The sequence below is a fragment of the Chenopodium album genome, chromosome 6 (assembly GCF_948465745.1).
Source record: "Chenopodium album chromosome 6, dcCheAlbu1.1, whole genome shotgun sequence".
NCBI lineage: Eukaryota > Viridiplantae > Streptophyta > Magnoliopsida > Caryophyllales > Amaranthaceae > Chenopodium > Chenopodium album.
The window spans coordinates 7,132,199-7,194,896 of record NC_137839.1 but is presented as its reverse complement, the minus strand read 5'-3'; the positions used below and the strand labels follow the sequence as shown (position 1 = coordinate 7,194,896).

The 62,698-nt window shown below is 34.4% G+C and overlaps 6 protein-coding genes across 10 annotated transcripts; 2 read left to right on the top strand and 4 right to left on the bottom strand.

The window, feature by feature from the left end:
- Positions 1–8,890: 8,890 nt before the first annotated feature.
- On the top strand, positions 8,891–11,627 carry LOC145635778 (uncharacterized). Of its 4 annotated transcripts, none has more exons than XM_081687133.1 (4): positions 8,891–9,054; positions 9,699–10,122; positions 10,400–10,837; positions 11,178–11,627. In XM_081687133.1, exons 2-4 carry the CDS (start codon positions 9,807–9,809, stop codon positions 11,411–11,413), a joined length of 990 nt encoding a protein of 329 aa, XP_081543259.1. In that variant the 5' UTR covers positions 8,891–9,054; positions 9,699–9,806; the 3' UTR covers positions 11,414–11,627. The 4 variants fall into 4 exon arrangements, with proteins under 4 accessions (XP_081543259.1, XP_081543258.1, XP_081543262.1 ...); XM_081687132.1 differs by having other exon boundaries at positions 9,683–10,122; XM_081687136.1 differs by having other exon boundaries at positions 9,683–10,122; positions 10,415–10,837; positions 11,178–11,602.
- Positions 11,628–11,913: 286 nt separating this feature from the next.
- On the bottom strand, positions 11,914–19,250 carry LOC145635777 (uncharacterized). Of its 2 annotated transcripts, none has more exons than XM_081687131.1 (6): positions 18,675–19,250; positions 15,875–16,150; positions 15,615–15,788; positions 15,376–15,482; positions 13,597–13,904; positions 11,914–12,807 (listed from the first exon to the last, which is right to left on the bottom strand). In XM_081687131.1, exons 1-6 carry the CDS (start codon positions 18,855–18,857, stop codon positions 12,239–12,241), a joined length of 1,617 nt encoding a protein of 538 aa, XP_081543257.1. In that variant the 5' UTR covers positions 18,858–19,250; the 3' UTR covers positions 11,914–12,238. The 2 variants fall into 2 exon arrangements, with proteins under 2 accessions (XP_081543257.1, XP_081543256.1); XM_081687130.1 differs by having other exon boundaries at positions 13,573–13,904; positions 18,675–19,246.
- A 3,729-nt stretch (positions 19,251–22,979) lies between these two features.
- Positions 22,980–25,381, bottom strand: LOC145635776 (large ribosomal subunit protein bL35c-like). The gene is made up of 3 exons (XM_081687129.1): positions 25,001–25,381; positions 24,667–24,783; positions 22,980–23,195 (listed from the first exon to the last, which is right to left on the bottom strand). The coding sequence occupies exons 1-3, from the start codon at positions 25,277–25,279 to the stop codon at positions 23,121–23,123; spliced, it is 471 nt and encodes a 156-aa protein (XP_081543255.1). The 5' UTR covers positions 25,280–25,381; the 3' UTR covers positions 22,980–23,120.
- Positions 25,382–26,882: 1,501 nt separating this feature from the next.
- Positions 26,883–31,339, bottom strand: LOC145635775 (nuclear pore complex protein NUP43-like). Its single transcript, XM_081687128.1, has 5 exons — positions 30,613–31,339; positions 29,035–29,104; positions 27,844–28,078; positions 27,284–27,357; positions 26,883–27,181 (listed from the first exon to the last, which is right to left on the bottom strand). Exons 1-5 carry the CDS (start codon positions 31,263–31,265, stop codon positions 27,128–27,130), a joined length of 1,086 nt encoding a protein of 361 aa, XP_081543254.1. The 5' UTR covers positions 31,266–31,339; the 3' UTR covers positions 26,883–27,127.
- Positions 31,340–34,586: 3,247 nt separating this feature from the next.
- Positions 34,587–51,736, top strand: LOC145635773 (protein REDUCED CHLOROPLAST COVERAGE 2-like). Its single transcript, XM_081687126.1, has 23 exons — positions 34,587–35,069; positions 35,546–35,607; positions 35,765–35,857; positions 39,533–39,605; positions 39,696–39,935; positions 42,157–42,221; positions 42,343–42,474; positions 42,559–42,600; positions 42,676–43,185; positions 43,292–43,449; positions 43,554–44,073; positions 44,232–44,294; positions 44,384–44,485; positions 45,328–45,648; positions 45,936–46,028; positions 46,108–46,209; positions 46,295–46,399; positions 46,942–47,075; positions 48,137–48,320; positions 48,434–48,565; positions 48,642–48,754; positions 49,297–49,378; positions 49,461–51,736. Exons 1-23 carry the CDS (start codon positions 35,000–35,002, stop codon positions 51,612–51,614), a joined length of 5,550 nt encoding a protein of 1,849 aa, XP_081543252.1. The 5' UTR covers positions 34,587–34,999; the 3' UTR covers positions 51,615–51,736.
- Positions 51,737–51,987: 251 nt separating this feature from the next.
- LOC145635774 (heptahelical transmembrane protein 3-like) lies at positions 51,988–57,282 on the bottom strand. The gene is made up of 4 exons (XM_081687127.1): positions 56,866–57,282; positions 56,677–56,769; positions 54,827–54,902; positions 51,988–53,220 (listed from the first exon to the last, which is right to left on the bottom strand). Exons 1-4 carry the CDS (start codon positions 57,090–57,092, stop codon positions 52,549–52,551), a joined length of 1,068 nt encoding a protein of 355 aa, XP_081543253.1. The 5' UTR covers positions 57,093–57,282; the 3' UTR covers positions 51,988–52,548.
- Positions 57,283–62,698: the final 5,416 nt, after the last annotated feature.

Here is a 62,698-nt window from a genome sequence, read left to right as displayed (position 1 = left end):
CAATCGGAAGTCCAAAGCCTCGAGGAGCCACAAGAGCCCGATCGGGCAAGCTTAGCTCGATCGGGCAAGAAGCGCAACAAGCCAAGGACGAGTGGCCCAAGGCGCGCCCGATCGTGCGAGGGTTAGCACGATCGGGCGGTGCTGCTGAGGAGAATGTACTGGCAAAAAGGCGCGCCCGATCGGGCGGCCTCTAGCCCGATCGGGCGCGTGTTTCTGGAGAGGTGTTTTTGACGAGTAATTAGTTTCTAATTAGGAGTTGTTCTTAGTTTTGTTTAAATACGTTTTTGTACGGATTATTTATGATCTTCTTCTTCTTCTTCTTCTCTTAATCCTTTTCTCTTAGACTTTCCCTCTCTACTTAGTCTTCTCTCTCTAAACTCTCTCTCTAAACCTTTGTTATTAATTCTTTAATTAATTCCATATTTATTTTGGTGACGATTTCTCTTCCTTTAATCTTAGTTATTTATTTTATTCCTTTGATCATGATTTATTTTATTGCTTTGTTTAGTTTAGTTTTTAATATGTGTGAGTAGTTTTATTTCTAGGGTTTATGGGAATCTAATAAATAATATGAAGGGGTAAATTATTGTTGTTAATTATCAATGCTAGATTAATTTCCTATTGATTGATTTAATGCTCTGTGACTAGATTAGGCCTATCTTTTATGCATGAGTTTGACAATATTGATTCAAGAATCGAGAGATGAGAATTAATGTTTAGGTCTAGTTTCAATAGGCGAGTTAATTTATAAATGGTTAAGTCAAGAATCGAGAGATGAGATTTAATACCGATAAATTAATTGTGTGATTGTAATAAGTAGCGAGAGCCCTTTACAATCTGGTTAATTGATGCATTGAATGATTAACTATTATTGATTGTTGGTATTGCATGATGATTTCTTATTGGATTGTTTTAATGTTTTACAATTGCGGCTTGTAAAAGTATAGCAATATTAAATTGATGAATCGAGAAGATGTTAATTTGATATTAAAGGCTATTTTCAATAAGAACTTAGATCTAGTAAATTGCGAGAGCCTGTTAGATCTATGTTGATTAATAAATTGCGAGAGCCTGTTAATCATGTTATTTATGCAATGTCAATGATTGATTACTGTGTTTTACCCTGGAGTATTATTTATTGGTGAACCTATGCCCTAGATCCTTTTATATATTATTTTCTCTCTATTCCTACTCTTTTTAGTTTAGTTTCTTATTCATTCATAAATATTGGTTACTTAAATAATTTAGATTATAATATTTAATTAGGAGTAAAAAGACTTGTTTCCCTGTGGAGATCGACCCTACTTCCCTATCTACTTTAGTTAGTGATTTAGGTAATTATTTTTTATTAGGGGATACGACTTTACCCTGTCAAAAACAAAGAGCATGACACACTTATGGGTTATATGAGTTAATTGAGTAAAAGTTCGTATTATTATTCGAGGTTGAGTTGATAAAGGTTATATTTCATAGTACAATGTGTAATGTAGTTTCGAACTACATTGTTTAATTGAGCTAGTATTGTCTATTATTCAATTATACTCTATATTCTGATATGTGGTGATTACTCAGCTTTTCCTGACGTGTGTGTTATTTTGTTTTGCTACTTGTGTTTGCGGCCATGTCTTTTTATTATGGTGGCCCTGCGACGATCTATTTGGAATTTTTCCTTAATGGTGAGCAGTCAAGATTTTCTAACCAGGTTTATCAAGTGACTGTAGCTAAAGAGCTCAAGTGTTTCGATTAGTTTGTTATAACGAATTTAAAAAGTTGTACAAATAGCTCATTAGAGTTATTGGGTTGTAATTTTTGGGATTTTTGTAAGCCTTAACACTTGACAGGTTGTTGAGTGTGGCGGTAATACCTCCGATTTAGGTGTATGCTTCCGCAATTTTATTTAAAGGTTGTTTATTGTTCCTTTAATTCTTATTTATTTTCAGTTAGTAAATCGGGGGTGTTACACCGGTAAATTTGCCATTTAAAGGCAAATTGGATGGTTCCAACCACCTAATTGGATTCCCGGATTGTATTTGGGACCATGGTAAACATTTCGGCAATTTTTATTTATAGGCAAAAAAAGTCAAAATTTCCAAAATTAAGGCTAATATCCACGCTTTTTGAGAAATTTTGGAGGTTTCGAGGCCCGGTATCGAAAATCCTTGAGATTTTAGGGGATACATCTCGGGGTCATATAATGCCGTTTGGAACCATATATGATCATTATATATTTTCAGAAATTTTCGTGGTAGGCTCGAGTTAATGAAATCGATGCAAGTTATAAACTAGTAAATTGGCCGTTTAAAGGCAAATTGGATGGTTCCACCCAGCCAATTGGACTCCCGGAGGATATTAGGAACCATAATAAACATTTTGACAATTTTTATTTCCGAGTCAAAAAATTCCAAAATTGAAGGCTAATATCCACGTTTTTTGAGAAATTTTGGAGGTTTCAGGGCCCGTTGTCGAAAATCCTTAAGATTTTAAGTGATACATCTCGGGGTCATATAACGTCGTTTGGAACCATATATGATTATTATATGTTGTCATAAATGTTTGTGGTAGACTTGAATTAATGAAATCGGTGCAAGTTGTAAATCGGTAAATTGGTCGTTTAAAGGCAAATTGGATGGTTCCACCTACCAATTTGGACTCCGGGAAGGTATTATGGACCATGGTAAACATTTCGACAATTTTTATTTCTGGGCGAAAAAGGTCAAAAAATTTAAAAATTGAAGGCTAATATCCATGCTTTTTTTTTAGAGATTTCAAGGTTTCAGGGCCTAGTGTCGAAAAGAAATGAGATTAAAGGAGATACTTTTTGGGGTCATATAATGCCGTTTGGAACCATAAATGATGATTACATGTTGTTAACTTGTCATAAATGTTCATGGTAGGCTTGAGTAAATGAAATCGGTGCAAGTTGTAAACCGGTAAATTGGTCGTTTAAAGACAAGTTGGATTGTTCCACCTACCCAATTGGACTCTCGGAGTGCAATCCCCCATATTTTTAACTTAATTATAATTTATTTATATATTATTTTTACAAATATTTTTATGTCAGTTTCATTAAATAAGTTATTTTTTATGAAAAGATTTAAGTAAACTAATATGTTTTTAACTAATTTACAACAATTTTAACATTTTAGCCCAAAACCCAAATATTACTCCTAATCTAATTAGGAAACACAAAGCCAAATAAAGCCCAAATAAAACCCTTACCCTTCTTTCCTCTCTCACGTAAAAAAAAAAAAAAAAAAAAAAAAAAAAAAAAAAGCTTTCGCTCTCTTCTTCCCCTTCATTCACGAGCCTTAAACAGAGAAAAAAAAAACCCTGCTGTTGCCCCTGCCGCCGCGCCCCCCTGTCGCCGCGCCGCACTTGCAGTTCGCTCTCCCCTCTTCTCCTTCCTCTTATTTCTCTTTCTTTATTTCTTATTATTTTGATTAAAGATTCAATTTTTATTTGATTTCAATTATAAAATTATTGTTATTAGGCTTTAATAGTATGTATAAATTACAAAAGATTATAAATTTATGGATTTTGTATGTCTACATTATTAAATAAAATTTCAGATTATGTATTTTGCATATTTTAGGGTTTAAAACATTGATTTTTCATGTTTTAGGGCTTGATTTCGTGTTAAACAAACTATCTAATCATACTATGTTTAAATTACATTAAAATATAATTATCTTAATCATAAATAAATTTTCAGATTTATTAAAGTTTCAATTTTTATGAACAAGTAGTGTTAATTTCGTGTTTTTATGCTTCTAAACCTACAAAATAATCATTGTGAGTATTTTGTGATTGAAAAAGCTTTGAACTTTATATTCTAACTTTAAAAATAATTTTCAGATTTCATACCTTTTATTTTGAAGCCTCTAATTGCATTGAATTGATATATTTTTGGGTTTTTAACACACTAACTTGCTATATAATGACTAATTCAAGTAATTATGCTTATGGGGTTATTTTATATATTTAAAACAAAATTCCAGATTTATTTACCCACTTTAAAGTTGCTGTAATTTGATATAAAACACTATATTTTCATAATTCTAACATGTAAACTTAAGTTGGGATGTTATATTACTAACTTTGATTTTTGGGGACAATCTAAAGGCTTTATTTTGGTGATTTAAGAGGTTTTAAAGTAGTTTAGTATTGCTGTAATTTTAATTGCTTTGGTATTGATTTATTTCTAATTGTTTGGTTTAGGAAAGGACTTTGTAGAAGGCGACTTCTAGTTTTAAAGTGGCCAACCGGATTGTTTACACAATGTACGTACAAGATACGAAACCTTGCTTGTAGGTGCATGTTTAAGGACGGATCGAGAACTTAGTATCATGTATATAGGATTGACTGGGTTAAATTGTCTGGTTATACATTGTGAATTTCAAATGATGTGCACTAGTTTATAATGCAAGTATTATTTGTGCTTTAATTATGCAAGGTGCGCTTAAAGGCAAAGGTATGTGATTGGTGTAAAGATCAAATTATTACTCGTTCATGATTATGTAAACAGGATGAGTAAAGGAGAAATTCAAGTCTTGTAAGACGAGGTTAAGGTTTTGGGGTGCCTTATGCACTTAAGATGTTTATACACCGAGGTAGTAATGGAATAATTAATAAATGTTGTTTGTCACTAATAAATCAAGAATCTAAATTGAGAATTTGCCATGTTTGACTGAATTGCTTTTGGGATGTTTGTATTGATATGTATATGAGTCATCACCAAGTCTAAACCTGTAAATTACGTAAAGTGCAAGATGGATGAGCAATAAAACTCTGGAATGGTGCACATCTGGAGTAATGACAATCAGGGGTTGGGGTACATGGGGTATTAGCCGTGTACTTTTCTCGAGGCCGTCTGATTTACGAGTCTCTTATTTCAAATATTTTTCAAAACTAGGAGTTAGGTGAGATCTCATACTAACTACGGTCACGGAGTCGCGCCCGTGGTCGTTGGATGTTTATTGATGTTTCCGAAAGGAGGCATGGGGTTTTTCTTTATTGATGTTCCAAATGGGACATGGGTTGGACAACCTTTTCTATTGCTAAATCCAATGAAATAAATAAATGAGTCAATTAATATCAATTAGTGAGGTCTTAATAAATTTGATAATCGAGTCGTGAATTGAGTCTGTATTTAATGATGCTTGTGCTGGAATATTAGTAGCATGTTAGGTATTTTCTTAATTTGTTTTCGCAGCTTGTATGTACTCAGCTTTGCTAACTGCGTGCTTTTGTGTGTGTCTTTCTTTGGTCATGGCCTTCGCCTTTCAATGACCCTGTGACGATCCAATTTGTACACTTGTAATATTGGGGAGCAGAATAACCACAGGTTCTTACACATGCAGCATTCATCAGGGTTGTGGGATCTTGAGTAGAGAGTTGGTTGTTTCCATATTATTTATTTTGCAAAGTTTGAATTTATTTTAATTCGATTTTAGTTGACACTAATTCTTTTGGGTTTGAATTTATTGGAACTCTGAATTTAATCACTTACTACTTTTTATTGGGTTTTGAATAAGGGCCTTAATGGTTCCAACTTGTAATACTTATTTTGATTTAATTCCTTTGTTTTGAGATTTATTTAAAACTATTTTGGTTTTCCGCGGCAAATTTCTGAGATAGCCTTAACGTTTGAACACCTGGCGGTAGCACACCAGTAATTCTCTTGAAATTGTTCAGGTTATATACAGGTTTCTCACAGGTTTTTAAGAGAGAATTATTGGGGTGTTACAAAGTGGTATCTGGGAGCTTAGGTTAGATTTAATTACCACTAAAGCCAATTAGCTTAGTATGACTTAGGCGCCTATTCAATGATTTAAAATTTTAATTTTAATGACAAAATTTTTTTTTATCCATTTGAAACTAATTATGTTTTAAACCATTTTATTTAAAACAAATTTGAAATTTATTTTTTTCTACTTGGTGAGTTTTGGGTAGACTTAAGAAGGGAATGCATGCATACATCATACATATTTTTTTTTTCTCTCTTGCATTTAATTATCACATGAAGTGTTATTTTCTTATTTATTTAACATGTTATAATTATGTTCTAATTGATTTATTTCTATGATGTGCTTGTGTTATGCTTTTTGGAATGTTCGTTGCGTTGGGTTAACGTAGAAAAAGGATGAGCGACTCAGTATTCACGTCTGAAAGCGTGAGTAATGATATTAGGAACAACCCCATTGTTGTGTCTGAGGATGAGAGTGATACTCGAAGTGACGATACTGTGGAAAGGTTTGAAAAGATTATGACGCCAACTAATCCAGATGAGGAAGACTACCAATACTTACATGAGTTTAAAACAGCAAAGAATAAGAAGCATAAAATTAAAACTTACCAAAGAAGGTTCCATGATTATACTCTTATTGAATTTCCAGATGAGGATGAGCTTGAATGGTTACAACCACCACCACCTGAAGATCCAAATGCTGGGAAGAGAGCTACTAGAAATCCAAATCCGCTCTACAAGTCAATTATTATTGAAGACTCAGATGACGAAAATGACCTTGATATTGATGTTAATAATTACAATGAGAAGAGAGATAAGAGCAGTAATGTGATACCTTGAGGATTATTTTTGTTAGGGTGGAGTTAGCATGAATAAGGCATTTGCCATTGATAATAGTTATTAGAACCTCATTATAGTCTGATTTGGATGATTAATTTTAATAAGTAGCTAGTGCTACATAGTCTTTATTTGGGACCATGGTAAACATTTCGGTAATTTTTATTTTCGGGCGAAAAAAAGTTTAAAAATTCCAAAATTGAAGGCTAATATCCACGCTTTTGAGAAATTTTGGAGGTTTAGGGGCCAGGTGTCGAAAAAGCTTGAGATTTTAGGAGATACATCTCGGGGTCATATAATGCTGTTCGGAACCATATATTATCATTATATGTTGTCATAAATGTTCGTGGTAGGCTTGAATTAATGTAGTTGGTGTAAGTTGTAAACCGGTAAATTAGTCGTTTAAAGGCAAATTTGATGGTTCCACCCACCCAATTGGACTCCTGGAGGGTATTTGGTACCATGGTAAATATTTCGTCAATTTTTATATCCGGGCGGAAAAAAGTCAAAAAAATCCAAAATTGAAGGCTAATATCCACTCTTTTTGAGAAATTTCGAATGTGTCGGGGCCTGGTGTCGAAAAGCATTGAGATTTTAGGGGATACATCTCCGGGTCATATAATGCCGTTTGGATCTATATGTGATCATTATATGTTGTCATAAATGTTCGTGGTAAGCTTGAGTTAATGAAATCGGTGCAAGTTGTAAACTGGTAAATTGGTCGTTTAAAGGCAAATTGAATGGTTCCACCTAGCCAATTGGACTCCCGGATGGTATTAGGGACCATGGTAAATATTTCGGCAATTTTTATTTCCCGTTGAAAAAAACTAAAAAAAATTCCAAAATTGAAGGCTATATCCACGCTTTTTGAGAAACTTAGGAGGTTTCGGGTAGAGCTGTCAATTTGGGTAAATGGGTCGGTAAGAGTGGGTCGTGTCAACTTGGGTTGTTTAATTCGGATTAATTCCATAACCTATGCGGGTCAGGTTTGGGTTAGGTCATGCTTGAGTCGGGTCACGTCGGGTCATACTTCTTATCGGGTTTGAGCCGGGTTAATAATAGGTCGGGTTACATTAGAGTCGGGTTTAATTCGGGTTAAAACGGGTTAGGGTAATTCTCGGGTTGAGTCGAGTTCGGTTCAAGTCAATAATTTGCAGGTTAGAATTAGGTCGGGTCATTCTCGGGTTTGAGTCGGATTCGGTTCAAGTCAATAATTTGCGGGTTATAATCAGGTCGGGTCATTTTCAAGTCGGTCATTCTCGGGTTCAAGTTGAGTTCAGTTCAAGTCAATAATTTGCGAGTTATAATCAGGTTGGGTCATTTCCAATTTGAGTCATTCTCGGAGTCAAGTCGGGTTATGTTCAACTGTTCAAGTCAATAATTTGCAGATTACAATCAGGTCGGGTCATTTCCAAGTCAGGTCATATTCGGGTTCAACTAAGTATAAATAGATTATTATCATTTTTATCAAGCTAATTATTTTCTTTGACTATAATATATATGGCAATATACTAGGGAACTATAGTTTATAATTTAGGAAGATAATTATTTCCTTTGATTATTCAACAAATATATACTACGGAGTATATTTAACTCTTATATTTGAGGATGATGCTCTTTTCTTTTGCCGGCCTGGACTGACTTGGTCTCCCTAGACAAAATGTTTTGATCAACAATAATAAGGTGGTCTAAATTGCATTAAGGTGATTTGAAATCGGGTCGGGAACAATTTGGGTCGAATTTAGGTCGGTCAATAACAAGTCGTGTTGATTTCGAGTCGACTTAGGTAACAGACCGGGTTGAATTTTTGGGTCGGGTTGTAATAGGTTTGGTAAAATTCATGTCGGGTCAATAACAAGTCGGGTTGAATTTGGGTCAGGTCAATAACAAGTCGAGTTGATTTCGGGTCGAGTTTGTAACAGGTTGGGCTAAATTCAGGTCGGGTTAGGAACGGATCGGGTTGAATTCAGGTCATGTTAGTAACAAGTCGGGTTAAATTCGGATTTTGACGGGTTAAAACGGGTTTGGGTCAATTTCGGTTTAAGTCGGGTTCGGTTCAGGTCAATAATTTACGGGTTACATTCAGGTCGAGTTATCTCTAAGTCAGTTCATGTTCGGGTTTAGGTCTCACATACTCAAGTCAACTCGGGTCTAGGGTTGGTTTCAGGTCGGGTTTGGGTCACCATTTTTTCGGGTTCAGATGGATCGGTTAATAATCGGATTTGAGTCGGTATTTCGAATCGGGTTAACTTTTGACAGCTCTAGTTTGAACACTGAATAGCCCCAAAAAAAAAAAAAAAAAAAAAAAAAAAAAAAAAAAAAAAAGGCTAACCGACTTAACCGATACCTTTAAAAAGGTTCCCTCCATCTCCAATTTCGCCCTTTTCAATTTCAACGCCTCCGCTGACTCCCTTAACCCGCTTTTACTTTCTTTTTCTCTTCAATCAATCGCTTTCTTACTCCTTAATCAGGTATTAATCTTTTTTTTTTTTTTTTCGATTTCTTTGAATTTGATTTCTTGCTTACTGTTTTCTTGGTTTAAATCATCAATTTTCTAGCTTTTTTGTTACGATTTAATTATCTGGTTATCAATAAATTCCTTCTGCTTTTATTGTTTTTGAATTGAATTTAGGCTATTTGAATTATTATGTTATCTGGGTTATAGAAATATTTACTGAATTTTTCTGGGTTTTTTTTTTTTTTCTTCTAAATTATTAGGTTAATTAAAGATTGGGTAATAATATCGACTGGAATTTAATAGTTTTATCATTATGTCTAATCATTAGAAATAAGAGTTTCTTGCAATATTTTAATTGTCAGGGTGTAAAGTAATAAAGAAATTATCAATAATATCACAAAATATACAATTTCTGACAAAATAATGTTCTGTAAATTACTTTATGATTCATGGAAAGATGATTATAATCATCAATCAATAATTGATTGACAAGAACGTGTAAAGGGTAATTATTAAATGCATCTGAGAGCATCTAGCATAGTGTTACACGCCTGCGTGTGCGCGCAGCACACGCTGGCATGGAGTAGCATTCTTGGTGATATTAGATTGGATGTATGATACAAGTATTAATGGTATTGCAGATTCTTATTGTTGCAGTTTGTCACAATTTACAAATGAGTGAGCATTGAGGAAACTGCTGCTTTGGGTGATATTTTCGCCCCTTTCTGAGTCGAAGGCCCTGCATTCGTAGGAACTCAGGATACCATGTCCAACAAGGGAGAGAAAGAAGCTGGAAAAGGAAGACAATCTGCTGCTCGTGTTCTTGGTATTGCTAGACAAACACGCTCAGGACGACTCTCTGAAAATACAGCAGTAAAAAGTTGTCCCACTCCTGTGTCATGCAGTTCAAATAAAAAAAAGAAGTCTGAGGAGGCTTCAGGGGCTGCCAAAAAAGCTGCTATTGGTGGTGTTACTGAGAATGCACCCAGGAAATCTGGAACAAAAACAGTTTCCTCTACTGTCTGGAAAGCGAGAGACCTTAAACACACTGCAGCTAGTTTAGCACAGAAGGAAGCAGGAGGTAGTAATCTAACATTTTGTGCTTTAAGATTTCCCTTTAATGTGGATATTTAGGTTGCCAAAGTCTACAATATAACTAGATATAATGTGTTGGAAAATCTGTAGTATAAGGTGGCAATTTTGCTTCTTTAATCAATTGATTAATGTTTTACACTTTATTTCTCCAGTCTAATGCTACAGTATCAGTAATTTTAGCTCACAGAATCTACCCTTTAACAATGTTAGTGTTTGGTTATTTTACTTTAAATATTTGTGATACTTCTCACTGATGCATTTAGATTGTGTATCAGCAGGTGGACAGGAAACAGCCCAGGTGACTCATACTCCTAGGATTGGAAAACAGCCTAACACGCCTGCTCAGAAAACAGAAGATAAGATCACATCTTCTCAGCAGGTTTGGAGGGAAAAGGCTCAACCGGATTCCACTGATAAGAAGAAGCTTTCCGCAAAAAGGCAGCAATCACAGCCTCCTGGTGTTACCACAAGACAGTCTTCAAAATTGACTGATTCAAGTCCTTCCACTAGCAAGTCGAAGAAGTCTGCAATTCAAAAACAGGTTGAAGGAAAGGAACCTTCACCTAAAGAAAAATCTTCTAAAGGGAAACAGGTTCAGAAAAAGAATACTGAACATAAAGCTTCTACCAGCAAATTACATTTGGAACCAGAGAGTTACCGGTTGGAATCAGAGAGCTATCGGTATCATATACAATGGGATGGTATGTCTACTCCCTTCTTGCATTGTCAGAATAAATATATAGGGATTGTGAAATATCCTAAGTTTTGTTGTTCTTAACCTTATGCTTCCGAGAATAATGTGTGCCTTGTGTGTGGTATTGTAGTTGAACTAGGAGGTTTGAAAAAACCAAGTCTGGCTTTAAGTCAAACAAAAGCAATAAAACTTATACTCTGTATTAGCTACCTGAATTGTAGGCCTGGAAAAATTGGACCTAGATTAAACCTCAAATCTTACTCCTAACCTTAATCATATCCCCAAAGCTTCTTGGTTTTGGCATGTAATTCGTATTTTGATGATATTTTTTTTTCCTGCATGTACAGGTTATAACAAACCTGATATCCAAATTGGAGTTTGTTGCTCTCTGTGTGAGGAGGACCTGGGGGTTGCACCAGACAGTGGGGGTGACTACTACGGCGAGGGTGAGTTCGCTACGATACCTGTCGTAGCAATCCTGTCTTGTGGGCATTCCTTCCATTATGTTTGCCTGAATCTCGGTGAACTTGAAGGGCAGCAGGGAGATCCGCCTTGTGTTTTTTGCGAAAGTTTCATGTCTTAGTATGGATCATTTGCACCATTTTTGTCAATCTTGGTAAAATTTGTTCATAGTCATTTTTAGAAGAGGCAGTGTAGTCCCAGGCTCATCAAAACTTAACCAGAAACAGCAATATTTTTCATATTGGGTATTGTTGATGACTTGATCTCACTTGAATGTTACAATAAATAAGATATACGAAGTATGAAATAATATGTGCTCTTTGTTCAACCTTGTTCAGCATTATTCTATAGTTTATGTGATTGTTGCAGTTATCAACTTTTAATTTGTAAGATTTAATACGTTAAAATTTTGGCGAAGAAGATGAAATTCCCATGGGTTTGCATAATACTCGCCGCGTTTGGCAGATGTTCTGTACGAACACAAATCATGTGTGTTCCCCTGTAAAAAGGGCTTCTCAATGTTTCTTTTTCTCAACTTTAAAAAAAAAAAAGTAAATAAATAAAAACTGTGTATTGACATATGAAATAAGGAACGAAAACTACACAATCAAGAGAGAAAGCTAGCATAATATTCCAGAACTTTTAATGCTCATTAAACCAAGAATCACAATTGAGATTCCAAGAAATAAAGTACTAAGATGAACTACATTAACATTTGCAGACAAGAAACTTAAGAAAGCAACTATAGTCTATCCCATCTGTGGTTCATTTTATACAGTTATATACTAGGATTCATCATCAACCCAAATCTCTGAATCCCAATAAATCTGGGGTGCAATCTGGAATTCAGATTCCAAATAACAGGAAATCACTTCATTTGTCAAACCCCGTAAGAAATCTGCAATACCCATAAGCAATGATAGTATAAGATACACTTCTCATTTATCTATCTCCCTTGATTATCCCCATCTTCAGATATGTCAAACAAGAACTTTGGTAGTGAAGCAATCCGCGGAAGATGGTGGAGCAAATCCCCAAAAGAATCAATTCTTGGAATACTTAGTGTCTGCTGGCTGCCATCTCTGACAGAGCCTTCAGCGGCAGTTGTATTCTGATCCAGTAACTCAGGTTCATGGTCATTAGCTTTTCCATCCATTCCCTCTTCAGTAACAGAATTCTGAATAGGGGTGCCATCTTTCTGAATGAGAGAGTACCAAGAGTCGACCCTTGACATAAGAAATTTTTCATCGGAACATGGTGTATTTTGAATGTCACCGAGCAGGTGCTGGGCAATTTCCTCGATCATTTTATTATGGGATTTAGATCCTTCTTCTGTGAACTTAGGATCCTCAGAACCCCGCTGTTCCGTAATGCAATTTCCAATATGATTCACAAGGTCAGTCATTGACATAGACGGGCGAATTCCTTGCATTATTAGCTGCTCAACGCTTTTTGATCCCTCTGGTTTGCTTGATTGGCTACTCGAACTAACTTCCATTACGCACACATCCATCACTGAAATGGAATATGTGATCAGAATGAAAACTAATAACAATAGGGGGAAAAAAAAATTCCAAGACTAATGATGACAGTTAGAATCATAAAGCATAGAAGACACAAACATAGACAATTGCAAATTTGCAATATCTAAAAATTTCCATGGATCAGCACAATGCCACAGGCAATCGGGAAGCCAGTAAGAGAATGCTGAGAATATGAGACACACAAATAGAGCTGCACTTCCAAATATTAAAACAGAGGATTTAAATGGTATGGAGTATTTAAAAAAGGAATCATAACCACAAATTGGTTAATTTACACACCAAGAAGTGGCAAACAGGTTGTTCAGACCTGGTTCAATATGGATCATACCAAATCATGTTTCATATGTTTCAAGTCAATTCGGGCCAAATCATACTTAATTCTATTGACAATAGTCTTTATTACATTAAATCAATCATATTAGACATTAAATCATAGATCAGTTCATATCGGTATGGGTCGGTTTGCCAGGTCTATCTGCGCCCCCCACCCCCCACCCCCCCCCCCCCCCAACCCTGGAAAAATAAATCCTCATCCGGTAAAATATAATGGCAGGTCCCACAATAATTCGACACAAAAATGTACAAAGAAAGGGGGGGAAAAGGAAATTCTAGCAGGAAAATTGTTGAGAAATCCATGTAATATTTTCTGACACCATCTCCAAACTCAGACAAACACATCATCATCATCATCAAGGGTGTTCTAAATCTCAGCAGACATTGCGATAATAAAGGATACCTGAGCTTGGGGAAGTAGCCTCACGTGACAGAGTCTCAGATGCTCCATGAAGAGCATCATCTTGTTTGACTGAGAGAGATGACGACTGGGATAAAGGTGTTCCAACATCTTCGAAGATTGAGATACTAGGTCCTCTGCTGGTTTCAATCTGATCCAAACTATGGCTTTTAGATTCATTCAAGTCGTCAAAAACAGGAGGCTGAGAATCAAAATACGGAGAATCTAGACTTAATTCTGGCTGCCGGCTCAGGAAATTAAGACGCACATCACACTGAATCAATTTCTCGAAATGCTTGTTTAATAGACCAAAGGGCACCTTAAGGAAATGCTTCCTGAAACATAACAGTTGCCAAAAAAAAAAAAAAATTAAATCTTTCCTAGTTAAAATACTTATCAAGTTAATAAATAAAATAAATAAACCTAAAAAGTTACACAATTTTAAGAAAATGCAGTGTTTGTCGAAACCTTATTCATTTTCAAAGTATATATAAAAAAATGGATATTATAATACTTCCTCCATTAAATATTAATTGCAACAAAGGGGTATTTTTTGTGAGATATAAAATATTCCTTTGTTGTCATCAATATTTAAGGGAGGAAGTATAATAGATAGTCTATTCATGAGATTGTTATACTAAAAGCTAAAACAATATTATCATCAAGCAAATCAAGAACAAAACTGGAAGCTATACACTAGGTAACTGTGACTTTTGACAGGTACAGAAGATAATGTCTAATTGCAGGAAGATAATGTCTAATTGCAGAAGCATCATTTCCTTGCACATAAATACATCAGGCTTTGAGAAATGAGTGGAAACTAAGAGCAGTACAGGTCCGTAGTGTTTATTCCAACACAGATGTAAAGATATCTTACAATGTTAATAGTCTTAATACCAATTTATGATAACAAAGATGCCCAAAATCTGCTGGTCAGAGCAAAGCTTGCAGATAATATTCAGCTTTTCCCAAACTAATAATCAGGTCAGAAGTCTCATTAATGTGGTCAATCAGTTTCTAAGATCCCTGACTAACAATGATCAGTGGATTTTTCAGTATCTTTCTGCATAATACAGCATAATGACCATTAACACCTTCGGAAACTTATTCTATTGTTGTTTTTGTTAGTTTTAGCAAACACAGAACACGTGACTACGTGAACACAACAGAACATTTTATCAACAGCGTGCAAACTATGGTTTTTTCTTTTACCTCCCATTCTAATTTCCTACTACAGTTTTATTTCTTCAATTACAACAGGTCTATCCCCATTTAGTCTAAGTTTCATTTTAAAAATACCAACCACAAGGCCCAAAACTGACAAGTTAATGGAAGCAGCACATCATGAATATTTATACATCAAGGAAAGATCACAAAACAAACATTACTCTGAAGCAAGAGATTCTGTTGGAAGTAATGGATCAGCAAAACATTCAAGCAATTCTAGGTCTAGATAACTATTAGTTCCTTTGTTTCTTTTTACTTGCAACACTAATCATTTCAAGCTTGTCGATGCATTACTTCAATTACTTAAAATATTTTACTATATTAAAGTATAAATTGAGGCGAATGGTGCGAATCTAACAAAATCACACACGACTGTAATATTATTATCTTCAGCATAAATCACCAAATCTAGTCAAATTAGAGTATATGATTACTCTATGCCAGCAAATAAAAAGAAACAGTCAAAGTATATACTTGTTAGTTAACTCATGAAACAATTGCAATCACCAAAAATCGCTTTATCAAAGAATAAGACCAAGTGACCAACAATGCTTCAATTAAAGTAACACAATGGCTAACCTATGCAAGCTAGCCTGTCCGTCAGTAAAATCTGAAGTAGCCTGCCATAGCGTATGTTTTCTTGGCTGAGGATTTGTCTCTCTAAAGAAAAGAGGTTGACGTGCCAGCTGAGTAAGAACAACAGAAGCCTTCGTCAGAAACTAGAGGCAAAATTATGAAATCGCAGATACATAGATTACATAATACACATAGAGATAAAAATTAAAGTTTTTGATATTGCACTAAACAAAATAGCATACCACAACAATCAAGGTAGCAGGTGCTTCGTCCGGAAAGTCTGCTTTCAAACCCATTATATCAGACCACTGAACTTCAATTTTGCTCTTAAGGCCTCCCTCAAGAATTTCCCAGACAAGCTTATGCTTAGCAAAATAACATTTTGCAACAAGATCTCCTTCATATCGAGAAATATACTGCCATAAAATAAAAATTTTAGCAGCTATCACATGTAAAACGAAATACATAGTTACTGAGAAGAAAAAAAAGGAAAATTCATTACCTCCCAATTGCCTATCTTCAGAAAGCAAGCTGGAAAATTTGAAGCCTTAAGCTTGTCCGAAGGAAGGGCACTGCCTTTGGTGTTATTTTTCTCTCGAGACTTCGAATCATCACTGGGTGCAGATCCCAAAGTAGAAGATTTACCTTGAGAGAGCCTCATCTGGATCAACTCAAGAAGTGAAGGGCTTTTTCTCAGCCGCAAACCCAATGGACTAGGTTCCTCTAGTGGATTGTATTGTGAAGATGGGGCAGGAAATGTATCATTTCCAGAAGAGAACTGCAAGAGATAACAAACAGGAATATTAAACAGACCACTTAGCAAGAATTATTAAGCAATCCTTGGAAGCACTCCATTACTCAATTATTACGTACATGGTACACTCACCCTCCTGCTCAATGGTAAAGAGTTCAAATGAATTACGGAGTTAAAAGTACTACAATGAGTAGTGATACAATGTTCTCACCAAGACCAAAGTACATCCCAAAGGCATATCTATATTACAGTTTAAGGTGAAAGGTCATCTGGTAGACTGGTAGTATGAATCCAAATCCCCCCCCCCCCCCTACAGGCCTACATTTGATATATTCAAGAATAAGAAGACATTCATATAAAATGTGTGACCACCTATCATTCTATTAATGTTTTCTCTAACCTATGCACGCTAAGAATAGGATGAGAATAGATTAGTTGTTTTAAAAGGAAAACAAATCGTTCAATTATAAATTAATAATGTAGCGAAAGTTCAGATTAGTAACTTATAAAGATCTTCCATATTTTATCCTTAAAGATTCTTATAAATAAATATAAAAACCTTTCATATCCTCTTTTTCTGTTCCATCTCAAAAAAAAAAAAAAAAAAAACAAAAACAAAAACCTCCTTTTTCTCTCATGAAGAGTCAACAACATGCATTTTTATTTCCCTCTCCTCCTTACCTTACATTGTTCATGGCTCAAGGCAATATCTTCTCTACATTGTTCATGGCTCAAGGCAATATATTCTCTACGTTGTTCATGGTCTGGGAATTAGCCCTATAAATATCTCCTACTTGTGGCATGATATTTTCATTAAAATTACTGGCAAAACCCTAATTTTGAAACATAAATGACAGGATCTAACGTGTATAATTTTTTTTTTCCTTTACAGAAAGGGTAGAGTTAAAAATCCAAATATCACATCCCCATGCATCATCCTCTCACTCTCTCTCTCTCTCTCTCTCTCTCTCTCTCTCACACACACACACACACACATAATGATATAGAAAAAGTTTTACAACTATCCTCCAAAGTAAATCCTAAAGCAATTCAAAAATTTTATTTTTGAAGGCCATATTCAATTGTTAAAAGCATCAAGCAAGAGACTATTCTTGGATTTACGATGAAATCCTTGGCGTTACAACTCACAAGCTTGAATTATCTTGTACTTCCCTCCTCAAATTTACAGCTTCTCATCATAATTATAATTTATCTTGAGTTTTCATTCCGGTACATGTTAGCTTGAACAAGAAGAGGAAAAGAGTCAGCGACATGCAACTCTTGTACTTTCCTATCAATTCTTCAAATTATATTATGTTTGATTCTCAATTATAAGCATGAAAATGCAGCATATTACATTCCCACCTGATCTTCCATTTCACATTCCAATCAATTACAAAAAATCAGAAGAAAAAAATGCCAACAATCACCACTTCCACTTAAATACTATTATTAGTCACTTAAAGATACTGACTTTGTTCAATTTCTAATGAGATATTCCCTACATCCCAGATAATCAGGTAAAGTTCACTTGGAAAGTCTGGATTGGGGCATGAGAGCAAAGGAATTGTAAATGAACGGATTTGATCGGATCAGGTCATCCAAATCCAATTCAAGAAAAAGCCAGCAAACATGTCTAGTACACAGTACTAAACTAATAATGACTATAATCATCTTACACCAACTAAACAAACAGTCATGGTAAAACTGGGGACATCTGTGTCTGAGTAGAGAATTTGTTAAAGCCAAATTAAGTGCATTAGCATGATGATAAAGGCATCCTTGTTCCATCCCAATTCAACTACTCAATAATCCCAAATTAAGTCTCCTCCTAAACATCCATAAATGGTAGCATTCAATGTCTTAATCAGTAGAAGGAAAAGGTCATCGTATCACTTGGCTAATCCAGTGACTCATCAGAGTAAACCATTTCATAACAAGCTAACCATGATTTTCCACATAGACAATGTAAATTTAATCCTGACTAATAATAATAACAAAAAATATGACAATGTGGATTATCGTCTTTTCTAATCTTCACAGCTCCTCCCTGTCACACTCGAAACACGAAAAATCAACTAATTCTACCGGATTAGCTCAATCAATATATCACTTGGCTTATCAAGTGACTCATCATCAAAGCATACTATTTCATGATTAGCTAATCACAATCTTCCCCATTAACAATACTTGTATGATTTTATACCTGACTAATCATATCAAATATATGACAATGTGAAATACCCTCTTATCTAATCTTCCCGCCTCCTCCACTCAGACCGGAATCAAGAAAAATCGACAAATTCTATCGGATTAGCTCAATCATTTCGCCAAATCACCAATAACACATCATCAATCACAATAAAAACACCCAAATCTATGAATTAATTATTCATACAAATCATACCCAATATAACAAAAAAACACAAACATATTAAAATCAACTACAACACTGACCAAATTCATCCAATTTAACTTTAATTAATACTTCCCAATTCAAAAAAACCTATCCAATCTCAAAATGAATTATAAAAACCAAAATTTCAACCTGATCAGAACACGAAGATTGAGGCTGCTTCTGCTTCTTCTGCTTCTTATTAAAGGGTCCATTTTCTTCCTCCAAAAAATCCTCGATCTCCACTTTCACCACCTGAGACTTTTCTCCGACACTCGCCGCCGCATACGGCGGCGAAAGCCGTTGACGATCCTCGGAACTCTCGAAATGCACCATTGAAATGAAAAAAAAAAATCTACAAAAAATTCAAAATCAAAGCAAAATCAAATTCAAATTGAAGAAATCAAAATCCAAGAAATTCGAAATCTCCGGCGAGTTCCACGAATCGTAAGGAATCTTAGAGAAAACAAAACAAAATCGTCGAAAATTTGGGGGAAAAATTAAAATTAGGTGAGAGAATCTGTAAACCCTAGATTATTCATTTTTCATTTTTCATTTTTTTTAGTTATTTATATATGGGGTGGCGTTATCCATCACGGAAAGTCAGGTGGGTAGTGGCAGGGGTATTTTGGGAATTTCAGTGGGTGTTTGAACGGTGATGTTAGGCACGTGTGAAGTTGGATATGGTGGTGAAATTACTAATATACCCTTTATTGGGATTCGAGATTTAAGGGTATGGTTTTGGAAAGGGAAGGGTGTTTTGGGAATTTTGGGATGGTTGTAATTTGGATAATTGTGGGACCCTAAATATTATTGGAATGTGAGAAGAAAAATGAGGTGACAGATCAGTTATTTTTGTTTTAGTTGTCAAATGGTTGGATAAATGGGAAACAATGGAAGTACAATTTACTTGGATTTATTGATTTTGTAATGATTTATTTATGTTATTCTTTTAGCAACTTAAAGATTGTTTATGTTAGACTTATTTAATGGATTTTTTTTTTTTTTTTTTTTTTTTTGACAATCAATATAATTTTTAAATTTTGAATTATCTTCATTTCTGTATATGTAAAATTTATATCTGTAATGATTTGATATTAATAAATATACAGTAAAAAGAATCTAATAGCTCATGTGATTTTGTAACTTTTTTTTTATTATAGATAGATTATCAATGATTGTTTATGATAAAAAAAATTATTAATTGTAGTTTCTAATCAAAGATCGTGAATTTGATCCCAACAAATGCAATGAGCATGAAGGGAATAGACTGGCCTATCCCAAAGTACTTGGAAAACATCGCGGTTTTGGGATGTTTCAATGGAATAGAGTGGTTGGACATGGAGAGATGTCGTGGGTTGCCACGACAATACTAAGACTTCATTATGCTCTTTTATCGCTATATTTTTTGTAGCTTGAAATTCATCTTTTTGAATGTTTTAGGTTAATGCTTCTCGTGTAGATACTACTAAAATTTCTTTCCATATGAGAAAGTGGATTATAAAGAGTCAATGATTTGTGAGGTTGGAAAAGTAAAGTGGTCTTTAGTTAGTAATTTTTTTTGTCTCCAGACGGGTTATGGAAGCTGGATATGGTAATCATGAGAAATAACGAAATATAGCTAAATAAAATCTCTATATTTTGTATGCTTTTATGAATATTTTTAATGTTGGTGAATATAAACCAAATACTCCAACTTTTGAGGTAAAGATTATGGCCTTGTTTGGGAGAAAGCTGAAAGCTGAAGCTGATTAAGTTAGCTGATTTTGACTAGCTGATTTTATTAACTGATTTGACTAACTTATTGTGTTAGCTGATTGTATAAAAGTGTTTGGTAAATAGCTGATTACTTAAAGCTGTTTGAGTTTGCAAAATGACCAATAAGGACATTAGCATATTTAACTTTGAAGAAGTAGTTATTTCATAAATGATATATGTATTTATTGTTAACAAATTTACATGGTAGATATAATTGGGCATATAATTTTATCAATGATATTATGAGATAATTTTTGTACATAATTCATTTTATGAAGTTGTGAGATCATTTTTTATATTTTTTTTTTTTTTTTTGAAAGAAGATCATTTTTTATATGAACATTGCAAGAATAATTTTATATTAACAATAGTGAATGCACAACATCAATGAAATCGAAAAAATATATTACAAACTGAACTTTGTAATGTTACAATGCAAACAACCTTTTGATATTGGAAAATGAGAATGTCTATTAAATTAAAAAAAATCTATGTCTAAGAAATACGCCGTCGTCTTCTGGATTGCCTATTTGCCATCCGATGTATAATTTTTTTTCCTGATATAATACATATATAATTCAGATTAAAAAAAAAAAAACGTATATATAATTCAAAAGAAAAAAAATCACATAATTAAAAGCCAAAACAATTAATAAGGCACATATATAGTTTAATTAAAAATTTAAAAAAAAAACAGAATTGTTCTGGGTAACAACTAACAAGGATTTCGAATTTTTGTTAACATGAGATAATTTTTGGGGAGGAGATAAGGATTGCTAAAATTTGGATTAAAATAGATAATTTCTTTTAACAAAAAAAATGCATGACAAATATAATAAAATAAACTGAAAAACAATAATCAAAACAAAGAAATTAAGGAAGAAAAAATACAAGTTAAGCAAATCAGCTCTTTGAAAACGTTGGGTTACCCAACGTTTTGGAAAACAGCTTATTGAGGTAAATAAGCTTATTCAATAGGCTTACTACCAAACACTTGTATTAACTTATTTGACTAGTCAATCAGCTAAAGTTGGTCAAATAAGCTAATATAGCCCCAATAAGCTAACTACCAAACAAGGCCTATGTCACTAAGTCATCTGCCTCATTTCTTTTTTTGTTAACTAGTATAGGCATCGTGCCTCAAATGTACTTTAAAAAAAAACACGGACACTATGGAATTTTATTATTTCTATGAAAGTATCATTGGAATCAACATTATTTCTTTCGTTATTATTACCAAACCAAGTATATTATTATCTGTGTTTAGTATTACAATCACTTAAAATGTTAATTTTTATTCTATCATCATTTTGAACCATGCATTAATAGTTGTAAGGTTTTTTTTTTTTTTCCAAGGAAAGAACGCGACTTTTTTTTTTCTTTTTCTTTTTTTTTAAAAAAAAAAATCATAAACTTGTACTACATCCAAATTCCCAAGGGTTAATATACTTTGGGAGCAAGAAGAAACAATATCTTGCTCATCCCCATTAAATCGGAGAGAAATGATCATTAGAGTAAGTACTGTATTCCTGGCCCTTTTAACAAGGGAGATTGAAAAAGAGTTGAAGAATTGCCTTAATATAGACCCATCAAAAAATGGCTAAAAGAATAAGCCTTTTTGTATTAGTTGGCATATTTGCCGGATTTGACTACATTTTATGCATAGGACATTCAAATTAAGCATTTAGAAAACATGATGAGTTATTGCAAATAGATTTGAACAAGTAAACGAAAGAGCTAAGGTGTGTTTCAATTAATTTGGAGTTCAGCTAAATTTGAACTTGGGTTAATCAAATGAAGTTATTGGTGGATCCTCGTTTTAATTATTTTCCTTATTTGTGTATGATGTGGAGGACACAAATTGTATGTCATGTCATGTCAAATGTAAATATCATGTGACAAAATATTACTACGTATTCCGTGATATACATGAGATGTTTTTAAGAAAAACGTTTTGCGTGTGAAATGATAAGCCGCCTTTTTTCAAATACCATGTTAACGAGTACTTTTTTTGCATGTTTGCTACCCCCATTTAGATCATTGTCGGCATGTGTACAAGTCAAGCCAAAAAGTTTATATGTTACATTGATGATTTGAAGGATTAATTACATCTAAAAGATGGAATTCTAGTGGGCTAAAATATTAACAATGACATGACTATATATGTACATGCATGATATATGGATTATGGACTCCGAGACTGTTTTGGAAAGCATGGTATTGGTATGTGAATGTAAATTTCACAACTAGATCAGTTGGTAAAATTTTGAGGGTAGTAACAAAATCTTAGATCGAGTCTTATTTAAATCATTTGTCAATTACGACTATTTAGTCTATCTCTACACCATAATAATACAAGGAAAATTATTTAGAGACAAAAGTAATAAAAAGATCATCAATATTTGTTCTTATTACCTATTTAAATAGTTAATTTTAAAATAAACATATTACTCAAAGAAGGATCATATAGGGAGGACCGAGGTCTAGGGAGGACCAAGGTCTATTACTCATCATTAAAAATGGCTCAATGGCAATTTAGGTACTTTGGGGGTGAGAAAACAAAGAGTGTATTCTCTAATATTGGGGATCTATTGATGTTCTTTGGTTCATTTTGATATAGGCATGAACAACTTTTTTCATGAACTAGCCACAAAAACTTGCTCTTGGAACAATAACTTAGTTACAAGAATACGCCGAAGGAGAACAGGAAATATAAAAGAAATAGCTTGAATGTAATTGACTAGCTAGAACAAAAGCTTGCTGCTAAACAGATTGGAATATTACAAAAAAGGGAAAGAAAAATTGCTGGTCTTTCATCAGGGGATGGAAATGTTGCTTCCACTATACTTTTCGGTTTACCTTCAGGTATGGCAAAGCGCCAATCACATTGTCATAATCACTCCGATCAACTTGAACCTGAGCATTAATTCAGCGAGAAGAGAGTCAGATTTAAGCACAAAGAGCAAAATCAACAAGTAACTGAAATTTTATACTATGGAGAACGAAGTATAAAGCAATAAAAGGGTAAGTGTTAGGAAAAGTTACTAGTTTCAGCAACTCGGCAAGAGAAAACCAAAATCAACATTCCATGAAGGCATGAATATATGTTGCACATGACAGACTCACAATAATTAGCGTGAATTTTACTTTTTTTCTAGGGGTATCTTATAACAACTCACAATGATTTTGCAAGAGACTGTATCATTTACTCTGAAAATTCCAAATTATATGAATAAAGGTTGAAATTGTTTTTACTAGTTTCAACAACACAGCATGGAAATTGTAGATGGAAAGACATCCCAAGTTCACAACAGCTGCAGTAAATTTTGTCAAGAGATACAACCTTGGAAACAATGAATAATGATGATTAATGTAGAGGGCAAACATCTAAGTAAGACATTTTCAAAGAGCCAAAGTGATCATTTCTCAGGTATGGAAATCAGTTGATAATTTTTATCCCTACGACCCTACCCAAGTTGATATCATCTCATTCTTTCATTCAACACTACATGGTTCGAGCCTACTTCGAGGTACAAGTAATTGTAATGATAATGAATAATATATAATCTTGCGATCATAGACCTTACATGAAGCATATAAATGTCCATTAAATTCATACGTTATCTTTCTTCAGTCATTCTATACCAAGCTCCATGGTTATAAAGACATGATTTTCTTTGTAAGACTCCCTGGTGTTAGTGCAATGTAACATTACCATTTCCCCACCTCCTAGGAAGACCTTAACTCTTTATCAAGCTTTAACTTATGCACACAGTTAACCTTCAAGCTAAATTTTCCCTCCAAAGAAAATATCCGTAGTATATATATATATATATATAAAAAAAAGGTATATCAACTTGAAAAGGCCGTTAAGATAATTAGCTCTCTGTTATCCCATGTAAGACTCGAAAACTGAGCATCAATTATACACAGAATGTCATTATAAATTAGTACTCCTATCTCTCTTTACTCAGCTTCTAAGCAGAAAGCATACAAAACTACAAAAGGGTCACAAATAATGAAACACGGCCATCATTTCTTGCTCTTATGCTAAACTGACAGCTTCGACGCACCCTAGTTGCATAAAGCTTTTGCACAACAATGATGCAAAATTCACTACACATCCAACTTAGCATAATTTAATAAACTTGCGAGTACCTACAGTACTAAGCACACCCGAGTGTAAAATGGACACGCTCTCAGGAAGTCAGGATAGAGGCCATATTATGTTCATATAAGCCATAATTCAAGTTCCATAACATTATACAACTTCAGACCATATGAGTACCAGAGAACCACTTTCATCTAAAATACTTAAATTTCAGATACCCATAATACAAAATTGCTTAAATATATCTTAACAAAATAATAAGGGAGAGATGAATACCAATTTGGAGAGACGGTTCTTCCTCTTAGTGTTCTTCTTAGCAAGAAGATGCTGTTTCCCAGCTCTCCTCCTCACAATCTTTCCTTTTCCAGTCACCCTAAATCTCTTAGCTGAGGCCTACAATCATTCAAAATTCACCAAAAACAAACACAAATTTAATCAATTGAACAAGAAATCAACCACCCAAATCACCCAATTTCCCAAATTCCAGAAAAAAAAATACAAAATTCACCAAATAAAACACAGAACTAGGGAATTAAAAAGAACCCCACCACCCCAAATCACCCAATAAACCAAACCCAGAAAAAATAATCAAAAGAGAGAAAGAATTGACCTTGTGGGTCTTCATCTTGTACCCTTTAGCAGCAAAAACAGTGAAAGAAGTAGACACAGAAGAATCAACGGTGGAGGTTCTCTTATTCTGGAGGATAATGGGTTGAAGCTTAGAAGATGAAATGCTGTGGGAAGAAGAGAGATTGAGAGTGCTCTTAAAGTGTTTGTTGAAATGCGTAAGAGAAATGCCTTGAGCAGCAGAGCTTCGAGTTGAGGGAGAAGAGAAAGATGGGGTCTTGAGTGAGACAATTGTTGTTGTTGTTGCGGAAGCCATTGCCATTATCGTTGTGCCAGTCGCAGTAGTTTGCAGAGGAGAGAGAAAGTGAGAGAGTTTGAGGTTGAAGAGAGTAATGGAGGTTGTGTTTGTGGTTACAGGATAGATCGATGATATGTGATGATATGATGATGCTTACGTGTTATTTGTATGTCCACGTCATACAGTAGAAAATTAAAATCGAAAGACAAAAATTTCAAATTAGGCCATTGAAAAATAATACTCCATATGGAGTACTTCAGATTTGTAAAAAAAAAAATAAATAAAATAAATAATAAAATAAAAAAAACTTTATGATTGAGTTGTGCTAAATTAAATGACAGAATTGGATTAAAAATAACACAAAGTTGAATTGTGTTGAATTAAACAAAACAACTAGATAAATTGTAATTGAATTAAACTGAACTGAATAAAATTGAATTGAATGAAGCTAAAGTTAATTAAACTGAACTTTCCAAAGATAAATCCATAAGAAAATGATCTTACTCAAAAAATAAGTACATCATTGTTGTTAGGTATAAGAATTTAAAGTTACACTACTAAGCATCTATACAACACATATTTTTTTGGACATAATTCATCAAAAATAAAAAATAGTGTATAAAGTTTGTTAGTGAATTCAAAATCCAAGTTTATTTGTGAATGCAAAAACCTAATGATAAGGAATGGGAACATACTACATGTTGATAGTTGAAACTAAATTACATGTAATTATGTATGATGATAAAATAAAGTGACTACTCCTTTCATCTCTTAAAGATTGTCTCATATCTCAACTTTTACTTTATTAAGATTTGGACAAAGTTATGCACGTGGTTTGGTAAAATTATGCACATGAGTAATTATGTAATTATGCAAGACCTAATGATAGGGTATGGGAACATACTACATGTTGATAGTTGAAACTAAATTACATGTAATTGTGTATGATGATAATAAAGTGACTACTCCTTTCATCTCTTAAAGATTGTCTCATATCTCAACTTTTACTTTATTGAGATTTGGACAAAGTTATGCACGTGGTTTGGTAAAATTATACATATGAGTAAAGATTTAGAGAGAGAGCAAATAGTGAAACAAACCATATAAGTTAAATGACAACCAAAGGAACATCTTAAAGAATATAAGACAATCTTTAAGGGACATAAGGAGTACTTACCAATTATTGACTTTAAAAGAAAATACAAGTATATAGATAGTGATATACAAGTAGAAAGTTTTCAATAATGTATTTATTATAATTAGCCCTTACAATTACATATATACATAATGTTATTTCATTTGTGTACCTAAATTTTCTTCTCCTTGAAGATGATTGTCTAATGCCATTTTATAAACTTTGATTTGCACATTATTTTCGCTTCAACTGTGTGCCTAAATTTCTTCTTGTTAGAGATGATTGTCTAGTGCCAATTTATAAACTTTTATTTACAAAGTTTCAACGTAGTATTTTTAGATTATTTGAAAATGCATTGTTGGTTTCATTGCCATTTCTTTATGCTATTTGGATATGAGACATAAGATTTATTCTAAGGTCAAGATATCTTCTCAAACTACAATAACATAAAACTCTAAAGAGCTTGGGAAAGAGATCAGTCAAGTTACTTCATACATGCCTCCCGAATTTCACAATAGCTGAGTTTTGCAGAAGAATCAAGATAACAGACACTACAATAGTGTTGATTGAATAGAGCTTGTCAAGAACTATACAGATAAATTGAGCAGATCAAACGCGGATCAATAGAATACAACCTCACTTAGTCACATATTAAGGCGCATGTTGGTACTTGAAGTTACAAAATAATTGTAGCAAAATTCAACTGTGATCAAGTGCTCTAAAAACCCTACAATACATTATGACCTTGAAAGTATAGCAACAGATTCCCATTCCAAACTGCATATGATATCCTGCAAGACAATAAAAATAGGGTTACGGTAATGTAAACTTTAGTTGTTCAATATATGTTCAATGGGTTACCAATTTCAAGAGCATATAATGCTCCCACTTACGGAATAATTTTGTTTGTCAATGTCAAAGCTGTTGATGGCACAGGGTTCTTCCAACAGTTCAATCGGTTCTGCACCTATTAAACATGTGGAGCAGAAAATCAGACCTTGGTTTAAGTTTCAAGAGAATTATCAACTTGAAATTAAGCTGAATTACATCCCTAGCTGAATTACATCCCTAAATAAAAGATCGCGTTTAATTGGAAACTTCATATAATGGTTTGAATTTATACCATAGTTATCCATTTAACCTTCACTATGACAGTTTAACAACACCATACTAAAGTAATCCTTCTTTAGAATTCTTAATTGATGAATTTATAAAGTGGCTTGTTTTATTAAACTATAAAAAAAAAAATGGAAATTTGGCCTGTTATTTAGGGGCAAAAGCAGTTTTATTATCATATATCCCTCAAAACCTCAATTCTATTTACAAAATTTTTAGGAGAAAAACTTGCAAAAAGCTGATTAAAGATGAAATCTGGATTTTGAGACTGGAAGGAATGAAGTAATAGGCCAGAATACCACATCAATGACCAAATCTCAGGAAATTAATTATATACCTGGCTCAAGGACAGCGAGTACTCCCTCTTCAGAGCACATCATCACAGGCAACATCGATGAGGACACACTGGCAGTATTCGACGACTGCAAGTGACAGTCAAACTGTACCTCCCACACTTCACTTTCTGAAATTGACTGGGACGGTCTCTCGCCAATCCCAACTCCAGAGAGAATAATTGGCTGTTGTGGCCACCTCAAATCCCAAGCAAAAACAGTACCAGAGGAGCCTCCTGCCTTCAAACATTACGTGATAAGAAACCAATAAAGGCAGGACAATAAAGGAATGCTTGAATTAACTATATGCATATGAACAAATAAAAATCTCTAAGTTATTCTACTCAGATTAATACGGTCAAGCAAAAGAAAGAGTAAGAACTTTTTTTCCCATAATCTTAGCAATTTGGCACATATTTTTATACACCATGAATTCAGTGCATAGTGTCAATAGAGGGCTAATCTTAAAGCTCAGATATATAGCAGATTATGGCCTTATGCTGTTTTCCTTGTTTATCTTATATTAACATGACTTTTTTTTTAAAAAAAAAAAGTTATTTTCTTACCAAAAAAAATTAATAACTGAGATAAAATCCCTTCACTACTTACAGTTCCCATTTTCTCTCCTTCCCATCAATGCCTCCCCTAGACCCCTAGTCACAAGTCATCATAGCGAGCCTTAGAAGCTGTCAGCCAGAATATTCAACAATAGGCCAATAGCCATCTCCAATTGAAGGACATGTACTACAACCAAATTACAAAGTTCCATCATAACAAAAATTCAAAATACTACAAGCATGCAATAACTTTCAGCATTTGTAAGAAATCAAAGCTTCAAAATTACTTTGTTACTAGATAATGAATGCCTTTTAGATCAAGGTCTAACAATGACTTTCAGATCAAGGTTTCCTTTTAGATCAAGGTCTAACAATGCCTTTCAGATCAAGGTCTAACAAAACCAGACTCAAAGAAAATCTAAGACAGTACAGAAGACAGACAAAGTAGCATAAATTTTGGCACACCTCCCCTCGGACCAGAAAAAGAAACCACACCAATCCAAGATTCCAAGTCATAAATAAAGGTGCCAGCTAAATAGTACATCATTGTATGACATGATATAGTAGGCTATTGTATCCACAGGTGAAGACAACAAGAAAACTTTGCTACACCAGCAACAGAAGAAGAGTTCATCTTACCATACAGGTATGCTTCCTTGACGGATGAATATCGATGGAATGCACGACTCCAGAAGCAGTATTCTGAGACCTAGAATATTATGCCTCAGAAATTCATTCAAACATTCGCAAAAACTTAGCTCATAAGGAAAATATATACTTCCTTTTTTTTTAATACTTTGTAACGCACCTTCTTGACACGCTATTTGAGAAAGCAGTTTGAATAGGTTAACAGACACATTAAGCTATAAAATTTAAACAAAAACAACTTAAAACCTTCGTCTTATAAGCGGTCAAATTATTTCAATTAGCTTGTCCGTTTACTTAGTCTAATATCTTCCTTAAAGTGTGTGCCAGAGATGTATTGCAAGTAAATAAAAAACAGAGGAAGCATTTTTATTTTAAAAAAATTTGACATTTACAGTATTTCTACTAGCATGCCCACTTCATGAGCCATGTGCATATACAATCCACACCATATGACCATAATCATCACATACATTCTGCGTAACTTCATAGTTCATACTTCATCAGAATATGAAAATTACCAGTCACAGAGTCCTTGAGAATAACAAGATTCTTTTTTTTTTTTTAAATAAAAATAAAATAAAATAAAAAATAAATAAAAAACTATCCCAAAGATAACTATATTACACACCCAACTAAGCTTTGCTGCCAAACAACCATACGAATGAAGGCACTTCAAAATCTACACTTCCTTAAAGATCACCTAACATAACCAAAAGTACAATCATGTATACATGAGAATCTCCAGGCTTACTCACTGTATAATGATTCAATCACCTTCAGCTTGTAGTCTCAGAAATATGAAGTCAATAAAAAATTCTCTCCTGATTCAGATAAGGAAAATTCTTTAAATTAGATAAGCCAGGAATCCTTCATGTTTTTAATAACAGCGCCTTAAAAATTTTCCATAATTCAAGGACAAGTCCCATACATGAAATTGATCACACCCCTTTTCCATCAAAAAGCTAATAACCCTTATCCATCAATATTAAGTAACTTGCCATTCACCTGAACATTCTAATTCCAACTACATTGCAAATTCTCTTCCTATTTAGATCAGTGAAACTGTACAAGCCTCACAAGTGACAGCACAAAAGACAATTCAGTCCAAATTTATCATCAAAAATTCAAAATCCAATAAATACTTCGAGTCTTATTCTTGATCATTGCTCCATTGCAAATACATAGTACAACCCTTTTACACTAAAATCTGATCACTAAACCACATCCAAGTTCCTAGCTAGATTATAAATTATGTAGTACATTAAAGGGATCCAAACTCCAAAGAACAATCCATAATACTTCCTCCTGCCGTTTAAGCAATAGTAACATATACTATCATAGGATGTCCGAAAAAAGTATCACCATTCCAAACAATAGTCATAGGATTTCTGGAGACGACACAACTAATATTAATGATGTAACTACATGGACAGCGAGAGCACTTCAAACAACCAAAATACCAACTGCCAGCAATGATCAACACTAAACTACAACCAACAATCAAGCAAAAAATTAAAACTTCAAAGTATAATCCAAAAATTAGAATAGAATAGCATTGATTTCTCTTACCATTTACCCTTAAACTGCAATGCAGGTTCACCAGGCTTCCTCCTCTGATCCCACCATTGAAGACTACACCCCAACCCACCAGTAGCAAACTCCATGGGAGACGCCCATTTCACAGCGGTATATGAAACCAGCCCATCGCTATCGAAAACCCGGCGATAACTCGTCTTCCCACCCCCGAAACTCACCAAATTCACCCTCCCATCTTCCCCAACACTTACACATTCTCTCTCCAAAACATCAATACACGAAATGGGTCCAACATGAAACCCATCATCCTGCAAAGAAAGCGACGAATCAAGGGTTACCTCCCCAGAAGAGGAGTAATTTGGAGAGAGAAAATCGAGGGAACCTGAGAATGTGGAAAATGCAATTAGGGATTGAGAGGTTTTGAGAGAGGAAGTTCTAGAGAGAGAAGGGGAAGAAGAAGAGAGAGGAGAGAGAATGGGTTTAGGGTTTTCGGAATTGGGGAAATCGAGAGAGTGGAGTTCAATTGTTGAAGATGAAGAATTGGGGTCGAACAAAGAGAGTACGACGAATTTGTCAAATGCGGAAAATGGGGGTAACCATCGTACTGCGTCGATGAATTTGGATTGAGGAAGACGATGAATTTGAAGGTTTTGGTGTTGCTGGGTTTGAGATTGGAAAACCGCCATTGTTAGGGTTTTTGAGGTTTTAGAAGTGTTAGAAAATTTGGGAGTGATGGTTTTTACTCTTGTTTATCTAAGTGTCTAATTGCCTACAACTCTACATAGGTTTTTACTACTCTTTACTATCTTGAGTTTGTTCATATTTTGAATCCGGATTATGAGTGCAATTGTGCAAGAACGAAATTTTCGAATCGGATTACATAGTAATAGGAATGAATTTTACAGTTGGATAATATATGCTAACCTAAAATTGCAAAATTTTTTGTGAAATGAATTGTTTTAATTTTAGATACACCCGAATGTATAATGGACATCCTCATTTAAGATAATTCAAATATGATTTTTCAAACAAATATCTACCTTTAACGATTGTGGTTTTGAACTTTTGATTGTCTATAAAAGCCTCTAGATTAGTTATAAACTCAACTTTGATGGGTAAAACTATCTATGTGCTTGTTTTGCTTCCAACTTATTACCATAAGTCATGGTCACTGTTCCTTAGCTTGGGCTAAAGTCTTCCATCAATCCATCCTTATTATTTGATCCTTCAACCTACCTAAAACTCCTTGGCTTTCTTGGCTGTATCAAAGTCAAATAAGTGTAAGTGAAAACTAAAAAGTATGTTCATTAACTACCTCAAAAATGAGAAAGGTCTTCTCTGGTGCGGTGTCATAGAATATCGCCCCTTGCATCCTCAAGGTTCGTGTCCAGTTCAAACCCTTTAAAAACCCGATCTTTGATCAGATCAACCTTTTGCTTTAAACTATGCATAATATCATTATAAATGATTAAGATGGTCCTTAATAAGTTGGAAAAACTTTTTGTTTTTGAGTTTTTTTTCGTTTTTAAGTTTTCGATAAAATTATTTGTATTTTTTGAACAGATAAAAAATTATTCTAATATTGGTCTAAATCGGTCCGATTCTAGTTTTGGATAGATTTTTCCATTTCAGTCCGGATCTCATCTCCATTTCTTGAAATTCAAATTTCATGTCTTCATTCCGACTCAAGTTGGTCCGATCCGTTCTTAAATTAGTGAACAACCCTAGAAACAATTAGAGGAGAGTGTCACATGGCACGTGCTCTTTCTTTAAAATGCTTTTTATTTATAGTATTTTAGTATCGATAACACACCTCTTTTGAAGAAGTAAAAATGGAGTAAACTTAGGTAAATGAGCAATCAAACTCCTATAGTATAAATCAATAAAAGGTGAATAGTGTTGTATCTGCTCTTCAAGAATCTTTGATATATTATTTTATATACTATTGTGACATATGCTAGTTTATTTATTTTGCTCTCATGCAACAAACAATAATGGAGAGCAAAAATAAAGAACATACACAAATTTTACATGATTCGATCTCCAACAATGTGTTAATTACATCTACAAGGGGTAATTCCAAGTTTCTCTTCTTGAGAAACAAAAGTTTGTTTCTCATGGGGTTAAATTTGGAATTATCCCATGGACAGTTAAGGGTAAGAGCGATTTTTTCTAGTTTATGTCAATTTGTAAATTGCCAAGCGTTAAGTCTACTGTTAACGAAGTTACCCTCTTCCTCCATCCATTCTCCAGTCTTTCACCTCCATCAATGGAATAAAAAACCTTCAATGGAGAAATCAAAATACATGCACATCTTCAATGGAGCGAGGTGGAAGTTAAATCCTACCCTTAAGGGTTAACCAAGCCCTAATTTCTCCATTATTTCTTAGGGTTTTTCATTTTATTTGGCGGTGAAGCCGCCGAAAAGGCTAAGGGTAGGGAGCAACGAGATATGGAGACGAACTGAACTTCACTGTACTTTCGTTCAAGTTTCCAACGGGTCCTTGGATTTTACTACTGGATCGCCCCTTCAAATTACAATGCTTGGATTGATGTTCAAAAACGAGATTTAACGGCAGTTCTTCAAGAAGTTAACACGGCTTATCAAGACCCACATAAGCAAGTTGAGTGGTATTTACAGTTAGCAAAAAATAGTAGTAGTTTACAATTCCGAAAGCGCAAAAATTTCAAAATTGTCATTAGAGAAACACTACTTGTTTCTCAAGAAGAGAAACTGGGGTGCCCCCATCTACAAGTGGACAAATTAAGAGAGATTTTATTGACCTTGAGGAATAATATAGATTGCAAAATTAGGCTTGAAAGTTGTAAAACCTCAAAATTAGAGATGATCTAAAAGGCGTTCCTAAATAATTTAAGTTTAGGTGTGTGTTTAAAAATATGGATTGAACAAGGTTTGAACTCAAGACCTCAAGTTTCAAAACTACATTGCTTGCTAGCCACTAATTTTTAAGATATTATATGTCATTTAATTAAAATTAAATATAATTAACGATTTTAACGTGGAATTAATGTAATATCTCGAGGCATCGCCCGATGCCTAAAAACTAGTTAAGCCTAAAAAAAATAGGCTCAAACAAATACTATGGCAAGACTCATGAGCTGGGATTTTCCATAAAGTTGAGTTATACACAATTAGAGTTTTTACAACACATCAAAGAATGATAAAGTATATAAATCTCATCCTAGGCTTTGACCATTAACTTAAGATTTTTGGTTGACTTCGTCCTTATCACGGTATCAAGTGCCAACATTACAGAAAGGTCATAAGTTCAAAACTCATCCACCCCACATGGAATATCTAGCGTCGAGTATGAGGGGACCCATACTGCATTCATACTTCAAACCCAAAAGACTCTCACATGAGTGGGCGTGATTAAATTGATCCTGAAATTCAACCATTAATATAAATTTTTGGTTGATTTGGTCCTTTAACCATTAATATAAATTGAAATGAATATTTTATAAGAGAATGAAATTAGGAGCTAAACTAAACTTATTAGAGCTGAACTGAACATAACTTATTAAAGCTAAACTAAACTAAATTGAACTGAACTTATTAGAGCTGAAAATAATCGTATGAGAACAAACCCTTAAATATATACACAACATTACCTATCATTAAAAACTAAAGAAGCGATATTACTCCGTAATTAATAATCCTCTCACAACCACTAATTAAAATTTCGTCGCCACATGGCATCCACACTTAAGAGGCCACAGGCTAGAAACTATCCAGATAATCCTTTTTGATAAGCCGCAGCTCCCAATGACCCAATAATCATCCCCAGACCAAAGTACCACCCCCAAAATTGGACAAAACTTTCTTCACACAAAAAACTGTGACCCATCCAACTACAACATACATGAAAATGATAGCCATCAAAAAGATAGAATGTGAATGTTGTCTCAACTTTGTGTCACCTATTTTTTTTCTAAGTATATAAGTAACTTGAAAATATAAAATTATATTGTATGGTCCTTAATAATTTGGCCTTCTCTACATCCTCCCACCATTTTATTTTAGTTTTGTTTGTTCTTCCAATTAAAACAACACCACCCTTAAACTTCAAAGTGCTAGCTCTCTCGTTACATACATACTCTTACCTTATCTTCCTATCTTAGCTTCTATCTTTAGCCTTCTCTCTCCTTTTATTGCTTCATGTCTTGCTTATATATCTTACTCTTTCTATGATATCTTTTTCACTATATTGTTGTTCATAAGTACATTTGTTATCCTCGAAAATTCGCCTCCAACAATCGAGCTAGCTATATATGCTTCAATGCATGGTTTTTGTTGATAAGCTTCCAAATAAATAATATAAGTCTTGTGTTTTTGTTTTATGAACTTGAATATTGGTTGAATTGAGAGAGTTTGGAGAGATAAGAGAGGTTGTAAGATATGGCTCCAAAGGCTAGTAAGGCTAAGCAAAATAAGGCTAAAGGTGAAAAGAAGAAGAAGGAAGAAAAAGGTATTGATGAATTCTTTATAACTTTATAAGTTTTAGTTAGCTTATTTTTGATTTTTTTTTATTTTTTATTTTTTATTTATCTCTACTATATTCAAATGGAGTTTTTATAAATCAACAGTTTTATCACGTCATCAATATTTTATAAACTCTCTCACTGCACAACCTTAGGAAAAATCAAAGGTTGTAGAGTATCGAATTAAAATATTAATATATTAAAAGTCATATTTAGTTAAACGGTAATTGGTTGCGTCACGTAAAAAATATTCTTTTGTATGCTGTTTGAACGTTAAAAATAAGTCTATTTTGTTATGATTGAAATATACTCCGTAAATAATTAAGATTTTGTTCCATTTAGCATTACATGTATATAGTCATAGTATCTAGAAATTACTTATTTTCATTTGTGTTATTACTATTGTTTGAGTTTGAACGTAACTAATTTAAATTTTTTTGATTGTAAAAAAAAAAATATACAGTTTTACCAACGGTGATTGAAGTAACAGTTGACACTCCAAATGATAGTCGAGTTACTCTCAAGGTACATATTCGCTCTATTTTATTGCAATACAATAAACTCGTTATATACGCAACATATATTGAAATTATTAGAAATATTTGCTAAAAGAAATTTGAAAAATAAATAGTTTAGAGGATGAGATTTTCGCTAAGTTTTGTGTGGGCACTTTTGGATGTAGGGGATATCTACTGATAAGATTTTGGATGTGCGAAAGCTGTTAGCAGTGCATGTTGAGACATGTCATTTAACCAATTATTCTCTATCTCACGAGGTTCGTTTTTTTCTACTTACATTCTCCTTATTGGACCATGCTTCTTGTTTCTATTTTTTTTTCTTCTTCTTTTGTTCTTCAATTGTCGGCCGTTATTGATTAACGGACGGTTTAGTCATCTCAAATTACATAGAAATCACTCGCTCTACATGCAATTTGGGGAATGGTTAAGCATGTTATACAATATATATACTCGTTTAATAAGGCTTTGTACTCAACAAAATATACACTCTTTATAAATTAAAGTTGGTTTTTATTGATTTTGAACATGATTAGCTTTATTATACACGATAGAGACGATATCTTAATTTTATACAATTTTTCGCAAAAATTAATTACTATTTTGTACGATTTATGTGTATGATCTAATAGTTTATCACATAATAACTCGGCCATTAAATAAGGCCATTTAACCTCCTAGCTACTATAAAAGGAACAATATCTTCTAATTAAGTCTAATTATATGATGTTTTTTTAAACACGTTACTATACCTTTTGGTGTGACAAAATATTAATTAATGAATGCATAAATATGATATACGAATATGATATACGTCATAGACCAAAGTAGGTCAAATGTGGGTTGGTTGTTAATACGTAGATCACTAAATGACTAATTAATAACTCCACCTTGAACAATCATTTAAAAAATTTGTCTATCATGAGGGCAATTAGAATGAAAATGGATGCAATTGTGTGGAAACGAAAAAGAGTGCAATTATGCTGTTAGATCTCCAATAGCTAACTATTTAACTCCATTTATTTCAAAATAAAGACAACATTTAAAATATATGACTGAACTTTTATTTGTCACCTTTCCATTTAATTATTTTAACGAAATTTTCATTAGTGTATTGTGCATACTATATACTCTATTTTTGTGATTTAACATAGTTATTGGCTTGAGTGATGATCGGATAATCGCCTATAGTTTGAGATTATTATTTTTTTACAAAAAAAAAAAAATTTAAAAAAATTATTATATATTAAATTGTTATTTGAACTACAAAATTGTGGATTGGAGAAAAAAAAAACATAATACATTTCATTACCTTAAAAAGTTCAACATAATTAAATTAAATAATTAGCTAAATACGCAACATATTTTCATAACTTTTTAAATCACCTATTTTTTTTTTTTTTATATATATATATATAATTTTATAATGTATGACTTGAGTACTTTTGCTATTAAATAAATAAAATGTATAATCTGAAAAATAAAGAAAGTAATATAAGTACAGATAAAATAATACGAAGTATAAGTTTATCAAACAAAATTGGATTAACCAAGCCTATTTGAAAATCTCCTTTTCTATAAGATTATACTCCATGGATTATAGTTGTTTGGTTAAATTATGAAGCCAATTTATCAAAAATCATAATAGTAAATGTAGTTAGGTTGATAACAGAAAGTAAAAATGCTCATGTGGTAGTACTTAAATAAGGTGTATTATATGTTCATGTTAATAAATTATTTTTAAAGCTAGCTTAGTAAAGAATAACCAGGTCTAGTAAGGTGTACATCAGTACATACAACATGAAAATTAGGGATAATCATGTCGAATTAATTTGTATAAATTAAAGATAACACACCCTTGCTTAGGGGAGTTTAAAGTAAAAATCTTTCTAAATTTAACACATCCTATCATATTCCACTTTTATAAAATTTCTATACTTGACTATTACATTTATCATTATTTTTAAGTCGAGTAGAAATTATAGTAAATTACTACATCCGGTAATTATTACGTGCAACTTTAGGGTATTATTTATGAAATATAACACATTACAAAGTTGCGCATAACATTTGACGGAGGTCGTATGTCACACACGCTAATAAAACATGTCACAAAGTCACAAGACCAAGGACAGTCGCCCACCCGCCCACCCACCTTACTCTATTGCGGTTGTTTGTGTCGACATATTGTGATTCAATATGTGGAGGTTGGTATAACTTGTGCACGACATGCTTTAGCATCTTGATGGCCTAGTATGCCCTTAGCATTAGCAATGTGGCACACTCGCTACTACTAGTATTAAACCATTAATTAGCTATGGAGTACTACATATTAAATTTGGAACTGACACTAATTTAATTTTATTTAAATTCATTATAGGGGCTAGTAAATCGAATATCCGATCAAAATTAGAAACCGAACCCGAAATTAGTTGGGACCGAGTCCTAAAATTTGGAATTGGAACCACTTTAACCGGGTTCTGAAATTTAGGAATTGAATTTGAAACTACCAGGTTAATTGATTAAATTTGATACAAATTATAATACAATACTTATTTGATGAATCCATTTTTATTTTTAGCGTTTATTACATATATTTTTTTAAAAGAAATATTTATATAGGCATGACACTATTTTATTTATGTTTTTTTTTTGTTTTGGTGCAACTATTTTATTTATGTTAAGTATTAATAATATATATTTTTATTTTACTAACTGGATACATTCAACATATTTTTGCTTTTTAAAATATAAGAAATTTTAGATTTTAACACCTGACAATAACCTAAAAATGGTTTTTAACACCCCTAAATTTTTTTTATTTTTATTTTAACACCATAAAATTTTTCGAAAGTTAGATTTTACTACCACTTAACAGATTCCATCCATGAATCTGTTAAGTGGGGTCTACAACTCTACATGCCACGTGTCGGTTGTTGTTTGGTAAAAAAAAAAAATAATAAAATAATAAAATCCTGCCACCCTTTACGCCACCACCGCCTCCTTGTTCTCTGACATCACCTACCAAAGCCGACGGCCACCCAACAACCGCCACCACCACCCGTACCTCAATACCGGCACACCTCATCCCCAACCCCACCGTAATCCACCATAGCCGCGTCAAACACCGACCATCCCCAAATTGTAACCCCCTTTCCCCAAAAAACAACCACGATTTCGGCCATTATTGGCTGTTTTCTTGGCCATTTTCGTGGATGTTTTTGAATTTGGGGTTTCAGCTACGGTTGTGGCATGGAAGGGAGTTGGGCTCCGGTGATCGAGGCTAGGGAGGGGGCTGGAGAGGAGGGTGGGTTCGGTGTCGGCCGGTTGAAGCAACGTGAGTGGGGTGTGGATGTAGTGGTGGTGGTGGCGATTGTTGGGTGGCTGTAGGAGTGTAGGGTTTCACAGTGTTTTTTATTTATTTATTTATTTTAACCAAACAACAAGCAACACGTGGCAGCGTGGACCCCCACTTAACGGATTCTTGGACGGAATCTGTTAAGTTGTGGTAAAATCAATTTTCTTAAAAATATTATGGTGGTTTTTTTTTTGGTGTTAAAAACCATTTTCGGCTTATTGTCAGGTGTTAAAATCTAAAATTTCCTAAAATATATTTAGTTTAACATATATAAGATAAGTGGGTAACCGGGTATCCAATCGGTTCTGGGTCTAAAAAAATTGAGAATTGGAACCGATTACAACCGATTCCTTCGTTAATTACCCGGAGTTGAAACCACTAGGTCCAATTCCAGTTCCGAATCCGTCAATTCGTAATCGATTTCGATTCCAATCTAGATACTTGCATATTTTGCTCACCCCTTAATTCTTCTAATTATGAGAGGTCGCAACAATTGATGAACAATGCGACAATTATTATTATTACAAAGAGAGTGCACAAAAATTTAAAATTCCAATTATACCCTTTATAAAAACAGGTGAGGGGACCCAAGTTGAAAGATACGGTGGAAATCGTTTCTCTGAAACCTTGTCATCTCACCATCACCGAAGGTAATCTCTAATCTAATCATCTAGTAATTTCACCATTTCATTCTTTAATATAACACCTAATAATCTTTTTCTTTTTAAATTTATTTACAGAGGATTATACGGAAAACGACGCCGTTGTACATGTCAGGCGGCTACTGGATATCGTGGCATGCACCACAGCATTTGGGCCGAAATTGGGCCGGAAAGAGAAGGAAGCCGGCCCAAAAAGCGAGGAAAATGAGAAGAAAGATGACGTGGCGGCGGCCGGAGAGGTGAACATGTCTCCGCCGCCGCGGTTGGGGCAGTTTTACGATTTCTTCTCTTTCTCTAATTTCACTCCTCCTATTCAATGTTAGTTTTCTTTACTCTGTTTTTGTTTAATGCTTAATTATTTCGTTACAACTTAGACTAATTCCAAATTCCAATAGTAAGTTTAGCAATTTAGCTACTTTGTGTCCCAATGGTTAGTAATTACTAGCTTGTAATTCAATATCGTTATTAGTTATTTAAATTTACATTTATTAAGTTTTCAAAAAAAAAAAAAAAAATTACATTTATTAATGTATCAACCATTTATTTTGACAAGTTTTTTTTCGAGCAAATTAGGGCCGGTTCACTTCAGCTCCTAATTGCCTTCTCTCGTAAAATATTCATTAAAGCTCTATTCAGTTCAGCTCAGCTCCAGTTCAGTTTAGCTTAGTTCAGTAAATGTTAACTGACCTTAGCTTAGTCAAGCCAAGCTAATCTATTCTTTTATTTATTTATTTGTTTGTTTACAAAAAAAAAAAAAAAAAAAAAAAAAAAAAAAAAAAAAAAAAAAAAAAATCATTTTTAGCACTAATGATCAAGCTGGTAGGAAGGGGATTTTCGATAGTACAAGAATGTCTCTAGCTACAACTAAAGATGGCATTGGCTAGGCTGGGTCGGCCCCTGGCCCAGCATGAAAAAAGCATGGCACATGCATGGTGTAGGCCCAGCATGGCACATTACTATGCTTGCCGAGCCGTAGGCCGGCCAGGACCACCTTTATTTGGGAGAAGCATGATAAGACATGACACAAAAAGTAAGCTAAAATAAATAAAATTTTGCATAGGCATGGCTCGGGCACCAGCCAATCTTTTGAAAATTTTGGCCCGACACGTAACTCGTGGATCAGGCCAAGGGATGGGCCTAACCCACCCCAAAGCACTGGGCTCAGCACGAGGCACACAACAATTGGAGATGCTTTTATGTTTTTTGTTTTGAGAAAATTAATAAAAAAATGAAATTATTAAACACTTTCCTGAATTAAATAATATTTGAATTAGTGAGCCTCTATGAATGAATATAAAAAACAAAAAAAATACTAATCGAAAACAGTTGTAGCTTGCTCTAAGGGCCTGTTCACATTTACTGAACTGATTAGAGCTGAACTGAATTAAACTAATTGGAGCTGAACTGAACTGAACTGAATATAGCTGAAATGAATATTTTATGAGTGAAGAAAATTAGAAGCTGAATTGAACTAAAATGAATTGAACTAAACTGATTGGAACTGAACTGAAGTGAACAGGCCCTAAAGTACAATGCTAATATAAAAATAACTATTCAATGCTCATGTATTATACGAAGTATAAAAAAAATGTAATAATCGAAAGTGATGAAAAGAACACACTTGTTATGTGTCTCGGTAGTAGTAAGTTGGGAATTTATGTACAACTAGTTGTACCTTTCTCTAAGTACAATCATTTTTTATTTTTTTTGAAAGAGTTGGGTCCCTAACTTTTGATTAATGGAAGAGTAATTGATTAAAGCAATAGTGGGGTCTTTTCCAAAATACAATTGTCAAATTAATTTGGGGCAAATGGAAAAGTAAAGTCTAAAAACTACTCTTAATTTGGAACAAATGGAGTATTTTTCTATATTAATAAGGGTTAATATTAATAAGATAAGATATGGGCTAATAAGTTCACATAAGATGATAAGGTCTAATAATACCTTATAATAAGCCCTAATAATCTCAATAAGATATTGTAGGTTTTTATTTTCCCTCTACTTCAAATAGTTGGGATTATTCTTTATTTTGGGAGATTTGCAGCCAATTTGCTTTTGGAGAAGTATTATTTGAGATCAAATTAAAGGTTCATGTGTGGGATAGCTTAGGATGCTTCTCATTTAGTATATAATACTATATATAATTGCACTCTTTAAAGTCCATGTTGAGGCTCCTGTAAGCTTCTGAAGAGAACCTCAAGGCACAAACATTGTGATTGCCTCAAAATTGGCCATGGGAGTGCCTAGTGCCCATGAATGTACTCACAAACCAATCTTTTTGTCTTTTTCTATTGGGTGTTAAGGTGCATGTTTGATCATTGCTTTCCTAAGACTGAACTAATTTTGGAAGAAAAAAAAAAAAAATAGCAGGATGAACTAGCAATAACATTCTTAGGAATTTAACATTTGTGCACCTCCAAATTAATGTCAAACAACAATTTTTTCCATCAACATTGTTTGAATATGTTTTTGTTAGCTACATTTTCCACTCACATCTTGAAGACCTATATTAGGAGATCTAATATTATATCTCATGTAGATATTAGGAGATCTAATCGCCCGTTCCTTGAGGACAAATCAGAAGACGATTTTTTTCAAATTGATGTAAGCATTTTCTAATTAGTCTTTACTATTTGATTGAAACACCTGCAGGTTTCTTGTTTTTTCATTAAGAGTTTCTTTATAGCCTAATTTAGCTGAGTTTATGTGTGATGTATATCTTAAGGTCCGCGTTTGTAGTGGAAAACCTATGACAATTGTGGCTTCTCGACAAGGATTCTATCCTTCAGGGCGACGACATCTTAGCTGTCACTCAATGGTTGGCCTATTGCAGCAAATAAGTCGTGTATTTGATGCGGTAATGTGATGTTACCACCTGCTGACAGGGTATTGTTTAGTTGCACTGTCGACTTTCTTAACTTAATTACTCCCTTTTATGCAGGCATACAAGGCTCTTATGAAAGCTTTTACGGAACATAACAAGGTAATTAGACTTCAGTATCATGCCAAATTAGACTTTAACAGGAGATAAATGTATAATTTGTATATTTCCTCTCAGTTTGGGAACCTACCTTATGGTTTTCGCGCAAATACATGGGTTGTCCCTCCAGTGGTTGCTGATAACCCTTCTATTTTCCCACCTCTTCCTGTGGAAGATGAAAACTGGGGAGGGAATGGAGGTGGCCAAGGAAGAGATGGGAAGCATGACCACAGAAAATGGGCAAAAGAGTTTGCAATCTTGGCAGCAATGCCTTGCAAAACAGCAGAGGAAAGGCAAATACGAGACAGGAAAGCATTTCTCCTCCACAGTTTATTTGTCGACGTTTCAGTCTTTAAAGCTGTTGCTGCTATTAAGAATATCATCCAAAGCAATCCCACCATTCCTGTTGATGTACATGAGGAACAAATTGGAGATTTGCTAATTACGATTTCAAAAGATGTACCTGATGCTAGTACAAAGTTAGACTGCAAGAATGATGGTAGCCAAGTTCTTGGATTGCCCCAAGAAGAGCTCGCCCGTAGAAATTTAATCAAAGGAATTACTGCTGATGAGAGTGCTACTGTTCATGTAAGTATTTTCCAATCATCTGAAGCTATGATAATCCGATTTAAGAGTTCTATTATTTTCCTTATAAAAATGCTTAAGTGATCAAAATATGTGTTTATTATGCCAGGACACTCCTACACTAGCTGTTGTGGTTGTTAGACATTGTGGCTACACAGCTGTTGTGAAAGTTTCTTCTGAGGTGAATTGGGAGGGAAAACCTATTCCCCAAGACATTGAGATTGAGGACCAACCTGAAGGTGGTGCCAATGCTTTGAATGTAAATAGGTTAGTGCATTTAAAATTTTGTGTAGTGGCTATGTTTCTTCAAGCATCTCAGCTGCTGTGGCATAATGATTAATAATTCATTCTCTGCTTGGCTGTTTTACCAGTTTGAGAATGCTGTTGCATAAGCCACTATCACCATCATCTACTTCTCCTCAGCGATCACAAAGTACCGACCAAGAAGAACTGCGTTCTGGTAGGTCTTTGGTCAGAAAAGTGATGGCTGATAGTATATCAAAGTTAGAGGTAGAAAGTACTAAAACTGTGAAGCCAATAAGGTGGGAGCTTGGTGCTTGTTGGGTGCAGCATTTGCAAAATCAGGCGTCTGGAAAAGCAGAGTCCAAGAAGACTGAGGAGGCTAAGGTTGAGCCAGCTGTAAAGGGTCTTGGAAAGCAAGGGGTACTACTGAAGGAAATTAAAAAGAGAATTGATGAAAAGCACAACAAAAATGAGCACAGTAAAGAAGTTACTGCAGAAAATGGACTAGACATGAGCAAGAAATCAGATGGGTCTGATCAGAAGGAGCTGGAGAAACTTGCTGCGGAGAGAGAAAGCCTGTGGAAAAAATTAATTTCAGAGGCAGCATATTTACGTTTGAAAGAATCAGAGACTGGTCTTCATTTGAAGGTCATCTCCATATGAATCATTATAAAATTCAGTTTTGCTTCTTTCTTGTGTTGCTTTAAGTGCATGGGAGGTTCTCATGGTTCATTTGACTCAGTTGATAACCTAAAACACTAGTGTGGTGATGATCCATACTGATGTTATACCATTTACACTGTCAGGCACCTGATGAACTTATTGAAATGGCACATAAATACTATGCTGATACAGCCCTTCCGAAACTGGTTGGTTTTTCTCTCTTTATTATTTTTCTAATTTCACTTGCTCTAAGTTCAACTGCTTAATATGTGTATTTTGACTTCCATCTTTTTAGGTGGCAGATTTTGCCTCTCTGGAATTATCTCCGGTTGATGGAAGGACACTAACTGATTTTATGCATACAAGGGGCTTGAAGATGTGCTCTCTAGGACAAGTGGTAATTCCTCCATGTTTTTCTAGTTATTTCTAGTCCTTTCTGGTAGGAGCTCTATGTTTAGCATTGTTTCCATTTTCCGCATGGAGGACTAATCGTTGTCCTGGTCTCCTGGATGAGTTACTTGATCCAGGGCTGCTCTTGTGTTTGACTGTTAGATACTTAAAATAATGCTACAGCTTTAGAATTCTCTTGGATGTTACCTTCGCTTAAGCCTTCCCAAATATACAATTAAATGAACTAAACATGATTTGGTTACATTTTTGTGCCTATATTGGAAGTCAGAACATAATTTTCTTGGATGTTTTTTTTATATCGTACAACCTATTGATAACTAGTACTAGTTTACTTACAATATGTTTAGATATGAGACTTTTAGAAATTTTGTTTGCTGACTGATCTGTAAGACGTTACCTGGAGTGTACAGAAGAACAGTCAGGGAGTGGTGAAGCTATTATTCTGCCTGTATAAATTAGAGCCTTGTGTATAATTTAATTTCTGGATGGAACTTCCACTGATGATAAATTAAGCAAGGGCAAAGATTATAAATGATTTTGTTCTACTTTGCATTTGCACATTTTTTTCACCTTATTTTGATCCTTTTCCAATCATTTCTAGTGACTGATTAAGCTTATTATAAATGAGATGCAAGATCAACTACTGTCAACAGTCCACAATTCAGTCCATGGTTTTCATTGTCTGCATATTGCATCCTCTTTAATTCTGGACAATTGAAAGAGTTTTCTTTTTTGGTTATCTTCATTATATTCACTCTGAAGTTTTATGCTTAATTATTAGCATGATTTTCGAGGCCATATCTTTATTGTTTTTGCCTCCTTTTCCAGGTTGAACTCGCAGACAAACTCCCACATGTACAGTCTCTGTGTGTGCATGAAATGATTGTTCGAGCCTATAAACATGTATTGCAAGCTGTTGTTGCGGCAGTTAATGATGCTGCTGAATTGTCAAGTGCAGTAGCAGCATGCTTAAATTTATTGCTTGGATCACCATGTTCTGAGAGTGCTGATGAAGAAACTGTCAATGATGATAACCTGAAACAGAAATGGGTGGAAACATTTCTTTTGAAGAGGTTTGGTTGGCAGTGGAAACAGGAAACCTGCCAAGATCTTAGAAAGTTTGCCATCCTACGTGGGCTTAGCCACAAGGTTCATTTTGTTAACCATGTCATATACCCTCCGTCCTGAATTTGTTCACTTTGTCCCAAACTTCCAACGTCTTACTCTCTAAGACCGCTGTGATTTCGGACATGTTTTCCCGTCTATAAATTTAATTAAGGCATATTCAGAAATCCAATCACAAATCATTTTTGTGAAAGGTGATAGTTTTTCAAAAGAGAGTAGTTAGAAGAATTTTACCACTAAACCATATCATAAAACTTTCCCTGATGTTCTCGTGCTCTATTTCTCTGAACTTTTGGAGTCATTTTTTGCAGGTTGGGCTTGAGCTTGTTCCAAGAGATTATGAAGTGGACACCGACTGCCCATTTAGGAAGTCAGACATCATAAGCATGATTCCTGTATATAAGGTACAATGAAGGTCACAGAAATTACTTAATTTTTTAAGATATCCTTTTGTTGTATTAACTTATAAGTTTGATTCTGCAGCATGTCGCTTGTTCTTCTGCTGATGGGCGTACACTGCTAGAGTCATCAAAAACTTCCTTGGACAAAGGCAAATTGGAAGATGCTGTCAACTATGGGACTAAGGTTTCAATATTTTCTTTTCATGCAAATTAAGTTAAGAAAAGCTTTTACTAAACCTAATAGTCCTAATTCCTGTTTTTACGTGAAGGCACTCTCCAAGCTTGTTTCAGTTTGTGGTCCTTATCATCGCATGACTGCTGGAGCATATAGTCTTTTAGCGGTTGTGCTCTACCACACCGGAGATTTCAATCAGGTATGTGACTTGTTAACTTAAGTCTAGATTTAAGGAATTTTATATATATATGTATATAAGTAATATAACAACTTGAGTCAGGAATTGAGTGTTGACCCTCATTGAACTTTTGGGGAAATTTGTACTAAATGTTACCAAGAATAGATTCTTTACATATTGAAGTTTGTTGTTCCTGCTTAAATTAAGCTTGTAGCACTAGCATTAAACTATTCTGCAGCTGTTTGAATTAGAGAATTTTAATGTATCAAAGAATACTTCCGCATGAAATACTGAAGCATCTGCTAACTGCTATGGAAAGCTCCTTAACAAATCCTTTAAATATAAGCCATAAAAAGTAGAGAACTTGAATGTATCAGAGAATACTTCAGCTTGAAACACTGAAGCATCTGCTAAATGCTATGAATAGGGACTGGAACATTTCTTGTAAATAGTTTTCCTAGTAGCAGCATCCTCATGAAAAACATGACTGAAAAAAGTACAAACATCTTCCATTTTCTCACTATTAATAATTGGCTTTAATTAATCTACATGATATTATGTAGGCTACAATTTACCAGCAAAAAGCATTGGACATCAATGAAAGAGAGCTAGGACTTGATCATCCTGACACAATGAAAAGTTATGGAGATTTAGCTGTGTTCTACTACCGTCTTCAGCATACAGAACTAGCCCTAAAGTGAGTATTCAATTTTTTCCTGTTATTATTGTTGTTGCTAGAGAACTTTTACATTGGCTGCAGTTTCTGCGATGTTCAAACTCTAGATTAATTTCAATGCACGGGTTGTTTATAGGTATGCAATATAAGTTTTTATTTTATAATATATTTTTATTGGAAAATGAATAGTTTATAAAGGAGAAGAAGGGGTGAAAATTAAAGGTAATTATAAAAGATAATAAGTTGAAGGAAAGTGAACCAAACAACATTCATACATGTATTGAATTAAGCTAGTGTGTGTGTGTGTGTGTGTGTGTGTGTGTGTGTGTGTGTGTGTGTGTGTGTGTGTGTGTGTGTGTGTGTGTGTGTGTGTGTGTGTGTGTGTGTGTGTGTGTTTTTAATATGATAATGGGAATTAAAAAAAAAAAGTTAAATGAAGTGACATGTGGCATTGATGAAAAATTAAAATAATATTTACATGTGGCATAATGGGGATGATGGTTTGTGTTTTTAAATCCAACAAGTATATAAGAAGTATAGATATAGATATAGATGAGAAAAGGAGATTAGTTATTACTCTGAAATTTTTAGCAAAAAGAATGCTGAACACAACTGTGATAATTTTTTTCCCTCCTAATGGAAATATTGTTAAGCTCCACCAAATACGTCACTTTGGGGAGATTCACTTGTACCAAGTTAATACTAACGTCCCATTTTTCCACTAGGTGGGCTACCGTATTTAGCATTCCACACCCTTTTCACATGAGAACTAACAAATCAAAGTGTAGCCTATCTTTACTAACATAATTGAAAAAAAGGCTAAAGGAGTGACCCTTACAACCATTGTGAATTACTTGCAATACATTCACTGCATGGCTCTCTACATAATTCTTGAACCCAGTCCTTTTTCACGATCCTTACACCAAAGCTGGCAGCAGTAGCTTCTACACACTCTGCACACCACCTCTGCTGACCTGATGCATACCTGCAGCACACAGTAGCCCTTGTTGGATGTAGTGCTTCAAATTATGGTGGTTAGTTGCTGAATACACCTAACTGTTCATCATGTTTTGCTGATCCAGATATGTCAATCGTGCACTATATCTGTTGCATCTAACCTGTGGTCCTTCACATCCAAACACTGCTGCCACATATATTAATGTGGCAATGATGGAAGAAGGTTTGGGGAATGTTCATGTTGCATTGAGATATCTTCATGAGGCTCTAAAATGTAACCAGAGACTGCTTGGAGCTGATCATATCCAGGTCTTCTTTCTCATCTCCCTCTTCTTGTTTCATTTATTATTCTTCAGTCAACAGACTCAACTCATCTTGTACTCAAACATATTTTAAACCTTGTTTCCATCTCTGTCATTCAGACTGCAGCGAGTTATCATGCCATTGCTATTGCTCTTTCTTTGATGGAGGCTTACTCCTTAAGTGTCCAGCACGAGCAGACCACACTACAAATTCTGCAGGCAAAACTTGGATCAGAAGACCTACGAACTCAGGTAAATATATTTGAAATCTTTAAGATTTGTCATCACAGCCCTCAGAGCGTAGACTCAATCCATAGATATTTTGTAGGATGCTGCTGCATGGCTTGAATATTTTGAATCCAAGGCGCTAGAGCAGCAGGAAGCTGCTCGTAATGGCACCCCAAAGCCTGATGCCTCCATTTCTAGCAAAGGCCACCTGAGGTATTCAAAATTTCAACGATTCCTAACTTTCCAATATCTTATCTCAAATCTAATAGCATAATAAGTGCATAAGTCTTTCATCGTTCGTCTCCTACCAAATTTCAATTGATGAAGAATGATTAGCAATTTGTTTTCAGTTTAATGCTATCGCCCTTTATTACTAAATCTGATACTCCCTCCATGAATATATCCCTTAATAATAGGCTAGGTCTATATTTTGGTACGTCCCAAATAGTAAGGCCCTTTCTAATTTTAGCAAGTTAAACTTTTAACCTGCGGTACCTGCTCATACTACTTGTGGCCTGGTGAATACATAAAAACTTTAATCGAGAAGAATATATATGGAATTTCAACTCAGTGTTTTAAAAATATCTTTGAATTAAATCTGGCCTATTAACATTGGAAGGGAGTATACAGTATTCTCACGGGCCATAGCAAGTTTGAGTATGACTTCCAGAAATGGACTATTTGTATTGACAGATTATTTTGAGGCTTATCTTTAATCTAAAGTATTATATTTGGGTTTATGAATTTCAAAACAGTGTATCAGATCTTCTGGACTATATAACCCCAGAAGCAGAATTAAGAGCGAGAGAAGCCCAAAGGAAACAAGCTCGTGCAAAGGTGATGATTGTACTATTTGTTCCTACCAAAATTGATTATGTATTAACGCTAGATACTGATAGAGTGCACAATAAACTTACAGGTAAAGAGCAAAACTGGGCAAACCTGGGAAACAGTTGAAGATGAGTCACCCAAAGATGAAAACATATCACCCATATATCAAGCTGAGAGCAGCAATGACAAGGAAAATAAATCCGAACCTAATCTTCCTGAGCCTGAACATGAACATGAAAAAGAGGACAATCTGAGTGTACAAACCGTCACCATCTTGAATGATGATCAGTCACAAGATGACACTTCAGATGAAGGATGGCAAGAAGCTGTTCCTAAAAGCCGGTCAACTACAAGCCGCAAGCCTTCTACTTCACGGAGGCCAAGCTTAGCAAAACTCAATACAAATTTTGTGAACCAACAACACTCTCGATTTCGAGGGAAGGGTGCAAATTTTACATCCCCGAAAACTCCATCAAATGAGTCTTCTGTTATAAGTCCATCAGTCCCCAAAAAATTTACCAAGAGTACAAGCTTTAGTCCAAAGCAAAATAACACAGCTACCTCAGTTGCTGCAACTGAGAAAGTGGTAAATACCAAGCCTGCACCAGCTAGTCCAGCTTTGGTTGAGCAAGTTCCCAAGTCACCTCCTCTTGCAAGTTCAATTAATATTCAGACTGGTGGAAAACTTTTCTCGTATAAAGAAGTTGCTCTTGCCGCACCTGGAACAATAGTTAAGGCAGTTGCAGAACAATCAACCAAGGAGGATATCACTGGTCCAGAATCAACTCAATCTGAAGAAAAAGCATCAGTTGAGGTTACAGATGAAGAGACAGCTCAGAGGCCTAAGGATGAGAAAGTGGAAGAAACTACCAGTAATGAAGAAAGAAAATCTGGAGATGGCCTAGAAAAGGTACTGCCAAGTGAAGTTAAGACCGGTACGATCAAGGATGCAGAGACTCAGGTCCAAACAAGTGCTGAAGATGGAAATTTGAGTACTGTATTGACCTCAGATCTGAAAGATGAAATTTTGGAAAACAGAGACACAGAAAAAACACAAGTCTCAGAAACAGAGGCAGCAGGTTCATCTGACCCTCAGCCTCTTTCAAGTGGAGTCAGCGCTGAATTAACAGTAGAAAGCGATGGAATTCCCTCTCCAACAGAAGGGGAGAAGCAGGAAGGAGAAGAAAGTGGGAAGGAATCAACCAAGAAACTTTCTGCATCAGCCCCTCCTTATACTCCATCGACTGTACCAGTTTTTGGGTCTGTGCCAGTTCAAGGTTTCAAAGACCATGGTGGTATACTACCCCCACCAGTAAATATAACACCTATTATGGCTGTTAATCCTGTCCGTAGATCACCCCATCAATCAGCTACTGCCAGAGTACCTTATGGCCCACGGTTATCTGGGAATTATAACAGGTCTGGGAACAGGGGGAACCGCCTAAAACCTGGAATTCACAATGGAGAACATATTGGCGATGTAAACCACTTCAATCCTCCTTTAATAATGAACCCACATGCGGCGGAGTTTGTTCCTGTTCCATCATGGCTTCCAAATGGATACCCTGTAAGCCCAAATGGTTATATGGGTCCGTCAAATGGGATGCCAGTGTCTCCAAGTGGTTATGCTACTATGCCTCCAAATGGTGTTGCTGCATCGCCTAATACTTACCTTCCCTCCTTAAATGGCATTCCAGAGGCTCAAAATGGGTTCCCTGGATCTCCTAATGGTTCTTCAGAGTCCACTGATGCTGCACCGGTTGAAACTGCTGTTGAAAACACTGATCAGGTTGTGACTGAAGGAAAATCGGAAAAATCTTCGTCAGTAACTGCTGCTGAAAACAACCAGATTGCAAGTCTTGCCACTAAAGAAAAGTTGGAGACCTCTTCGTCAGACACTGCTACTGAAATCAATGATCGGGTTGTGACTGAAGAAATATCAGAGAAAACTTCGTTTGAAACTGCTGCTGAAAACAATGATCAGGTTGTGACTGAAGAAAATTCTGGGAACCCTTTATTAGAAACAGCTGCCTCGAATAAGCTAGTAGGGGAAGAAAAACCTGAAGCTGTAAATGGTAAAACTGGGACTAAAGAGTTTCCTGTTGCAAAAGCAGCTCGATGTGATGATGTTGATGTGGCCGCTGACGCAGGAAATGAGCATACCATAGTTGAGAAAAAATCAAGTAAATGTTGGGGAGATTACAATGACAATGATGTTGAAATTGTTGAGGTAACTAGTTAACAAGATAGTTTTGTTGATAGAGAGAATTCTGCAAACACATTTTGCCACCCCATGATGTGCAGCAGCAGTCTAACAAGTGAGCAATAGAAGCATATTTTGAAAAGCAGTATGCTTTTGGTTCAGATCTGACTTGGTTATGCAAAGCATACATTATACAGGTGCTTTTGGTTTATACTTGGAAGTAGTGTATACCAAGTGTTTCAAGTTCACGAGCATACTTGCAATGGAGGTTCAACCATACCATGGCACAATGTACTGCTCCATTTTTATGCTAGACAATACAAATAATCCTATGTAGTGCAATTTGTGTAATATTTTGTTGATAGAAATTGTTTAATGTACAAGTAGAGAATAAGATAGAGCTGGGAAAGAGTTTTTCTTTTTTTTTTTTTTTTTTTCTTTCTTTTTTTTTTTTAGCAATTTTGCATTCATTTTTTTCCTTTTCAGCCTTATGGTATGGCTGAAGGTCCTTTTGTAAAAGACTTTTTAACAGTGTTAATATGCAATGCTGTGCTTTCAATTGAACAGAACGTTTTCTGCAATCATATACTTCGTATATATATCTATAATACTTGCATTGAGCTCAGAGTATTACATTATTCATACACTAAAAATTGAAGCACGAAATTTACCTATAGCTAATTGATGTTTCTTGAAACAAAAGTATTTATCATTATCCTCCTCTTCAAGAATCAATTAAAGATTTACACAATATAATAAGGTTTCTGAGAAGCAATAAGCTTGTTTAGCTGTATATACCAGTTAGTAATGGAGCTTCTTCCAATGTTTCCTTCTCCGCCTTTACTTTACAAACTTGAGTGACAATTGATTTAGTACTTCTATCACCATCCTTTAAAGAATGTGTATCTGCTACAAGTTCCTGATTACAATCCAAACAGCTGAATTTTTGCTGCTGTTATCTGTTATTTGCAAACTAAAAACAAGTAGACATGCCCTGTCGCCAGCGCAGAAGTATCATAATGGCTGCAGTATGAGTGAGAGCTGCTCCGACAACAAACACATGAAAGATCTGGTGACTGTGTCCTGCAAGATCAAAGAAACCTGGTTTCCATCGCTCAGGAACCCTACTGACATAAAACCAAGCTCCGGTGGCATATAAGATACCCATAAGAACCTCATACCCAAGGGCTACTAACAGCTGTGGATGATCCCAATGAAGTGCAGCTGCATGAACTGAAGGAATCACCCCAGAGAAGCCCATTCCAAGAAAGAGGCAGGCCCTAAAAGCACGGAAACGAGGTTGGGCGAGAGAGGGAGTGAAGAGAGTGATGATAGCAAGAATACCAAGAATGGTGATGGAAGTGAGATATAAAAGGCTAAACAAAGGTTGGCAATAGAAGCAGTAGTAAACTGGGGCGTAGAAAGAGCAGACTATCATGACTGAGATGCCGGCATAGTCAAGACTCCAGAAGAAGCGGGTCAGGCGCTTTGAATGGCAGGCAAGGAGATGAGAGACAGAGCTGAAAACCAAGCAACACATAGCCCCTGCTAGAAAGACAAACCAAGGCCATATTGGTACGAGTTCAGTGCCTTCTGCGCTGGTGTCCAACAGTGAGGACTCTGAGAAGTTCCTATGATGTCCACCCTGCAGGAGAAATAAGCATTACCATGAGTTCAGTTCAAGACTTAACCAAATACGAATGCCATTATGAATTTTTAAACTTGTACTAGAACTAGTTTTCTTTTTGGCCTGTTTTCTTTGGCTGATGTATTCTCTTGAAGAGTTTGAAAGATTCCTCTGTTCAAGTTTTACATTACAGTAGAATCAATATATTCACTCAGAGCCTCAGAGGTATGTTGACTTAATGCTTAAGGCTTCCCTGCACCTAGGGGAATCAATAACTCTGTTTCAATCCAAAGTTACACTGTTTCTAGGCTCCATATTGTGTAAGTGCTAATGATGAAACCAAAACACAATGCTCGGCCAATGTACATAAGACAAGACCATTGACCTTGAAATGACACTTGGTTCAGCCTTTTGTCGCATTACATAACATGGAGCTTCTTTTTTTTTATAAATGAAGACAATTTCTAGATCGATGTGTATCTATCAATTATAAGAAGTATCAATAGAAATAGTGATCTTCATTGTTTCTTTGACGAGTCTAAGGGAATTATCTAGTCTAGGAATAAAAGGGAAACTATTTGGGCACTCCCATTGTGAGAGCACAGTTTTCAATGCTCTACTCAAAAGAAAGAATGTCAGAATCAAACTAAAGAGTGTCAAAATCAGTTTCTCAGAAAAACTTTGAGTTGAAACGAACGTTAATCTATCTACTCAATGTCTCTTTTCTTTATAAGCTTGAAAATATTGAGTTGAAACAAATTAACTTGACCTTAATGATTCAATTTAATTCATATTGTAAGAAACCTTACTTTGAACCGAGTTGGCTCAAAAATGAAAATGACACATTGATATATATATATATATATATATATATATATATATATATATATATATATATATATATATATATATATATATATATATATATATATATATATATATATATATATATATAGGGGAGGGATCCGGTGAGAATAGGTCCATATGTGAGAATTCATACTTATATGAGAACTGATTTAAAATTTAGAACATGTGAGTAAAATTTTAGAACATGTGAGTAAAAATTTAGAACATGTGACTCAAATTAAAATTCTGAACATATGAGTAATAAATTAGAACATTTGTGTGAGTAATATGTTTAGAACATCTGACTTAAGATTATGAACATGTGAATAAAAATTTAGAACAAACTGATATAGAATATAGAAAGTGTGAGTGAAGAATTTAGAACAGAATTTAGAACATACGTTTTAAAATCTGGAACATATAATTAAAAATCTTAGAACACACGTTTTAAAATTTAGAACATATAAGTTAAAATTTTGGAACAAGTTATTTAAAATTTATGACATCAAACTTAACTAATTTATGGTTTAGAACATGTGAGTACTAAATTAGAACATTTGATTTAATTTAGAACACCTAAGGAAAAGTTTAGAACATCAGATTTAAAATTTAGAACATACGAGTAAAAATTTAGAACATAAAGAGTGTTCTCACATATGAAAAATTCTCACATAAGAAAAATTCTCACAAGAGCCTTCCCCTATATATATATATATATATATATATATATATATATATACGATATACAAAAATGGAAGCGGAAATAAGTGAAACTCACCTGAGTCATATTTCTCGAGCCATTGCTCCAATTCATTGTCAACGTTGTCATCAATGGTGTTGCAATGAAAGTAGTCCTGGCCAACAAAGATTTAGATTATATCGTACATTTTTTTAAACTGGACATGCTGATTTTGTTCTCTTCATCTCACTTCAAAAACTTATTACATATTTTAGCTATAATCAGAATGTATCAAACTACACCAGAAAGAATTAGTCCAAATGCTTTATTTTTATTTAATTAATACCAAATATCCCAAATTGTATTGATAAAATAATATGAAAATGAGTTATCTGGATCATACACATTGTGACATATACAAGAATTTCACTTGATAATGTATTTTCTTGTACAAATATGTAAATATATGGTCAACGTTTAATCATAATTTTTTAGACTAAACATTAATAAAAATAAGACAAGTACGTTAATTAAGCCAAAGGGAACAAATTTTTTTTATCCTACAACAATAATATGATAGATAAATCATGATAATCAATAGGTAGGCATTCTTCTACAAAAAATGGCAACTAAATCAGCAGTACGTATTTTCCATCCCATAGTTAGAGTTCTAAGAGTTTCTCTCTATATGTACTAGACGTATTATGCAGATACATCTGTACGTACCTGATAAGTACATCATTCTTTCTCTAGTCCTCTATCTGGTCAATTAATATGTATCATGATCTTGTTTCATAATTTGTTGTTTTAAGTTGTAAAAAGGCTTATAGCTTTTCCTTCAATTCCTAACTGTAGACTTACCAGATACCACTCAAAAACTATCCTTGCGCAATTTTTAATCTCCTTATAAACAACTTGGATTGAGATGAGGTGATGAGTTCTCATGGTAAAAAAATTGTTGATATATAGCTACTCAAGATTTCCCCCAAATTACAATGAATGATGTCTGCTATAATTTTTTGTTATAATTTTATCTTTAAGGGTTTGATTTTGGTTGATTTGTCAATTGATACAGCCTTTTGAAGATAGAATGTGTCTAGGAGTAGTACCATAAGTTGCTTGGTGGAATTTGGCATATAGGCTAGCTTTTTTGTCAGCATTTAAGAAAGAAGTAGAGGGTCAAAGAAGGGGAGAGGATGTGAAAGGAGGCAAAGTGAATATAGATTCACCACTGCTGAACGATAGAACCACACATAATCAACTCACCACCAGCTTAATAATGGAAACACGGCAAGTAGAAAATATCCTAAATAGCGCAAAACTAGATTATTTGATCAGAAGAGAGTAAGGAGTGAAGGAAGGAGAGGGCAGAAGAAAAATGTAGCAGTGAGTCGTGAGAGATTAGTTTCGTTTTGATATACATCTTATTGTTATTTTTGCATTAAGGAAGACAAGTCAAAGACTAAAAACCCTGTGTTTTTCTTTTGTAAATGAATATGAATACAATCTTATACACCTATCTCAAAATTATTATTTCCAAGTACATGAAGATTTACAACAAACCTAATTTGTACTTGTTACCTCTAATCACTAGGTGTTAATTTGTACTTGTTTCCCCCATATCGTTGCTTCGAAATAGTAAGAAAACTTAGTACAATCATAGGCCAATAAAACACTAGTTTTAGTTTTGGCAAAAACATATACTTCTATCTATCTAAAAGACCCGTAAAGATATCATTAGTCAAAGTTCCGCATTAACATATGACATATGTGCCGATCAAACTAAAGCTCTAAAAAACGTAAAAATTTCAAGCAACTAACTAACCATTTAAGCACTTATTATAAACTTCTCAAGCTTCTTTCAACTCAAAGAACATAGAACAACTTAAATTATAAAAATGAACACTTTATTCAACTTCCAATAAAGAAAATAAAATATAAAAAAATACCTAAAAAAATTGGAAAAAGCTCCATCACCCTTTGAGCTCTCCATCAATGTCGCCACCGCCATCGCCGCAAATATCAAAAACCCTCCCAAATGCCTAATTTACATCATTATATACAAATCAAACAATCAAAAATCAACAATAAATAATTGGATTGAAAACAAAAATGACGAAATTAATTAAATTACTAACGTCCAAATGTTGAGCGTTTCATTATGCCAACAAAAAACGCTGAGAAATGTATCTTTCAATGGCCATTCACAACGATAATAATCTAAGATGAAATCGTTATCTTTCATATAATCCGGCAATTCATCGTACTTCAATAATCTCCTCCCCACCTTTTTCACTCTCATCGTCGTCGTCGCTGTCGTAACTCGATCGATTTTTCCTCGTTTGTTGAATGATTTACGGCTCATTTCTGTGAATCTGATCGGATTTTTAGGGTTTCCGGCGATGAATCGTCGGGAAATTGAAATCTCCGGCGTAATTTCTGTTCTTAAATCTTAACTAACTTTGCTGTTTCTGTTTTTCGCGAGTTAGCTAAGCTGATATTTTGGGAGGGTGGGAAATTTGGGAGGAGATATTTTGGTATACTCTATTTTTAGGAGTTAAAAGACAATAATTGGGCCCTCAATTCTTGATTTTTTCACCTTTTAGTAGAGCTGTTCATGGACGGGTCAACCCGCTAAGCCCGTCCAACCCAGCCCGCAAAATAAGCGTGCTTGGACAACCATTTTGAAAAAAATTGAAAATTTGGGCGGGCTAGGCCCGGCCCGTTAATATAAATGGGCGGACATGGGCAAGACAATATGTACCGTGGGCTAGTCCGCCCGACCCGTTTATTTCAAAAATTAATAGTTTAATGATTTTTTAGTTAGTTGATTATGTAGTATATTTTAGAAAATAAATACAAAGAGAATACATTGGACTCCAAGCTATTACTAGCTATAACTATTTATTTCAATTTTATATTTTATCATTATACTTGTATTAAATAAGTTCATTCTTTTCTATTTTTCACTAACATATGTCACAAGTTAAATATGTTTTTTTTTCCTAGTATCATTAGTGATCAAGAAATTTTTAAGATAAGTAAATCAAAATAATATTAACATAAGTAAATGATAAGAAAAATTAATTAGTGTTAGATATATGTAAAACAAATATTTTAGGCCTGTGAGCCCGTGGACAAGCCCGACCCGTTAATAGAGCGGGCTTGGACAATTTATCAAGCCTGCATAAAAGGGTTCGGGTTAGCTACAATAAGCCCGTTGGACAAAAATTGAAGTATAGGCCCGGCTCGTTTCCCGTCCAAGCCCGCAAACGATCACCTCTACCTTTTAGATATTCAATTCTTTTTTTCATCGTTTGGATACTTGACCCATTTTCTGGCAAAAAAAAATTAAATCACCCAAATAATTGGGTACCCTTGGTTAAAAATCGAGTACCTTGGATTAAGTCATGGGGGGGCCACCCAAAAAAAACCACGGGTTGCTTTCTCTCTTTCCCCTTTTCATATTCCTTTATTCTTGCCTTTTCTGAAAAATTTGTCACGGAGGTTGGTGAAGAACACAAGCTCGCAACCATTTTTTGAGGTATGTTTGATTACGCAGCCTTGAGGTATGTTTGATTACGCAGCCTTGAGCCTTGTAGTTGTTAATTTGTTAAAAAAAAATCGATTTTTTGGCGATTAATTATCGTTTTGTTGCGATTTAGGGTTTTTGGTTTTGTGGGTTAATAACGAAATTGAAATGGTGAATCGTTGTTGTTTTGTCAAATTATTTGCGCTTTGTGATGTTGTATGTTGCTGCTATATGTGAGTGATGTTGGATTGTGGGTAAATGTTGTTGATTTCAGAATTTTTCATAATGGGTTTTGATGTGTTTGGGATATTTGGTCATTTTTTAATCATGGATTCGGTTAGCTCGTTTTCGAGAGGTAAATTGGTGGATTGGATTAATGGTTTCATATAGTTTGGGTTTATGCATGTCAATCAGAGTGGTTTTAATGCTAGGTAAAGATTATGCTTTGGATTTTTGAGTGGCAAAGTAGTGAATTTTAATTAATGGGTTTTGTTCGCTTGTAAGTGTTTGATTGGTGAAATTAGAGTAAAAAATTAGGATTTTATTAATTTTGAAACGCCCAAAATTCAAGCTACTGTAAGTCTGTTATAAAGATTGCTACAATCTCTATTGAAAATCATCAATTGGAGAAAGTTTTTATACACCCGATTGATTGGTAAGCTATTGCTTTGGCCTCTTCTTTTTCTTCTCTTTTCTTTCTTTTTTTCTTTTTATATACAATCTCTGTTGAAAATCATCCATCTGGGCTGAGTTTCTGATTTTGCGATTCTTCAACTAGGAAGCTGTAGATGGATGACAGTGGACTAATCACACAGTGGATGAAGCAGTAGCTCTTCAGAATGTTTTTTTTTTTTATTTTGGGCAAATCGTGGATGATAAATTTAGCCTTAAAGAAACTGGATCTGCATTCTGTTTTGCAAGGATGTATTCATGGCTTTTTTTGGCTGCTTTAGATTTTTTTTTTAATTTTAATTTAATTAGTTTTTAATTACGTATGGTTAAAGGTGAGTTAGTTGGTGTGAAAATTTGTTAGAGTACCCAAAGGGTGAAAAAAATTTGAGTACCTAAAAGGTGAAAAAATCAAGAATTTAGGGCCTAATTATTGTCTTAACTCTATTTTTAGACCACCGCGGGTTTTTTTTTTTTTTTTTTTTTTTTTTTTTTTTGTTGTTGCCCGAAAGAAGCAACTTAAGCGTTAGTTACAAAAAGAAGAGTATTGGCTGGGACATCACCAGCAGAATCAGAGTTTAAGTTTACATAAATAGATAATTTAATTTTTCTCTGTTAAAAGATACGCTACAAGCGAGGGTGGTTGGGGAAAAAATACATGTGAAGTTCATGGCTTCCAAGCATCTTTCACAACTAAGTCAGCTACTGCATTGAATCTGCGATCTTCAAAGCGCGATTCCAGAAGGTAGAGCTCCCTTATCGTTTAACAATTTACGAACATTAGCTAAAATTGTAACACCCCCAAATCTCCCTCTACGGAAATACCAGTATAATACGTATAATTATATCGTAGAGATAGACTTGGGCGTATTACCGCCGCGTGATTACGCAAGACTACTCAAAATACTTAACTCAACAACAAAACTTGCAGCGGAAACTCAACTTTCTTTTATTAATACTTATAAAAATAGTAACATTGTTATGAGGGCTCAAAAATAAAGACAATACCAACATTCGTAAACTAGGTGAAGCAAATCCCTGGACTCCCATATGCTCATTCATGACTCCACCTGAAAACAGTCATCACTGCTTACCATTACGGCAAACAGGGCGAACCAAAACAAATAAGAAATACGGATTAGCAAAATATGCTAAGTACGATAAGTGCAAGATAGTGTAAACTCCATTTATTTGCAAACATGCTTTTAAAACCAATTCCAATAATTAATCCAATAAATTCAAAACTCATTATTCCAAAACCGATTCCAATGATTCAATATTCAAAATAATAATTAATAAAACCAATTCCTTTATTAAGAACCAATTCCTTTTAACCCAATTCCTCACCTAAGTGTGCACAACCCCCAAGCTAGTCTCCTTATATTACAAGGCTATTCTTGAGGAAAGACCCGGTCATACAAAGTCCAAGGCCTTATCAATAAACCAAATCCGCATAGTGGGATTACTAACATGCTTATAAAGCATTAATAATAATACTCCCTCCGTTTCTTATTTCTTGCAACATTTGCCATTTTGGGGTGGTTCACATTTCTTGCAATAAACTCATATTTTTCTTTATTTGGAAACTTTTTGCTGTCAAAATGACCAATTTACCCTTACTAAAAAATTGTTAACACATAATACTACACATAATTGCAACCCATTATAACCCTAATCTAAATTACTTATCTATGAAATCACACCCAAAAATCAGACCCATTATCTTTCTCTCTCCTCCTCCATCTCTCATTTTCATCTTGTTCTTGCATCTCTCATAATCAAATCACTAGTTTGGTGGATTTTCTTCAACTCTGATTGTTAGTGGCTTTGGTGGGTCATCAGTGGTGTCGGGTTTGGTGGTTCATCGGGTTTGGTGGTTCACCGTTCTTAGTGAATTTGGTGGTTTGTCGGGATTGGTGGTTTTTTGCTTTTTGGTGGGTCGTCGGTGGTTTGTGCTGGATGGGTTCGGTGGTTTCGTTGGTGTCGGTGGTTTTGTTGGGTGGGTTTGTTGGTCGTGGACTCGAGGTTGTGATGGTATTGGTGGTTTCGCAGGGATAGATTAGGGGTTTTGGTGGTTTCGTAGGTTTGGGGGCGTGCATCTGGGTGGTTTTGGTGGTACTAGATCTAGTGGTTTTGGTGGTACTAGATCTAGTGGTTTAGTTGGTGTTGGTGGTGTCGGTGGGTTTAGAGATCTGGTGGTCGTTGGTTTCGCAGGGGTGGAGGGGTGGTTTTGATGGTTTCGTGGGTTTGGACTTTGGTGGTATAGGTCTGGGTCGGTGGTTTGGGTGATGGTTGTGGGTGGCGTGCGTTCGTCGGTGGTGGTGATTGACTTCGGTTACTTAATTGCTTTTTTTGTTGGATAAATTATTTACCCTCTCTCCTCCTTAATTACATCATTTACATGCCCTTTTTTTATTAAGTATGCTTAAAAAGTTTTGACTTGGGAACCGCGCAACCCCCCTTTGTTGCAAGAAATAAGAAACGGAGGGAGTAATTCAATGGTTCAATAAATCCTTTTAATATCTAATAGTTCCCAATATTATTTAAACACGATAAGTAATCCAAACCATTCAAAACATGATTTAAAAATAAATCATTCAAATACTTTTATTAAAATAAATACCTTCAAACATAATTTATTTCAAAATCAATTTAATTCAATCACCAATCAAATCATGTAAAACATGTTATTCAAACCAATTACTTTCAAAGGTATCTAGCCACTTAAACGTACCTTGATCCTTGCTAGAAAAACCACATAAAAAGAACCTCAAAAACCTTGATTGAACACACCCTACAAATAAATATAACCTTAATCAATATAAGGTTTACAAATAATTAAATTAAAACCTCCTAACTATATGTACATGAACCTTTCAACATAAATATTATTAAAAATCTGATTTTATTATTTATAAATCCCCCATAATAATAATAATAATAATAATAATAATAATAATAATAATAATAATAATAATAATAATAATAATAATAATAATAATAATAATAGTTGAATAAGAGAATAGAATAAGAAACGATAAGAAACCCAGGAAAAGAGAAGAATTGGATTTGCGTTAGAAAGAATAGGCAGAATTTGCAGAGGCTAAAACTCCTTTGATATAACTTTGAATTGGGTGATTCTTGAGCCTAACCTCAAGGATTTTTTGAGAGGAACAATATTCTGTGAAACGTCAATACCCCAAAACTCACCAGAAATGCCCGAAAATTGGTTTCAAAGATAAACGGGATGATTTGTGTAAAAAGAGGAGAAGAAAAGTAGAGAATTGGTGTGAATAAGTGGGAAGAATTAAGGGTCTATTTATAGTGTTGAGGGTGTAGAAAGGATAGATCTTAAGGTGGAATGAGATTAGAATAAGAACATGATAAGTTTAAGTTTGTTGAATGAATTTGAGTAAATTTGGTCTAGATTAGTAGGTTAGTTAAAAGATAAGAAAAATTAAATGGATACACTTTTTTTTTTTTTTTTTTAATTTTTTACAGCCGCAAAACACAAAAAACTAAGTGACAAAACTACAAAGACTGATTCTACAAGTGTTGGCTAGATCGTGTGCCTTACCCACCTGGTCCCTACCTACCTTCCAAATAACACACGTCCTAAACGCCGAGGCTAAATCCTGGATATCCTTGATAGTCCACAAAATGCTGATGTCCGGTGACTGCTGACCGCCAAGAATATGAACTAAATTTGCTGAGTCAGAAAACAAGAAGATACACATATGGTTGGGAGAAGGAAGATAGGAACAAAATGA

Coding starts and splice junctions, on each gene's coding strand:
- LOC145635778 (XM_081687133.1), top strand. CDS start 9,807: ATGTCCAACAAGGGAGAGAAAGAAGCTGGAAAAGGAAGACAATCTGCT. Junction 10,123..10,399: donor AGCACAGAAGGAAGCAGGAG/GTAGTAATCTAA, acceptor TGATGCATTTAG/ATTGTGTATCAGCAGGTGGA. Junction 10,838..11,177: donor GTATCATATACAATGGGATG/GTATGTCTACTC, acceptor CTGCATGTACAG/GTTATAACAAACCTGATATC.
- LOC145635777 (XM_081687130.1), bottom strand. CDS start 18,857: ATGGTGCATTTCGAGAGTTCCGAGGATCGTCAACGGCTTTCGCCGCCG. Junction 16,151..18,674: donor AATCTTCGTGTTCTGATCAG/GTTGAAATTTTG, acceptor TATCTCTTGCAG/TTCTCTTCTGGAAATGATAC. Junction 13,905..15,375: donor GGACAGGCTAGCTTGCATAG/GTTAGCCATTGT, acceptor GTTATGTTTCAG/GAAGCATTTCCTTAAGGTGC.
- LOC145635776 (XM_081687129.1), bottom strand. CDS start 25,279: ATGGCAATGGCTTCCGCAACAACAACAACAATTGTCTCACTCAAGACC. Junction 24,784..25,000: donor ACAAGATGAAGACCCACAAG/GTCAATTCTTTC, acceptor GAATGATTGTAG/GCCTCAGCTAAGAGATTTAG. Junction 23,196..24,666: donor AGAACCGTCTCTCCAAATTG/GTATTCATCTCT, acceptor ATTAATGCTCAG/GTTCAAGTTGATCGGAGTGA.
- LOC145635775 (XM_081687128.1), bottom strand. CDS start 31,265: ATGGCGGTTTTCCAATCTCAAACCCAGCAACACCAAAACCTTCAAATT. Junction 27,358..27,843: donor ACTCGCTGTCCTTGAGCCAG/GTATATAATTAA, acceptor CATGTTTAATAG/GTGCAGAACCGATTGAACTG. Junction 27,182..27,283: donor TTGACAAACAAAATTATTCC/GTAAGTGGGAGC, acceptor ATTGTCTTGCAG/GATATCATATGCAGTTTGGA.
- LOC145635773 (XM_081687126.1), top strand. CDS start 35,000: ATGGCTCCAAAGGCTAGTAAGGCTAAGCAAAATAAGGCTAAAGGTGAA. Junction 42,601..42,675: donor CTTTTACGGAACATAACAAG/GTAATTAGACTT, acceptor ATTTCCTCTCAG/TTTGGGAACCTACCTTATGG. Junction 47,076..48,136: donor CATACAGAACTAGCCCTAAA/GTGAGTATTCAA, acceptor TTGCTGATCCAG/ATATGTCAATCGTGCACTAT.
- LOC145635774 (XM_081687127.1), bottom strand. CDS start 57,092: ATGAGCCGTAAATCATTCAACAAACGAGGAAAAATCGATCGAGTTACG. Junction 56,770..56,865: donor GAAACGCTCAACATTTGGAC/GTTAGTAATTTA, acceptor GATGTAAATTAG/GCATTTGGGAGGGTTTTTGA. Junction 53,221..54,826: donor GCTCGAGAAATATGACTCAG/GTGAGTTTCACT, acceptor TTTCTCCTGCAG/GGTGGACATCATAGGAACTT.